This window comes from Gopherus flavomarginatus, chromosome 4 (genome assembly GCF_025201925.1).
Source record: "Gopherus flavomarginatus isolate rGopFla2 chromosome 4, rGopFla2.mat.asm, whole genome shotgun sequence".
Classification (NCBI taxonomy): domain Eukaryota; kingdom Metazoa; phylum Chordata; order Testudines; family Testudinidae; genus Gopherus; species Gopherus flavomarginatus.
Window position 1 is genome coordinate 67,774,837 of NC_066620.1, and position 71,310 is coordinate 67,846,146.

Here is a 71,310-nt window from a genome sequence, read left to right on the forward strand (position 1 = left end):
TAGACATGGCCTTGCTAAGTGACATAGCAACTAAGCAGGTCAGTGAAGTTTTGGGCTGCATACAGAGTCGTATCCTGAAATAGAGAGTTCACAATCTTGCTCTAATTAGCTCCATTGCAACTGCTTTTGGAATATCGTGTGCCATTTTAGGTACCTCATTACCAGAAAAAAGACAAATTGGAGGGAGATCAGAGGAGTGCAACAAAACACATTGTGGGACGAGTTATGAGGAAAGAGTAAAATATAGGCAGCTTAATGAATCTGAATTCTTTAAATATGTGCCTAACTAGTACACTGAGTACATGTACAAGTACTATGCAGCTTTCCTTCCCCTCCCACCCCCTAGAAAAAACACCTAGAAATAAGACCAGTGTCCAGGAAGAACAATATTTTTTCCCAAATCCCATTAGTTCCCTCACAGGTTTCCCAGACGTCCCTCCTGCTCCCCTCATCTTGGTTCTCAACATCTATCTCTACAGGGTCATGTTCATACACAGTCACCTGTTGTCAGATTTGTAGATTTTAAGGCCAGAAGAGACCATAAGGATAATCTAGTATAACTAGGCCAGATAATTTATACCAATCACCACTATATTGAGCCCAGGGCTTAAATTCTCAGAAATTATTTCCTGGAGCCCCCCATTCGGGGCTCTGGATTTTAGCTGTAGGGTGGGGTTCTTGGGGCTTTAGCCCTGCTTAGGGGGCACTGGGGCTTGGGGCTTCTTCCCTGCGGGATGCTCTGGGGCTTGGGGCTTCCACTGTGTGGGATGCATTGAGGCTCATGGCTTCAGCCCTGCGGGAGTCGCCAGGGGCTCAGGGCTTCTGCCTGCGGGAGGCACCCCAGGGCTTGGGGCTTCTGCAGCATGGGGAAAACCGGGGCTCAGGCTTTCAGCCCTGCAGGAGGTGCTTGTATCACATGTATTTGACTAAAGCATGTATAATGTGAGGCAACCAGCATCATGAAATACAAGGTCACCCCCACAGTATGAGAACTCTGGCTGGTGGAGAAGAAGGGAACTGTGGTTTGCAGAACTGAAGTCATGAGTACACCCCTTTACCAAGGTCTCTCTGACCCCTGACTCTGCCAGAGTTAACTTCAGGGCCAGACAGGCTACCCCTTCCAATTCTGTACAAAGTGGTAATTCTATCATCAGACGCAAACAGCTCCTTATAGATAGCAAGTGTCTTTTCAACTCCCAGCCAGTAAAGACACACATAGTGAAGAGTCCTCTGTGCTTGCGAGAATAAGTCTCAATGTTATCAGTGGGGTACTGGGGAAACAAAATGCCAGCAGCATTCCTGTCTGGGAAAACAAAACAATCAGGCTGAGGGAGTGTGAGATAGAAGAGGCAGAAGTAAAAGCTGTGAGGCCAAAGCACCTTATCTTAGACTCCTTGAAAGAGAGGGGGAGAGAAAGGAGAGTCAAGCAGCTGGCACTTATCAAAGGTCTTTTGCAGGCTTTAGGGGGATGGGGAATGACTGAAGCAGCAGGATGGCTACTGAGTGCTCCCAGATAGTCTGTGCTCACTGCCAAGACTCCTACTTGAGCCCATTTGGTATTTGGACTCCTTTCACTTTGCACTTTGTTCCTCTCTTATCTTGTTTTTGCCATGCTGTGCAAGATGAGAAGAAAATGTATATAGGACCAAGGTTTCTCTATTAAGTTTCCATTAATTACTCCTGCTGTCCCCTTCTCCAGAAGAAGTAGTACTTCTTACCCACCATTGGCGTCTTGTGCTATTCTCTTCGCATCAGAACACTGGCTTTCAGCTGGAGTTACTGGTAGATTGAGTTAACTGGGGTCCTGCCCTTCCTCAGACAGAGGGACCCAAAGGGCATGAATACTGTACTGTAAATAGAGACAAAGGGAAAGAACTGGCTCTGTGTAGGCCATGACTGTGAGCCTCTATTGCGCTCACTAGCCCTCTATCAATGTTAAGTATTATTACTAAGGGGCAAGAAAAAGGTTTATTTGCTATTCCATTCTGGTCCGCCTGATTGCATAAAGCAATTATTGGTATATCTATATGCTTGTCCCATTCTTCTGCCCATGTATCCTGGCTCCTCCCAGTCCTAAATGTAAAACTTACCTGCATGTAAGAGTCAGAAGGTACTTGTATCATGCATGTATTGCCAGCCATTGATTCTCTACACAGTGTGTGTGTGTGTTTGGTGGGTTCTTTTCTGCCTCTACCATACTGTTTACAAGGCTATGAAGAAAGATTATCTTCACTTTAATAAGTAAGCCAGCTTCCATGTAGAAGATATGATGGGATTTCTGCTGTTGATTTATGTGCTCTATCGTCAAGGTAGGTACAACTGAGGAAATGTTGTGATACAAAAGGTATCTCAAGCACACAAATATGAAACATCCGAGCTTGAATCTTCCCATGAATAAAACATTAGAGCTCTTCATTGTGCTGAAATCTTACTTAAGTTCAAATGCAGAAGCTTCTCATAGCTTTATAAGGCAACAAGAGAAGGTCTCAGATATCCAGAACAAAGCATGTCTTTATGTTCCTCAAACTACTCTCCCCAGATCTTTTCAAACAGACCTTATAGCATCTCTTGTCTCCTTCTACTGCCCCTATAATGCCCTTCATTCTGCGTACTCTTCTCTTCTGATCTCTCCTTTTGGATCTGCTTCCTCAGGAGTGAATAAGAAGCAGTTTTCAGGGACCACTGATCCTTCTTCATTCCAGCCAGTGTTGTCTACCCACTCACACGATTATATATATATATAAAAAAACAAAGCAAACCAGGAAAAGAACCAAAAAAACCACCAGAGTCCAACATAACTGATCTGAATGTCTTGGTGTCCCAAGTCTGTACCCTCTGAAGTCAATGGCAAAACTCACATTGACTTAAGTGGGAGCAGGGTCTCATTACAATGCTTTTTTTCCATCTGGTAATATCATGGCTTGTTTTAATTTTCTGTTATGTTTCTGTCTGATTTAGGCTCTGAGCAACTTGGAGCAGGGGCTTATGCAATATTCACTTATAAAAAAACATGCACACCATTTATAAATAACGCACCTTACATTTATCATAGAATCCTAATACTAGAAATGGAGAAAAATTTAGGACTAGTTTCTCCCCCACAGGGCTTAGCGCAAGATTGTTCCCAACCGTCTATTCTCCAGGGCTTTGACCAATCAAGATTAAAATGTCCCAAATGATGACGCTTCTCCTATTTTTGTTGAGAATTTATTTTTGGACTGATTACATAGTGCTCACAGCAGGGCTTGTGCACTGGGAGGTGACAGGTAGGTATTGAATTCGAACAGGAGGAGGCAGACCCAGATAAGGCTCAAACCCAGAAATATCAGCGTTTTCACCATCATCCACTAATACTCTTAAAATAACTATTTGGCTGCAGTTTTGTTCTCCCAGCTGAGGCTTTACTATCAGTTGAACTGTCCTAGAATTCTGTGATGTCACAATTGGGGGAGGTTTGAACATTCTCTCACTGTCTCAGTCTGGAATATTTTCTTGACCTGTTTACTTCTGGATCTGAAGATACAGAATATACATTTCTCTCTGCTCTCCATGGAAAAAAATAATGCCAAATTCTGGAGACAGGGGATAACTTCCAACACACCTCATATGGGTGAATGCACACACAGCTGCAAACATGCAACTCTGCCTAGGAAGAAAGAAAAGAAATCACATTTGTTCTTATTATTCCAGGGATTAGAGATACTGGGGCCTGCTGTGTGCTGGATTCTTGTCTTTTCTCAGACTCATGAAGGTAAAACAAATTTAAAAATAAAGATTTTATATGTTTCCTAGTCTTTATGCTTGTCACTTAACAGCTTCTCAGCCAAACCCTATTCCTGATGCCTGTTCTTATTTACTTTTTTAATTCTCTCTAACTTCTGTTAGCTAATTCCGTTTCATGTTACTCTCTCCCCTCCTCTTTCCTAAAAGTGCTTTCTTCTGCCACTTTCTCCCTTCTGTTTCTTTGTTCGAGGCTTCTTGTATCCAGCCCTGGGCATCTGGCTACTGGCTGGGAGAAATGAGAGTGGAAAGAACCCTTATTTCCAAACACTTTCATCTACATTTGATTGGTTAAAATCTCTTTCTTCAAGCATCAGTTAGTTAGAAGTTCCTCAGCCCAAAATGAGCCTCAGGGTTCCAAAGGACAGTTTCAAGTCCCAACTACTAGTACAGAAGACTGAGTGGCAACCCCTTTGTCCTGTGAAAGCCTGGAGCATCAATGATGGGACTTGTTCAAAAACCTCTGCAAAGCAGGTAAGGAACTTGGTTGAGTATTTCAGTCATATGACAGATTAGGGCCTTATCCTGTGAAGTGCTGAACATCCACATTTTGCTCTGCACCCGAAAGAACTGAACCCTTATGGTCTTATTTTTAGAACTGCTGAGCACCCACAAATCCCATTGAAGTTAAAGGGTGTTCAGCTCCTTTGGAAAAAGGGTCAGTTGTGTGTGTTCTAGAGATGGAAATATAGTGCAGTACAGTCTGAGTTTCTTAACTGAAAATGTAAAGAGCTGCCCAGTAGGATAATAGGACACTATAACATTAGATTGTAATGCTTCTTTAAGATGAGTTTTTTTACTCTAGACTGTTTCAGACCCATGTAATCTCTAGTACCTGCATCCTTTTTATTTGCCTTTGAGCAGTTCTGTCATCTGAACAGAGAAAGAGGTTTTTATCTTTATTCTTATTTTTCATTTGTATTTTTTTAACATATTATTTATTATTTTTATTATCATTATGTTGAGGAGCCCATGGATCAGGTCACTATTATGCAAGGCATTGTATACACACTAAACAAAAACATAATAGCAATGGCACCTGGATAGCTTCTGCTTCCAGGTGCCACTTACTACAATATAGGAAATCACCAGGACCCGCTCTTCTGTCTAGAGGAACAGAGAGAGAAAACATTTTGGTGTTCTGGGTTTCTGTGCAGCATTTATATGCCGCAGTAATGAATGTTATTTAAAAGCCTGAGAGAGAAGGCTTTCCTAGATTTTTTATATTGGTTGCTTTAATGTGACTATCTTAAGGGTAAAATGACTACAGGAAAAAGGAAACAAATTTGTCTTTTTTAAACCAAAGATTCTGAGGAAAGCAAGGGGATGGAACAAATATTCAGACAGCTGGAAACCAAAAAAGGAATTTTTTTTCCATCACTGGAGTTTGTTTTTGTGTTTTTGAAGTTTGTGGCTCGCATCTTTCCTTGATTTTCGGACATGAAAATGTAGCAAAGAATCCTGTGGCACCTTATAGACTAACAGACGTTTTGGAGCATGAGCTTTGGTCGGTTGCATCCGATGAAGTGAGTATTCACCCATGAAAGCTCATGCTTCAAAACGTCTGTTAGTCTATAAGGTGCCACAGGATTCTTTGCTACTTTTACAGATCCAGACTAACACGGCTACCCCTCTGATACTAGACATGAAAATGTTTTTAATTAAAATTAATAAAGTATATTTGTACCTGTTACATTGTCCTGGTTGCATATGTTAAGTGCTGTAGCGGTTACATAGTATTGTCACAGAGCAGTACTCGGTGCATTGCTGAGTTTGAAAGATTCTGAGCTCTACAGAAATAATTAGTTAGAAATGATTTACCTGGTCATTTTCCTCATTATTAATTAGTTCTATTGTGTTGCATACTTAATCTCAGTTAGGATCAGAGTCCCTTTATGCTGGGCACTGTACAAATACATGCAATTTAATCAAAGAAAAGTCACAACAAGTGAATGGTAATAAACTTTGAGAAGTGGGTAGGGTGGAGAAGGGTAACAGAAATAAATTCACATGATTATTCAGGTAGCTGTGTGTTGGGCATTCTTTGATGGTTTACACATTTAAGCGTATTTCCTGAATTAGTATAGCAGTGCACTCATTCTGAAACAGTTTAAAGGCAGTTGGATGTAGCTTGCTATTAAGACTCAGTTTACCCCTTCTGCACATGTACCTTGTTAAGGTGTTAGGGGACCAATAAACCTGAAAACCTTTCTACAGCTACTGTTGTCTGATTCAAGTGTGCTCTGGGGCATGCAATCCCAGAAGTGGGCAAAATTTGAGCTGAGTTTGTAAATACCTACAGCCCTGCAAATCTGCAGATCATGTCTGCAGAGCAGATGTGGATACAAAATTTGTATCCACACAGGGCTCTACAAATATCTCAACTCCTAATCAACAAAGAAGGGCATGGATTTAGAAAGTGGGGATTTCCACTGGAACATTGTCTGCTTTGACACAGGAAAATATTATTTGTCACACTAGATCACGACAGCAGTCCCTCATGTCTCTGAGTGATCAGTTTTTACTACATGCTTCTAAAGAAGCTGCAAAAAAGCTTGGACACGTATGGAATAATCTCCTTATAAAGGGAGTTTCTTCCTGACTCGGCTCTATAGTGATTGGCTTACACTTTGAGACAGGAGACTTGATATGCTTTCCAAAGTTTTACAAAACTCTCTAAGCTAGCGGCCGGGAAGCATTCCCAATCCCCAGCTAGCTTTGTTTGAATCCCGTTAATCTCTTGGCCAAAACGCTATTTTTGGGCTGGGTTAATTACATGTGTATCAACATATTTGCTTCCAGCACGTATACATTTGCTGCCTCCCCGGTTCGTGGCCCGTGCCTCCGTTCCTGTAGCACGAAAGGGGGAGACAGAGTCAGCCACCTCCTCTCGACTGGTCCTTGTTAGGGAAACCAGCGGTCGCCTCTCTGCACGGGAGCTCCCCGGCCGGGCGGTGTTCGAGGAGGGGCAGCTCTGCTTCTGCGCAGCGACAGGCCTCACCCCGCTCCGTCCCGATTTCGCTCCAAGGGCCTGCTGCCCCGGCCGGCTGGCAGCCGCTGCCGCGCACGTGGGATTGCAGCTCCCGCGCGCGGGGCTGCAGGGCAGGATGCCGCCAGTCCCGCAGGAGTCGGGGGGAAGAGGCGCTGTCCTCGGCAGGAGGCGGGCGCTACAAGCTGGGGTCACTCCCAGAGCAGGGAGACGTTCCGGCGGCTCCCGCCTGCATGAGGTCATGTGAGCAGAGCTCTGCCGGCGCCATTTTGTTCGGGTGCCTGAGCGCGCCCCCTCTCTCCGCGTGACGGCGGCGGTGTCGGGAACGCGCACGCAAGGGGCCCAGGCGGGCAGAGGAGGAGGACAGCGCCGGGAACTGAACTGCGAGGCCGCCCGCCCGGCCCCCTGCACCGCCGCCGCCATGTACCGCTCGAGCAGCGGCCGCTCCGGCCCGCCGCCCTCCTCCCACCGCTCTAAGGAGAGCAGCTCGTCGGGGTCCCGCAGCTCCCGCTCGGGTACCTCGGGGTCCGGGCCGGGCCCAGGCCGCGGCCGCCCCCCCTCCTCAGCTTCGCCGCCTCCCCCGTCCCGCCGCCACCGCTCCCCGTCCGGCCACCGCGCAGCCTCTCGCCGCTCCCCGTCCCCGCACCGCAGCAAGAGGCTACCCTCCCCGCCCGGGGGAGGGGGGCCCGGGAGAAGCCGGGGCCGACGCGGGGGCGAGCATGGAGACAGCAGCAGTAGCCGGGTAATTACCCCCCAGGACACTCTCGGCCAGGCCCCGGGTAATTACCCGCTCCGCCCCCTCCCCAGGCGGGGCGATTGCCCTGCGGATCGGGCAGTCTGTGCTGTCGGCCTCACGCTATGTGCTTGTCCCCGCTCCCTGGCCATCACACCACTGCACCCTTCCCTCCTACTGGCGTAAGGTCACCCCGTCCTGTATGTTTCTTACTTGTCCCACCGTGCAGGGACAGCCGCATCAGGGAACTACTCCGGAATGCCCCATGTCCCTCATCTGAGTTCTCCCAAATGAGCCAGTTTGATTTCCCCTCAGTAATACTGATTGTCCTGCTCCCCTGAAGTTTTTCTGATTCTTCCATGAAATAATCCGTTCAGAGTCTGACACCTCTTTCCACAGAACAATATTTTTCCTGACTGCCGGAGTGTAAGAAAATATACCATGGGGATCAATCCTGTGTTTTTAGGGAAGTGGACAGGATGGTCTAGTCAGTGAGTTGGGACACTAGAATGGGTGTAGGGAACTGGCTCTTGTTTCAGATTCTGCCACTGACCCATAGTGTTACCATTGGCAAATCACGTAATTTCCTAGAGCCTCAGGTACTCCAGTATGCAGAGTAAGGATAATCATTCTTACCTACTTTTGAGAGCTACAAATGAAAAGCAGTTGGTGTTATTTACTAGAGGTCTTTCATTTCTAGTGTCTAATGATTTCTGCTTTCATCATTTGTCCTCACCCCAAGTAATGCCACCTTGATTTAGTCCCTTCAGGCTTTTGTTCCTCTTCAGAGTTATAGCAGGCCAGAAACCTCAGCCATTTCAGCTAAGAATCAAAGATTAAGTGATGCTTTAGCTAAGCAAAGGCTCCTACGAGTAAAATAGAATATTTAACTAATGTGATTAGTTTGACCATTTAACAGAATCTTGTGCGTATAGATAATTGATATGTGCAGAATTCAGAGACCTTTCTAAATCAAATGTCTAATAAACATTAAGTTAAATTCTTCCTGTTGATATAGAGAGCCAGTTACAGGTTCATCAGATTCATTCTCTGACAGTTGTTTAATATGTTTTTAAAACTTCTCATCTCAGCCTAAGCAAAATATTCAGATTTGTGAATGTAAAACCCCGTTTTTAAAATTCTGTTTCAGATGTGGATATCTTTACTGTTCGGTACTGTGACTCTATAAGGAGTATTCTATATAGTAAATACTAGATTATCCGTGAATATTCGTTGCAGTAAGAAAGAGGTTTTGTGTTGAATTGTCTAAGAGTTACTCAACATGAAGAATTATTTTAGAATAGTTATTCCTGATTAACTCCATGTGTGGATGCCCTTATTGGAGAATAAGTGCCTTTTTCCATATTAACTTTATCCACTGGATTTGACAGCAGTCCAGTGGATTAAGATAATTTGGAAAAAAGCATTGTTATTCCAAAATAAGAGCATCCACACATGTAGTTAATCAAGAATACTTAATCCATTTTAAATTCATGCCCTACCTTACTCCAGATTTTCTTGTGTAGACAAGCACTTAGTTAATAAAATATACTTGCAGAAGAGATTCCCAAATGATTGTAGCCTAGTGCCAGCTCTGCTAGTCAAGTTAATAATTGCTTTTGTTGTTCTGAGTGCTTTAAAATCCACATGCTTACTCAATTTGTCTTTACACTTGCTATGTGTCATGAGAGTGCTGTGTAGTGTTAATGCTCCAATTTGGGGGTCATTAAGGGATTCATGAGGTATAGCCTTCACCTACCAACTGATCTCAGTCACTCAGCATTTCTCATAGCACCCACTACCCCTTTCGAGAAACAATACTGAAAAAAGGTATTGACCGTAGATTTTTGGATCTAGAGATTGGCAAACTGCAAAACCAAAGGAACTGAAATGTGCTTTTGCAGCTAGACTAGGGTTCTATTGGAGTAAGAGGGTTTCTAGGCAAGCTATTGCCACAGTAACTGAGTGGCTTAAGACAAGATGCTGTGATGGCTGACCCAGAGCTACACCTGTGTGCTGAGTTTGAGCCCTACCCTTGATAGTTTTCATAGAATTGGGCACATTCCTTGCTCTCTGCCTGCATTCTGCAGGGGATCATTTTGGAAGTTTTGCCTGAGACCCAAACTTCTGGTTTAAGAGTGATATTTTTTCAAAGTGCTCTAAAATTCACATGCATGCCTCATTTAAATTTAGGAGTGTTCTCAAGAAAATTAGCATTGATCAGACAGAGAAAAGATGAAAGACAGGATAACGTGATCATGCTTCCTGAACAATAGAACTTTGAGTATGATCAGAGGAAGGGTATAGTCACTGGGTCATTTGGTCAAGGCTTTTTCCTAATACAGAGCCCCCCTAACATGAGCTGTTCATAAAGTTTTCAAATCCTTATAACCTGTTGGTGCAGACCAAGGAAATAAGGGGGGATTGTAGCATTGAGGGGGAATGTGAGGAGGTTGTTGGAGCAGTGTGGGAATGTAGAGATTGAGAGGGGGGTGTTAGGAGGAAGATGTGAGGATGGGTGAGGGGCTTGTGGCTGCAATGAGGAGAGGCTGGTTTATGGGAAGGGGAATAAATGGCGAAGGGAGAGGGGATGGGAAGGCTGAGAGGGAGCATTGGGATGAGTGGCAAGTGGAATTGGGGGATTAGGATAGTGGAGCAGTGTGAGCAATTCTTCCTGTCTCCCCCCCTTACACTCTCCCATGTGTAATCCAAGATTAGGGGGCCCTTCCCCTTTGGGGTGTAAACCGCTCTTCCTGCCCTCATGTGAGCTGGGATCTGGGGGCCTTCCCCTCGGGGGGTGGATCTGAGCCCCTCTCCCCTCTGTGAGCCTAAAGGCTGAGGAAGACAGGCAATGAGAACACCTGCTGAGTTGAATGAAGCAGGTCACAAATTTCAGAGTTATTGTTTCAGGCTGTATTCATCTCCAGTGGTTGTACTTATTCAAATGAATATGCTGCTTTACACTTCTCTAAGGCTATGTCTACGCTAGCACTTTTTTGGTAAAACTTTTGTTGGTTAGGGATGTGAAAAAACACACTCCTGACGGACATAAGTTTCACCAACAAAAGGACCGGTGTGGACAGTCCTTTGTTGTTGGGAGATGCTCTCCCACTGACATAGCTACCGCCACTCAGGGTGGTTTGATTATCCTGACAGGATTGCTCTCTCCTATCAGTATAGAGCAGCTACACAGGAGACCTTACAGCAGCGCAACTGTGCTGCTGCAAGGTCTGTAGAGTAGACATAGCCTAAGATTCCCATGCTGCAGATGGCTTTGTAGAGCTCCTTCCCCATACATTCGGACCAGATGTGGGAAACTGCATCTCCAGTTTCCTGCCCCTTTCTGTGTCCAGCATTCCTGACAGCCCACCACCTCCCTACAAGCTCTTCAGGCTTACCAGGGGTATGGAGTGAAAAGGAGCTGGAGTGAGAAGGCTTTATGTGATATAGTTGGCGGGTGGGAGATGAGTCTCAAAGCATTGGGGGATGTGAGAATAATCGGAGCAATGGGTGTAATAGACTGTTGGAGGTGTTGGAGCTGTGTTGGAGCAATCTGAGGGTCTCTTATGCAGTTGAATGGAATATAGGAAGTTGCAGCAGTGAGAGACTGGGGGTGTTGGAACAGTATATTGAAAAATGGGATGGAAGGCAGGATTTCTGAGCTGTGCAATGGGGAATGTTAGGCTACTTCTCTGTTTCCCCAAAACCCCCTACATCAATGTCCCTCATGTCTGTCCCAGCTGACTCCATGCTTGTCCCTGCACTCTTCTTGCATCCTCTTCACAGCTCCTCAAACTGCAGGTCCCATGCTGACCCTTTCTTTTCTGTGGGGAGAAAGGCTGAGGAGGGACGACCAAGCTATTGTGGACAGGCAGAGAGAAGGGAGACCAAAACAAGATGCTGGGGCAGTGAAGGGACTAATGTGCAGCCAGTGCATTCTGTGGCTGGAGGAATCATTGCTAAGGAGCCTGGGGCAATGGAGGGGGAGAGATGGGCTGTAGTACATGGGGTGCTGAGAAACTCGGGTTTAGGCCAGGTATAGCAAACGGGAGCTAACTTCACCAGGCCTGCACTGAGACACTAAGGGCGGGTAGTGATCGATCTATTGGGGATTGACTTATCATGTCTAGTGTAGATGCGATAAATCGATCCCTGATTGCTCTGCCGTTGACTCCAGAACTCCACCACTGCCACTGCCAAGAGGCGGAAGTGGAGTCAATGGGGGAGTGGCTGCAGTCAACCCCGTGCTGTGAGGGTGCGAGGTAAGTCAATCTAAGAAACGTCAGCTTCCGCTATGCTATTCTTGTAGCTGAAGTTGCGTATCTCGGCTTGATCTCCCCACCCCCTGTGTAGACCAGGGCTAAGTCTGTTCCATACACCCCCTCTCCCTCTCCGCTTGCTAAATGTTGTCCCCCATCACCCTTGCCCTGAGGATTCCTCAGACATTGCCTTCACTTACCCTTCATTAAGCCTTGGAGACCACTATCGCCTATGCTACCAGACCATTGAGAATCCCCATACGTAGAAGATGTCCTTGTACGTGTTTACTGACACCCTACAAAACTCATTGCTGAAATCAGATGTTTCATCCTTCCAAGTATACAGCCACCTCTCATTGTATCACAGTAACAGCTCTGCTACACTGTTCCAACAAATCCCTCCATCATTCAGTACAACTACACTTAATGCAGTGAAGGCAGTTGGAGTGCATGCATAAATGCTGGAATTCAAATGTGTGCTACATAACAGAAACAGAGGCATATTCTCTTAGAACTTCCTCGTATCTGCTTATTGTGGCATCTCACTTTCTGAACCATTCCCAGTGGGTGTTACCAGCTCTCAGGGTCAGAGTTAAGGTAGTGTTGTGCGGGTGGCATATTCCTTAACGTTTTTATGTCCTGATTTTCTGATGTTTAAGTTTAGTCATCACTCTTCATTTTCTGGAATGCCTCACTGGGCAGCCTTAACTCTGTGTTAATTAAGTTCTTGGGTATTTAGTATTCTAGGGGGAAGTCTACAAAGATAACTCACTCAGACTGTGCCTACTTAAATACACTGAGATTTTGATTTATTCATTTTTTTTTAACTCTAGCACAACCGTCCTAGTGGTAACAATGTGGGGAATGCTAAAGTACATGAGGCAGTTGTGGCCATTGGCACTTTTAACACTATGGTGTTTACACCTGCTCTATGTAGGGTTAGACAACAAGGAAGGTGTTGAAAATGCCAGTAGATAAAGAAGCTTTGTTTTCACTAAGGTTTACATTGGTACTGCTGTGGTAGAGCTGCACTAGCAACATGTGGAAATTTCTGCTGAGAAACCCTAGTGCAGGGGCTGCTCAGCCATGGGGTTAGGAAGATGGTTGTGCCCTTCAGTAGCAATCCTTCAGCCATTCAATTTTTTGATGGGTTTTGGAAGATCTTCCTGCTCGCTCTTCAGATAAAATAGTGATTGCAATCCAGGACTTTGTTTGGAATGTGGTCTTCAAGGCTCCATCAAAATAATAGGTGGCTTGTTGTGGAGATGGAAATAGTATTGTTTCTTACAAAATGATACAGAACGGGTACAGTGTTTGTGTCTGATTTCAGCCCTGGGCAGCAGAGCTCGGGCTTCAGTTTGAGCCATGGACAGTGGGGCTTGGGCTTCAGCATGTCTCTTAGCTTTGCGGGGCCACTGCTTGCTTCCCACTAATGCTGGCCCAGCACTTGTGACTCCCTAAACCCATCTTTTGACACCTCCCCTCGGGGGTTCCCACTCCTAGGTTGAGAAACACTGATATAGTATATAGAGCAGTATAAACAGGTCATTGTCTGTATGAAATTTTAAGTTTGTATGGACTTCACTAGTGCTTTTTATGTAGTCTGCTGTAAAGCTAGGCGAATATCTAGATGAGCTGATGTACCTCCAGGGGAATGTGTACCTCTGGTTGAGAAATACTGATGTAGTGCATTCATTTACTACTGAGTCAAGTAGCAGAGCCCCTTTTGGAACACTTTCCAGTTTTGGTAATGGATTTTGTCACTGTCATTGACCCAGGCTCTCGTTATGCCAAGACGACCTGCCCAGTAAGTATATTGGCTATAGGTGCACAAAAATTCCTTGGCACTGCCGGGTACACAATTCATGCAGTTGGCTGTCCCCAACAAAAAGGGGAGCACAACAGCAACTTTGGGATTTCTTGAACAACTTCTTTTTCCTCTCTATTGTTCTACCTCCAGAAGTGCAGTTTTTCAAAGATATTTTCAAGTTTAAAAATTCCTGTGGAGCTAGTGTAAATACAGAGTGCTTGTTAGTTGCATGTAGGGTGAGAAGGAACTACATTCAGTCCCTTTCTTTTTTTTAAGTTGCATAGCAATTTTATATAAATGGAGAAGTATGATTTATTTATTTCTTACGATCCCCGCCCCCAAGTCTAATATGATGAGGTGGACAGACTTAGATGCCTGTCTTGTGGTTAAGGGGACAGTCCTGTGCTGGGCTTTCATTCTCTCTTCAATTGCAGAGACGTTCTCCGAGCCTCCGTTCTGAGTCTTCATTGGAGCAGAGTTTGCGGATCACTGTTGGTAATGACCGGTATTGCATTGACACACCAGAGCGAAGGAGGCTGCCTGATCGACTGGGCTCGCCAGTTGATAACCTCAGTGACATGGACAGGTATGGTTCTCTGCAGACTGTCCCATAGAGTGAGAATTGGGCAAGAGGCCATGCTTTGTTGCTAGGACATTGAGAAGGAGAGTGTCTCACATAGGACAAAAATTCAGTGAAGTGCTAGGATTCCAGAAGTCCCACTGATGGGACTTGGAGACAAGTACACTTAGTTAAGAGGTTTCCTAAGCGTGACAGATACTACTGTGAGGAGCCTGGTATAAATGTAGATAGACATCTATAGTTTAAAGCGTCTTATTACAGAAAAGCAGGTGAAACTGGGCAGAGGAAATAAAGAACTAATACTCAAAGCTTGAATCCTCTTCTCCCCACTGAAATTGTTATCCGCTTTGACATAGGAACACAGCAGTCAGAGATGGAAAAGACTCTATAGAGTCTGTGTCCCTCATAGTGTTACTGCAGCCAGTTGTGTCTTCAGGTGAGGGGTTAAGCAGCAGGTCCAGAGGAGGTACTGAAACATACTGTTTTCATGCAAATACTTCAACAGTAGTAGCCCAAAGGAAGGGAACTGAGCAGAATTCTTTCATTATGTTTCTTGTCTAGAAGCATATCAACTCTTTAAGGTTATTAGCTTCCAGCAGCTGCAGTAAATCAGATTAAGGTTTAGTTGGTAATATTATCACTTTTAAGCCTTCTGTTCAATTTTCTTGTAATCAGTGTTTCATCTGTAAATCCCCTTTGTAGGAAACTAGTTTTCCAGCCAAAACTGGTGCACATACACAGGAGATAGCAGCATGTACTGGAGGTGGAGAAATGATACAGAAGAGAATTATGAGCATAGCCACAACTTTAAGGCTTGCTTTATTTGTCTGTTGGGGATTCCCCACTGCTTCCTTTTCTTCAATAGGTGTATATATATCATGTTTTGTGGTTATGCTGTAGGGTAAGAAGTGGCCTCGTTTATTTTAATGTAAAAGTGAAAATGCCCTGCTGGGAGGGACCGTTACCTCCCTCAGACACATTAACAGCTTTCACTTTGACTCCGTTATAAAGCTTTGTTATTCATTTGAAATGGTAAGAGTAGTAATGAGGAACATGAGGCTAAAAATGTATGAAAAGCAACAGCTAAACCAGACTCAGAAGAGTAGGAGAAAGGGAGATAATATAAACTTACATTCTTACTTGAATGCTTGCCCATCTCTATCCACTGTTGGTGTACGTGCACCTGATGTACTCCAGTTCAGATTCTTTTGGTCAGCAGTCTCTGGGCTGCATCTGTGCCCTGAGTGTCCTCATGCCTCCCACATCCCAGCTGAGGGCATAAAGGGCACAGTGATCCCAGCTGTATCTTAGATATCCTCCCCCCAGCTACGAGTCAGAGTCAGAACTTCTTGTGTCCAAATTTCTTGGTTACTGTGTGGTCTACACATTGTATTGTAAATAGTTTGGCACTTAGCAGTTAGTTACTTGAATTAGCTTTAGGAGAAAGTAAAGTCAGTAAAGGATACCATTATCCGAGGCCTATACATTAAGTGGGGCCATCCATAGACTTCTTTGCCACTAACGGAAAACAAGAAGTGCCACAGGATCTGCTCCAGAGATGGACAGAGTCAGAGTCTGATGCATTCCTGATCCCTTGGCCCTCGGGCTTAATTAATGTTTACCCTAATATTTCATTGATTCCAAGAACTGTCAGAGAAACTCAGGTAGGATTCGCACGTTGATCATGATAGCATCAGCATGGCTGAGGCAGCTCTGGCTCTCAGACATGATGAATCTCTCCATTCAACCTCCAGTCCAGTTGAACCTGATGTGATATCCCAAAGTGAGGATAGATTCTTCATCCAGATCCACCTTCCTAGCACCTCACAGCCTGAATGCTGGCTGATTAACGTCAGTTGAAAGGACCTGTATCTCTTAAGTACAAAACATCCTTATCCATGGTAGAAAGGACTCCGACACTTATTTACATAGTCAAGTGGAAAAGATTCACTGTATGCTCAGCAGCATCAGTTGACTCTGTTTAGCACCGCCATACTGGAATACCTTCTGTGCTTAAAGAACTCTGGGCTATCTGAGTTCTCTGAGGGGCTGGGCCACCTGCCAGCTATCTCAGCTTTCCACCATCCAATTCAGGGATATTCTGTATTTTTACATCCTACAGTAGCAAGGTTCCTGAAAGACCTTATGGAAGTATATCTTCTAGTCTGAAAGCTTTCCCCTTGTTGAGGTCTCAACATTGTACAGATTGGTTTAAAGGGTCCACCTTTTGAACATTCTGCCTACATGTTCCGTGTTCCATTTATCCATCAAAACAGCCTTTTTGATATTAGTAACATCTGCCAAAAGTGTAGAGGAAATACAAGCTTTTATGGCAGAACCAGAATACATGTTTTTTCATAAAGACAGTAATTTTGAGACCTCACTCAAAATTCTTGCCAATGGTACTCCGTAAATTCCATGTCAACCACATAATACATCTGCCTGTTTTCTTTTCAAAGCCACATTCCAGCAAAGGGAAGGCTAAACTCTACACCCTAGGTGTTTGTAGGGCACTTTCCTATTGGAATAGGACTCAGAGCTGTGAAATTAACCTGAAGAGGAGTGGGTGGGAAGATGGGGACAAATAGAATCAAACAGTTGGACCCCACTGCCCGGGGGTGAGAAGCCCTGGGTGTCTTCCCCCGGGGAGGCAAGAGACGGGGGCTACACGCCAGGAGCCTGTGGGGCAGCTGAGCTCCCGGCAGGGAGCTGTTAGTGAAGCTGAGAGACCAGGTCCCAACAGTGCCCCTCTTAGGTCAGTGGAGGTGCTCCTGGTGAGGACACACACCACCAACCCAAGGAGGCTAGTGTGCTTATGCACCACTGCGGTAATTACTGCGGTGGCTGTAAGTCGACCTAATATAGGTCTACTGAAGTTTCTAGAGTAGACATACTCTAACTCATTTAGGGAATCCTCTTACCCCCAGATTATTTCTAGTTTAGGGAGATAGAGTAAAAGGTCAGCTCATATCTATACAGAGACTTTCTAGCTGGATTTATACAATCATTAAGTTATGCTATGAAGTAACCAACTTAGATCCACCATTGAGTGTTACAGCCCACTCCACTAGCGCTCAGGCAGCTTTTTTAGCTTCTTTGAGAAATGTTCAGTACAAGAGATACATAGGCGAGCTAACTGGGGTTCACCATTACTCTGTGGTAGAAGCATCAAGATCTGATACCCATTTTGGTAGGGCTGTCTTATAATCATTGTTTAGGTAGGCTCCTAGCACCCACCTATTGTGATCTAGATCAGGGGTTCTCAGCCTTTTTCTTTCTGAGCCCCTCCCCCCCAACATTCTGTAAAAACTCCACAGCCCACCTGTGCTACGACAACTGTTTTCTGCATATAAAAGCCAGGGCCTTCATTAGGGGGTAGCAAGCCAGGCAGTTGCCTGGGACCCCATGCCACAGGGGCCCTGTGAAGCTAAGTTGCTCAGGCTTCTGCTTGGCCGACCCCCTGAAACCTGCTCACAGCCCCCCAAGGGGACCTAGACCCCTGGTTGAAAACCACACATCTAGGTCACTGCTAGTCACCAACTGTGGAATATATATGGATAAACACTCAAACATAAGAATGGCCATACTGGGTCGGACCAGTGGTCCATCTAGCCAAATATCCTGTTTTCTGACAGTGGTTGGTGTCAGGTACTTTAGAGGGAATTAACAGAACAGGATAGTTATCGAATGATCTGCCCCCTGTTGTCCAGTCCCAGCTTATCATGTCCCAGAAGCATGGGATTGTGTCCCTGACCATCTTGGCTAATAGCCATAGATGAACCTATCTAATTCTTTTTTTAAACCAGTTATACTTTTGACCTTCACAACATCCGCTGGTAATGCGTTCCACAGGTTGACTGCATTGTGTAAAGAAGTACTTCCTTACGTTTGTTTTAAAGGTATTGCCTATTAATTTAATTGCATGACCCTTGGTTTTTGTGGTATGTGAAGGGATAAATAACACTCACTTTTGTCACACTATTCATGATTTTATAGAAGCTGTTCCATACCCCTAGTCATTGTTGCCCTTCTCTGGACTTTTTCCACTTCTAATACATCTTTTTTGAGATGGGATGACCAGAGTTCCATACAGTACTCATAGTATGAGCATGCCATAGATTTATATTGTGGTATTAAGATATTTTCTGTCTTATTTTCTATCCCTTTCCTAATGGTTCCTAACTTTGTTAGCTTTTTTGACTACCGTTGCACATTGAGCAGATGATCTTGGAGAACTGTCCACAATGATTCCAAGATCTCTTTCATGAATGGTAACATCTAATTTAGACTCTATCACTTTATTTGTATGGTTGAGATTGTTTTCCAGTATGCATTACTTCACATTTATCAACATTGAATTTCATCTGCAATGTTGGTTGCTGAGTTACCCAGTTTTTTTAGATCCCTTTGTAACTTTTCACATTCAGCTTTGAATTTAACTACCTTGAGTAATTTTGTATCGTTGGCAAACTTTTCCATTTAATTGTGAACCCCTTTTTCCAGATCATGTATGAACATGTTGAACAGCACAGGTTCCTAGGGGGCACTGCTATTTACCTATCTCCACTGTGAAAATTGACTATTTATTTCTGCCCTTTGTTTCCTATCTTTAAGCCAGTTACCAGTCCACGAGAAGACCTTTCCTTTTATCCCATGACTGCTTGCTTTGCTTAAGAACCTTTGGTGAGGGACCCTGTCAAAGTCAAAGAAACTCTTACTTATCTTACAGTAGCTGTGGCTATTTGAGATGTATTGTCCACAAATATTCCATGAGCCGTCGTCCTCCTCACTACTGGGGAATCCTGTAATCCCTGGATTCTCTGCTGGTGAAGGAACAGAGAGATGGTTGGGGTTTCCTCACCCTTTATGCCCTCCTGGTGAGAGGCTTGCGGACACTCAGGGCACAGGTGCAGTCCCAATGAAAACTGCTGGCCAAGTGTGTGGAGTGCAGGCAAACCCACAATGGAATGTATATGGCCAGCATATTTTGAAGAACCACAGTTGCTGCAGGATAAGCAATCGTTTCGTGTGTCCCCAGCCCCTGTACACTGGTGTGTTATATCCTTTGCTGTCCAGTGTGACTGTCTTTTAAATCCATGTTTCTTTGCTGTCCAGAATGTGTTTTTGTTGCCTTTTCTGGTTATACTCATAACACAATTTCAACTCCTTCCCCTCTGAGATATCATTAAATGTTCCCCTTAAGTTGGCTGCTGTAATCAGAGTTCATAAGGATTGTTGATTACCACTTGGCTTGTGAGAGTGACATAGTTAATTGCAGAAAAAAATCAGCTGAAGGTGTTTGGTAATGCGCATCAGTTACTCCCCATGATGTTTTCATGCATTTTTTCTGGGTGTAGTCAGATCTCAGGGATAGGAGGGGGTGGTACTGAAAAGGTGTTTCCTGAAAGTGAAGGATAAGTTAGTCAACTGTGCCCTGTAGTGATGAAAGTACCAGCTTTTATGTGTGTGCAAGTTACTTTCAGTTACTGTGGTATAAATATTTCTGGTGCTTATTTTGTGTGTGTTGCCAGAAGCCAAAGCTAGAAACATCTGATCATGTAGTCAACTTGGGTGTGTTTTACTTTAGGATACTGTAGAACCTTGTTAATTCCTACTTCTACCTTAACTCTGATCCAAAGACAGCACTAATGAACTTTTTCGGTATATATCCATCACTAAATTTGTATGTCTCTGACTATGTAAAGCATCCAATCAATGACATATGATGTGTGTTGAGAATTGTCTTGTGGATCAGAGTTCAATTACTGGCATGAAGAAGATAAACTTTCACATATCTGTATTGTTATTAACAGTGTATAAACTGTAAAAGGAATAGCATACTTATGCAGACTACTTTATCTCATCATTTCCAGTCATTTTAATGCTTAGGGTTTTTAATGGTAATGATTTGTTTGATATCTTTAAAGATGGGAATATATTTACTGTAATTCTGATTCTTTGAAGATGTCTTTTGGCAAGAATCACATGCATTCACCCATCCCTTCTCAGATTTCTGGAGTTTTTAAAATATGAGATGATATGCTTGGGGTTTCATCCTCTAGACAATCATATATCCATTGTCCATCCCTTATGTGGCATGTCGATTATTTGAGGGAGATTTTTCCCTATTCTTTTTGTTTCATTAGAGGCTTATAGGGCACTTTTGTCTCCTGCTGTTGAAAGAAACTAGCTAGAATGTTTGAGTACCTGAGGTTGAACCATGCTCAGTATGGCAGACCCCTCAAGCTACCCTGCATGTGCTTCAGAGGGTCAAAAGTATTGAGAGACAGGGGATTTTCCCATGACTCCAGTGCATGTAATGTATGAGAAACATACAAGGTGAATTCTTCAAAGAAGTAAAATTACAGTGCAAGTAAATTCCCAAATAAGTTAGTTACCTTTTAATATTTTTATTTAAAAACTACCCAATACATGAGACTTTTAGAGCTACCTCTCCTGAAAATTTGAACTGTTAAGTCTTTTATAGGAGAGGGATCCAAAGCAGTTAGACACCAGCCCTAAATTTCTCTAAGGGGTCACTGTAGCAGAGTGGATCTCTGCTCCTGCCCTGAAGGGGTTAAAAACAGCGCGGGAAAGGGGCTGGGGCTGGAGAAAGCAGCCCTTTTAGGCTGGGCTGATTGAGGAAATGGCTGCAGTCACATATAAGACTTGCATAAAAAAAAGTACTCTAGAACTTAGGCTAACATCAGTATTTGTTTTCATGCTCAAAAGGGATTTAGATAACGTATAATTGAAACCTGAACACAACCTTAATGCCACTGAAGAAACAGTTTACTACTGACCCCTCCATATTATAGAAGACTATTCTTACATGCAGTTCTTGTGAGGAAGTTCTGGATTACCCAGACCCTTGTTCCAGTTTCATTTTGCTTCCAGCGTTCTTCCCAAAATATCATAATTTCACTATGTCAAATACCGATCTATAAAGTAAGCTGTAATTAGCAGTATTTTACAAGAAGTCTAGTACAGGCATCAGTTTTATGTACTGTGCAAATGTGCCCAGTAAGAAGAAAATGGGGAGATCAGGGGAAAGCTTAACAGGTACTGCTAGATGGAAGAGAGAGAGATACATCCAGCAGTTGCTGGTTGCAAAATGGCCACTTCAGGGCTGCAGCTGCTTGGCTCTGTTAAAGGCTGATCCCAGAAAGGCATACTGGGGGAAAAACATTATTAAAGAGGGCATCCCTGCACTGGAGAGTATTAGTAGGGAGCAGTCACCAAAGAAGGTGCTGATTTGGTGTTGTACTAACCATCAGCATATCATACATAATATATACTCTTTCCATCTAAACTGAGGCTAGAACAAAGGAGTGATTTTCTTACATGTACAGACCTCACTGTTTTGGTGTCCTCTTGAAGTCTGAAGAGGTTCCAAAGCATCTTTTCTGGTACACTGAAATGTGTTCACTGATAACTCATGCACAAAAACTGGCTGGAATTCATGGCTCTCAGATCCTCAGCTAGTGTAAATCTGCACAGCTGATTTTAAACCAGCTGAAGATCTGGCCACATGTGCAATGCAAAGCTAAATAATCCTGAATAATTCCTATGTAACACAACCAGAGTACCTCTAGAGCAGTGGGAGGAGTCTTTTGTGGCCTGAAGCTTAGTAGTAATGCAATTTAGAAACCATGTATGTACCTTTTTCCCTCACAAAACTGAAGTATTCTATTGATCAGTTCCCTATATTAAATCTTGACTGTCCTCCTGCAGTTTGTTTGTATGTTTGAACTTCTGTATTTGAGAGTGATCCTATAGGAGGGGGTGAAGTACCATATGTATATAATACTGATGGTCCTCTTCCCTGCTTCTGAGGTGCTGCTTTTCACTTATGCCATGAGTTCAGTGGTGCTGTTTGAAAACAATATGAAGTCTTGCTACTGTAGAGTAAGAGATTGAAAAACTTTTCCTCTGACTCACTGACCTAGATTTAACTCCATGTGCCTCTCCTACCAGGGATGACATGGCCGATGGTCCAATATTTACCAGAGGCCTCCCATGCCCTCGAGGCCTTGAACGATATCCCTCTCATGAAGATCCATCTTCCAGTCCCTATATAATGAGGCATGATGAGGACTACCGCAACAGAGATGTATTCCTCCACCGATCAGACTACAGTCCACACTATGGTCATCGTGAAGAACTGCCAAGGGGGTCTGACAGAGATAGTGATAAACTCAGGAAATCCTCCTACCCACCAAGGCCAGAGGAGAGAGGGCGAGAAGCAAAGCGCCCTCGGTACGACAAGGATGAGAAGATACATGGCATGAGTGGGGATCATCATGGTTTCACATTGGGAACACGGAATTATCGCAGACGGAGCCGTGGCCGAAGCCAAAGCCCATCATATCTGGGTGAAGAGTTCCGGGAGCTTGACCGTGCCAGGAGGAAGAGAGAAGAGGAAGAACGGAGCAGAAACTTGAACCACGATCTGTCTGGCGGTGGATACGTGATCCCTGGCTTGACTAGCACGCTGCAGTCTTCTGAGACTCGGTACTTATACAGACCTGATGAAGCACCATCTATGCCCAAAAAATCTATCCTGAAGAAACGAGTAGAGGTGGAAATGGAGTCCCCGATGCAGGTTTGACCCTCAACTATTTCTCTACTTCTCAGAACAGTCACTTTGCACTCCACTGTATTAATTTGATCTTCAGTCCTCCTGCCTTTTCCTTTCTCTGATAGAACAAGTATTCTTAATTCAGTCTGTCCTATTGATGCGTCACTTGCAGGTTGCCCTCCCTGTCCTGGAGTTTGATTCAGTACAGTTAATTACAGAAGCTGCAATTGCTCTCTGTACCTTAGGACCACTTGTGGCCACTTCCTCTAGTTTCTTATGTCTCGGGGCATCAGATCTCTGTGTCCTCCTTTTAAACATCTTCATTTATGTGCAGGGTGTAACTACCAAGGATTTTCCAGAGAAGTGATAGCTATGTAGAGAAATCTTGTGCTTTAGTGCCATCTAGTGGGGTCACCGTCATAGCCTGCATAGGTCCAGAATTAAGATATACTCCCTCCCATACCCCTTAAACACACACATGGGCTGAAATTCTAAAGATGGTCCCCACAGTTAAATAAGTGTTAAGTCAGGAGATGCGAAAGGCCAAGTAGCGGTATCATTAACTCAGCCAAGATGCACATATTATATTTTTTATGGTACAGTATACATGTAATAACTTAAATATACTAAACCTGTTTATTTAGAGAGGAAAAGGAGGAATAAAAGATGTTACATGTGTTTAATGTGACTAGGGTAATGTGTCAGAACCTGAATCTTTGCATTGCCTGTTTTTTGTGTGTGTTGAATTTTGCGTTATGTTAAAGCTATGATGGGTGAATGGGTATACAATCAGGAATAAATGGTGCATCCGCATCTGGGTTGGAGGGTGGAACTTTGCAGATATTCAGCAGTTCGTGGTAGTTACACACGATGGTTACGGCAGTTAAGAAGACACTTGTACGCAAGTAGAATTTGGGGAGGCAGAATGAAATGCTCTGGCTGCAATTTGACCAGGGCACTGGGATCAGTGTGAAGTTTTACAGAAAGTGCTATAGTATCTTTAGTAACAAAAGCAAGTGAGTATATTGGTTGAGTGGCACTTCCAGCTACAGTGCCCCTAGAACTCTTCACTAAGTCATTTCCGATCTAACATTTTAACATGGATTGTTAGATTAGATTAGAAATGGCTCAGTAAAGAGAGCCACCTACTGAGTATCAGTATTACTTTTTACAAAATCTTGCATTTTTAATTGGTCTCCCATTCAAGTACTGATCAGGCTCAACCATGTTTGTTATGAGAAATAAGTTTACATAGTTCAGTCACCAATTAAGGCTAGCAATAAAAGCTCATTGGTATGCATTTAGCATTATTGTGATAAAAGGGACACTTGGCACTGCCTCAGGTTTCAGTACATCCACTTCAACCAAAATCTCATATTGATCTGCTTTGGTTTTGTAGTGGTGGTGTTTGTAGTAGAGGATACTCTGAAAGTGAAGGGTCTCTGCTAGATATATTAGAGGAAGCTTTATTCAAGGGAGAATGAGTTACATGCATACCCTGTATATAAGTGATTGAAAATAGCCCTAATCCGCACAGTCTTACCTATATTTGAGATTGATCTATTTAGATACGTGATTAAAACCTGTGGCATAGCTCTCTTATCTCATAAAAGTTCACAGAAGAAAACTTCAATTTGTGAGGCTGCTGAGAACTTGTGATAAAATGCTAGAATGTGTGTTCTCTTAAGCACCCATGAGAACATCTTTGTGGCTTCCCATTATCTTTTTTATAATACTTTCTTTCCTTTGTTCCCTTTCCATGGTTTGTTGCTCATGTGTTGTATTTTCTAAACTTTTGATTGTAAACTCTTCAGGTGAAGTGACCATGTCTTTTTATTTGTACTTTGAGATGCTTATCCCCCTTTTGGGGAGCTGTAATAAGCATTCTTTTCTTTTTCAGCTTGAGGGCTTTCCAAGCAGCTCTCCATCCAGCAAAGATCTCCCTCTTCTTTCAAGTCATTCATCTTTGTCCCAGAGCAGCAGTAGCACTCCTTTTGCCTCTGAAGTGGAGAACTTTCTCAAACGGTTTAACACAGACTCTGTGGAGTCGGTAAACAAGGAGTTGCATGATGGTGTATATGAGTGGAGTTCACTTCCTGGGCTTCCCAATGACAACTTTACATTTGAAAAGAAGTTTGGAAACTTCTTAAGTCACAAGGAGAAGTTGGAACCAAAATCAGAGCCTACAGACCGTCATACTGACTTCCTGCTCCCTCATGAGAGGGCCAGTCAGGATGGCAGTGGCTTCTCCCGCATTCTGGGCATGATGGCTGATTCTGCTAGTGCTCAAGAAAAGAGAAGGCGCAGCTTTCCTGATATTGAGGATGAAGAAAAATTTCTTTATGGTGATGAGGATGAAGACTCAAAAACAGAATCGTCCTCTGTTCAAAAGCCCCCAGTAGGTTGTGGGAGTGAAGTTACAAACCAGAAAGTGAGTCCCCCTCCTTCTCCTGCTGTAAAACTAGATTCTCTGGAAGAGTCCAACACAGAATATGCAAAGATTCATGACTTGCTCAAAACCATTGGGCTTGACATTGGGGTGGCTGAAATCGGCAAACTGGCTGTCCGCACACAGGAACGCCTCCATGGCAAAAAGCTGGCATCTCATTCTCCTGATTGTCGCTCTTCAGATGCCCGCAGACTGGAATCCTGGGAGATGCGCCGCAGCCGGAGTGATACTCGTTCTCCAGAGTCAAGCCAGCAGCGATCTGCATCACCACCTGGCTCTTTCCAGCCATCCAAAGAGACATCCTCTCTCCAGAAATCAGAATACTCTCAGAGCAAAGCTGTGGGTCAGGAGATACCTGCTTGCCCACCAGAGCAGTCTGTTCCTTCTGTCTCTCTAATCCCTTCTGCGCCGCCTGCTCCTGTCAGTTTGCCCCCTACCTCTGTTTCCCAATACCGGATTCCAAACTATCCACAATTCACTGCAGCTCAGATGCCGCAAAACTATCCACCTCCCACAATGGCCCCTCACGGCTATGATGCATATGGGCACTATATGGCTTATGCAGCCTCTGGCTGGCCCATGTACCCCCCTCCCCAGCAGCCTAACCCTACGCTGGCAGAGGCTCATGGGCTTCTCACAATGGCAGTGCCAGCAAATCCCACACGCCCAAACCTCCGGGTGATTGAGACAGTTTCCATGGGCAAAGATTCCCCAAATATCAAGAGAGGTGACTCTGTGCTCATGCAAATCCCCATCACCACTACCACTTACTCCAAAATGCCTCTTCGACTTGCCACACGCCCACTCAAAAGTACCACGGAAAAGATCTCTGATGAAAAAAATCGGGCAGCTCAAAAGCAGAAGGTGAGTGTATTATTTGGAATTATAAATATTTGGCTAAACCACTCAAATTTAGAATCATAACTTGTATCTGTGTTTGTTTTTCAATCCCTTTTGATGCAGCAAGGTTTCTTGGTTAGATTGCTAGTTGCTGCTGATGCTCTGATTAAATAATTGGCTTTTGATCTTCAGAGGCATGTTTTTCTGTGTGCTTGCAGTTTAATAATAATTACACTGAATTAATTTAAGCTGCAACAAGTCATATGCTCTTGGGCTGTTGCTGAGCAGTTTGGGAGGGAGATGCAAAGCTGATCACCTGCAGCCAGCTAAGAAATGGCTGAGGAATACATGAAGACCACTGTATTATGCTTAAAACATTACAGGAGCTTGAAGTATTGACAGTAGTAGGTGTGGGTTTTTTTGTTTTTTTTTTGTTAAACAGGTGAGTTTTTTATGTATCAGCAGGAAAGAGCGTTGTTAGAGAAAACACTTTTCTGGTGAGGTAGGGAACTATTGAGCCTTTGAGGGTAAACAAGCTTTTCTGATTGTATTTAAAAAAAATAAAATAATGTTGTGATACCACAGTGCTGGATCCATTAGAAATTCTTAAATAAGTATTAAAGGACCAGACTGAACATCACATTTATCAAAAAAAATTTTTTGCTACATTTGTTTCAAGTACACCTCTATTCCGCTATAATGCGGTTGTGGGGAGCCAAAAATCCCTGCCATGTTGTAGCTGAAACCTCGTTGTATCGGGGTAGGGGCGGCAGGGCTCAGGCGGTGATTTAAAGAGCTCCGGGCTCCAGCCGCTGTGGGGAGCCCTGGGCCCTTTAAATTGCCAGTGGAGCCCTGCTGTTGCAGCCCCGGGGTAGCGGCGGCGGGGCTCCAGCAGGATTAAAAGGCTCGGGGCTCCCCGCAGTAGCCAGCGCCCCAGACCCTTTAAAGTGCCACCGGAGCCCCGCTGCTACCGCGCTATATGCGAACCCGTGTTATATTGGGTTGCGTTATAGCAGGGTAGGGGTGTAACTCCAAAGGTGCTAAGAAGGAGAGGAGATTATAGGAAAAAATTTTGTTCTTTGCTTTTTAAGTTTACTTAGTGCATTTGACAGCATTTTTTGTATAGTTAATTTCACAATATCTTTTCTATAGTCAGATTGCCTGTTTGTGTGGGCCTTTCACATAGGATCAAGGATTGAAATATGTTTTTAAAATAGCCTTTCAATCATATTTTTCCTGTGTTTATGCTATAGACTTCTGCCAGCATAGTTATATAGTGTAAAGAGGTGTGATCCCTGGCTGACATAGCTGTACTGGCAGAAGCCCGTATGTTGATGCAGTTAAAGTGGCAAAACTATGCTTTTACCAGCTTGTTGGGACAGGGTCTTAGTGTGCTGGAATAAAGCACAGCTTTGGTGGTATGGCTGCATCCACACAAGGAGTTCTTTGCCAGCATAAAGTCCCGATATTCCTACTGATAAAGCACTCCTAGAATATAAGTAGCATACAACTTTGATTGTTAGGAAGACCTGAAAATATTTCACTATTAAAATTTAACTGGTTCTCAAACTGATGATAACCTTTCAGCACTTTGTGGTTACAACAAGGTTAAGACTTCTTAATGTTAACTTGTATCCCATCTTGTTTTTGTATGGGAGGGACCAGTGATGAACTCTTGGAGAGTCCTTGGATACTGCCAGATTCTCCTAGGTAACAAAACCTGGTGGGTCTGTTAAAAAACAAAGCTGGAGGGGATGAGGGGCAGCTGAAACAAAACTTACAATTTCATTGTAAATGTTTTCCTTAGAGCAGGAACACTGTAAATGGGTTTCCATTTAGAAAACATTGAAAATAAGTGCTATGAATTCCCCAGTCCCCATCTCTAGCTGTGTTATACAAGAAGCTGACAGCATCCAGGAACTCAACAGATGTGGGTTGCGCTTCAAAACACAGAGCATTGCAAACTGTTTGGTAGCACTGAAACAAAAACTAAATTGTTAAAGCCAAGGGGTTTGTAAGTCAGGGATCTCAAACTCAAATGACCATGAGGGCCACATGAGGATTAGTACATTGGCCTGAGGGCCGCATTACTGATGCCTCCCCCCGCTGCCCTCAGCCCCACCGCACCTCTGCCCCGCGTCTTCCCACCCCTTCCCTGCCCCCATTCCAACCCCTTCCCCAAAATCTCCACCCCAGCCCCAGGGGGTGCAGGAGGGGTGTGAGGTGTGGCAGGGGGTCAGGGCAGGGGATTGGGGTACAGGAGCGGTGGGTCAGGAGGTTCAGGGCAGTGGGTTGGGATGTGGGGTGCAGGAGGGGTGTGGGATGTGGTAGGGGGTCAGGGCAGGGGATTGGAGTACAGGAGCGGTGCGTCAGGGGGTTCAGGGCAGTGGGTTGGGATGTGGGGTGCAGGAGGGGTGTGAGGTGTGGCAGGGGGTCAGGGCAGGGGATTGGGGTACAGGAGCGGTGCGTCAGGGGGTTCAGGGCAGTGGGTTGGGATGTGGGGTGCAGGAGGGGTAAGGAGTATGGCAGGGGGTCAGGGCAGGGGATTGGAGTACAGGAGCGGTGCGTCGGGGTTCAGGGCAGTGGGTTGGGATGTGGGGTGCAGGAGGGGTGAGGGGTGTGGCAGGGGGTCAGGGCAGGGGATTGGGGTACAGGCTCGGTGCGTCGGGGTTCAGGGCAGTGGGTTGGGATGTGGGGTGCAGGAGGGGTGAGGGGTGTGGCAGGGGGTCAGGGCAGGGGATTGGGGTACAGGCTCGGTGCGTCGGGGTTCAGGGCAGTGGGTTGGGATGTGGGGTGCAGGAAGGGTGAGGGGTGCAACGGGACTCAGGGCTGTGGGTTGGGGTGCAGAAGGGGTGCGGCAGGGGGTTCAGAGCAGGGGGTCAGGTGCAGGGTGCAGCAGGCAGCTCAGGGAAGGGGGTTAGGGTTCAGGGTGCAGCAGGGGGCTCAGGGAAGGGGGTCAGGGTGCAGGGTACGGCAGGGGTTGGAGTACGGCAGGGGGCTTAGGGCAGTGGGTTGAGGTGTGGGAGGAGTGTGGCAGGGGGTTGGGGTGCAGGGTGCGGCACGGGGCTCAGGGCAGGGGGTTTGACTGTAGGAGGAGTTCCGGGGACAGGCTCTGGCCCAGCGCGCATCAGGGACAGGGCAGGCACCCTGGCCCTGCACCACTCCTGGAAGCGGCTGGAATGTGGGGAAGCAAGGGCACGGGGGTGTGTGTTTCTGTTGCTTCAGGCACCGCCCCCAGCATCTCCCATTGGCCGGCCGGGAATGGGGAGCTGTGGCCAATGAGAGCTTCTGGGGGTGGTTCCTGAAGCAACAGCAACACACACCCCTACACTTCTCCTCCCCCAGGTTCTGTCCGCTTCCCAGAGCGGTGCGGGGGTAGGGCAGGCAGGCAGGGAGCCTGCCCTGCCCCCGGGCATTGGTCCGGAGCCGCTCTAGGTAAACGCTGGCGGAGGGCGGGAGGCTGCGAGGAGCTCATGGGTCACAGAAAATAACCTCGCGGGCTGCGTGTTTGAGACCGCTGGTGTAAGTGGTGAAGTCTAGACATAAGGCTAGGCAGTCAGTTTTTCATTTGTTTTCATTGAAGTTGGCATGCTGTGAAGATATAGAGTAGGATTTTCAAAAGGGCTCTGACTTGGACTAACTGCGCTCAGTGAAATCAGCAGGCCAACACCTGAGTGCTTTTGAAAGTCCTGGTCATAGTGTAAAAAGAGTTTGTAAACTAATGGATTTGGTTTATTCTCTGCCAAAAGGCCATATTCTACAAATGGATGTCATTGGCTTGCAGTGGATTAGCATGTGCCTTGTACTCTCTCCCATAACTTACTGGTGATTGAATTATTTAAAAAGTTAAACCAGATTTTCTGAGAGTAACTGCATTTACCAGTGCAGTAGCAGCAATAAGAATTAATGCATTTCAAGTCTAGATACAGTGGTGACTTTTTTGGGGGGGGGAGTGGGGGGGGGGATTGTTGGATTGAAAAATTGACACAGATACAAAAAGTAACCTAAAAATGTTAAAAAAGTAGTGGATTTGTTTATTATATTAAAACGTTAGCAACAAAAGATTATTTTGAGAACAGTGATTCGAAAAAGTGATTGACATCCAATGAACTGCACAGGGGTCCTAATAATCACTTTTGCAGAATTGTTTTATCTGTGATGGAAGGAGATGGGAATTTCATGCCCTTCTCTTCCCAATCTTTTTAGGTCATAGAAGAGAGAGAGAAACTGAAGAATGACAGAGAAGCAAGGCAGAAGAAACTCTATTATCTCAAGACTGAATTAGATAGGCTGCGTAAACAACAAGGTACATATTGCTTCTTCTCTTCCTTCCCTTTTCTCTAGGATGTGCTCCAAAGGCCCTATGTCGTAGTACAACTCAGAATAAGTACAGATCAAAAATAATAGTCTAGAATATGAGTACAGATCAGAATAATAGTCTAGAAAATGAGATTTAATTTTTTCCTACTCCAGGCACCCCAGAATTTTTTTAGAAAGTAGTGACTGTAACTGCATTACGATCATGCATGTAGGAAAATGAAGCAGCCATTCTGTAACCAGCAGTTGCTTACACTGCCTTTGGAATTGGAATCTCTTTGTACTGACCCAAAGTGTGTAGGCCAGGATTTGTGCCCAACTTTCTGAAACGTGCCACTGAGCAACTTGACAAATTAACACATTACAGTGTGTTGATGTAGCAGAAATGAGGCCTGTCAATTTGCCCTTCACTTACTTGTTTTTAGTAAATCTAATCTGAAGAGAGAGGATAAATTCCTCTTTGCGGAGGCAAGATAGTTGAGATAATATCTTTTATTGGACCGGTTTCTGCTGGTGGAAGCTACAAATTTTTGGCTAGACAGAGCTCTTCTTCAGGTCTGGGGAAGGAAATCAGTGTCTGAGCTAAATACAGTTACTATCTGTCCTAACCTGTATTTAGTGCAGACACTCTGATTTCCTTCCCCAGACCTGAAGAAGAGTTCTGTGTAGCTTGAAAGTTAGTACCTTCCACCAATAGAGGTTGGTCCAGTAAAAGATATTACCTTGCTATCTTGTCTCTCCCATATCGTGGAACCAACATGGATACAACAACAGTGCAAGCAATCTTTTAACAGAGTCAAACATATTTTGGGGTAATTTCAAACTTTTGTTTAACCAACAAAAGATTGAATTGTTTCTTGACCCCAGGAAAAAGAGTCCTTCAGGATAGAGTTTGAGATCCATTTGTGGAGCAATGCAAGAAAAGCCCAGGACTGCTTGTTTGGTCACACAGTAAGAGGGAAATTTAAGTTCTCTCTTGAGGTGTGAGCTATCTCCATTGTGCCTATTTCCTAAGAGCAGAGCTTCATCCTTCTTTCCTTTCTGGTCAAAAACTCTAACATAGATATTTCCTAGGTATTTTATAAATTTAACAGTTAATTATCTGACTTGAATAATTGTACATGTTTTAACATGATTTTCCTTTTGCGCTTCCTACTTCTCTACCTCCTCGTTTGGCTCAGGGGAGATGCTGCGGAAGAAAAGGCGGGAGAAGGATGGGCACAAAGACCCTTTATTAGCAGAGGTGAACAGACTGCAAGAAAACATTATGAAGGAGATTTCTGAGCTGCACAAGGAGTCTGATGCAGCAGAGAAGAAGCAATCTGAGCTTGACAAGGTAGCTCAGATCCTGGGGATAAACATTTTTGAAAAACCCCGGAAACCATCCATGGAAACTAAAGAATCCACCGAAAAAAACAGCAAGTCAGAGAATGCAAAAGGTCTGGAGAAAACGCCCTTCTCCAATAAGGTAAAATCTTAGACTTGGGTGATAAATGATTTCCTCTCTTTAAGAAGAGGGCTCTGGGGAGGCGTCTGTTCCCAGCCACTCACTAGGAGACCAGGGCAAGACTTATTAAGCTAATGTTTGTATATGACATTATCGGTGCACACATACATATATGCCTGTTCACTTTCGGGGAATGCAACCACTCTTCATATGGGCTCTCTACATTTAAAGGGGTAACAGTAACCCCAGAATCAATTACGTACATTCCAGGGTACAGTCCTAAAACTTTTATGTAGGTGACATGTATAGTAGCCTCTGAAGGGGGGGGAGTATATATGTTTGGGAGATGTATGAACCTACTTTCTGAATGGGTAACTTATATATTTGGAGGGGAGATAGTATTCACCATACATTTTTTTTGTTTTGTTTTTTGTTTTGTAAGTGTGACCATATTGTGTATTTTGCAGACGGGTTGGTGGGGGTGCGACAGTTCAGACTATGGAACGTTCCACTCTTATTACTTTGTCTTGTGTTGTTTGTACTCTGTAAACTCATAGTCAACTGATTTCCATTTAATGGTTGCTCATTCTAACTTGGAAAATTCTACACCCTCACCAGGAACAGCTGGTATGTTCTTAAAGGCACATGGAATACTGGGGTTAATCTCTTAGATTTACCTAGGCATTCCGATTGGTAACTTGTTAATAAAAAGAAAAAGAGAAAAATTGGTTGTGGCCTTTTCTAACCTGACATGAAGATTCTGAACATTTTTCTTGGCCTTGGGCAGGGCTGAAACAAACTCTCCATGGCATGAGTGTATCTGTCTCTGTGGCAATACTTTACAATCCATCTGTCTGCTGAGACTGGATAGTCAGTGTGTGGTGGTACAAACCCTCTTCAAATATGGAAGGTGAAAACATAAAACTAGTGATAAAGAAGTGAAGCACCAATTTTGCAGTATTGCCTGTTAAACAAGAGGCCCTAATAAGGCGGTTCTCCTGCATGAACTTTTTTCCTTTATGGTTTCTGTTGGTATTGAAGAGAGATCCTATGATCTGCATGCTGCTCACTTTCTGTTACAGCGAAGAAGCATAAAAGGAGGTGAGAAGTGACGGCCATCTGTCACTGGGTCAATATTGTCATTCCAAAGGGATGTGACTTATTGAGGTCTGTCCCTGCCATACACACAATGCTGTATAGGACCACAAGTATGAGAGTATATATAAAATGAACAGCATAAGCAATCCCACTTCTTAGATACCAGGGATATACTTTCTTACTCTTTTGACCGATCATGTGTTGCCCTCTACATTCTCCGGATGAGAGAATGCTGTGTTCACTCTGTTCCTGAGCAGTCAATAGTTACAGAAGTAGCCACTGTATGTGTAGATCTCTTCCGGCTCCATTATCAAAGAACTTCAAGTAGGGATCACTAATGAAGATATGGAGTGGTCATATAGTTGGATTTGTTTGGCACTGGGAACTGAATAACTTGGAGATGGTGCAACAGATCCATGCTTTGTGCCAGCTCAATTACCTTAAAATGTTAATTTTTGAGGCAGTTGCACAGATTAGAAATGGTCATATGATGCTGTTTCACCCAAATTCTGTATTTACCAAATGGCAGTATCTACAGGTCTTTGTCTAAGCCAACAAGGCTGACTCAATCTTATGTCCCTCTTTGGTATTGTTTGTTTTTTTTTTTCACACTCAGATTTTCACCTGTACCTCAGATTCCTGATTTAAGATACTAATTTTGTTTTCTTTAAAAAATGGTGGGGTTCTTCTGCTGTATGACATAGGCCTTTGCAAGTCAGCGTCCATCATCATAGACTTCAAGTAGGTAAAGCGCTAGCGTCTGTTCCAGGATGTATCTAAGCACAAGATGCATGTCGTATCACACAAACTTGGGTAAAAGAGGCTTCTTTCTGGCTCCTTAGAAGCCATGAGCCTGTTGGAAAATACAAGGCACTTATTTAGCTTTGCAGGGTGTTATACTTTGCCTGTTAAATAGTTTTGAGTTAACTGATTCAGGTTATTTTTTACAATAACCACAGTATGGCAGTAGGGAGTTTTTTAGATATTCCTGGCAATGTTTAACTGGTTCTCTAACTGGCACCACTCGGGTACATACACTTACCCCATGAAGTGGGGAGGATGCTTGCCCTGGGGATATTTGTTCATTTGGTTCCTTGATTACATACCTACTATCTAGCCATTACATCTGGGAATCTTATTGGAAGCTCTTCATTGGCCACACAGCACCTGAGTCTGCAGTGCCAGCTCACTGAAACGGTGGACTTAGCCTGAGCGTTGACTAGCAGGTGATATATATTTTTTGTGTGTGTATGGTCTCTGCTGGAGGCAGGTTTTGAGTTCCAACACACTATGTGTCCTTCTGTGTCTTAAGGAAATGTTTCCTTGTGTTCCATTTAGGAGTCAAAAACAACAAATGAAAAGTCCAGAGGTAAAAGTCCCAAGCCTGCAGAATCCTCTTCTCAGTCGTCTAAGCATCCTTTCCAGTTGGCCAATATTTATGAATATTATGATGCAGGGAACCACTGGTGCAAAGACTGCAATACCATCTGTGGGACCATGTTTGATTTTTTTACACATATGCACAATAAGAAACACAGACAGGTATGTGTCAAGCCTCCTTCATTAAGTAGATTTCATGTTATAAGGAATTACATGCTGAAGTATCAGTCACAAAATTACCCTTTGCAAGAGAGCCTAAAGTGATATTGAACTCAAGAGCAATTGCCTAATGTAATTTGCTTAATGTAAAGCTTCAGTAGTTTGTGTCATTTTTTATTAGCATAAATGGGGCTTTTGTATCTAGTTCAGTAGGGCACCAGTTCTTAAAATTTGCATTTCAAACACCACCTACTTGATCTGATTTATCTGTTACCTTTTCACAGGTTATTTTCTTTATAACAAATCACAAAGAGGGAAGGGAAAAGGGAACAGAAAATAGTTCTTGTACATATTTGTATTCTGATTTTGGTTCTCACTGTATTAAAGTGATGTAAAAGGAAAAAACAAGAGAGGTGTATTTGACTTCTTAGTGTGATGAATGAGTTTGTATGCCTCTGTCACTATGCAAATAGACCCTGGATCCTTACAACAGACCTTGGGCTTCGAAGACCCAGAGTGAGACCAAACAAGACTTCGTAAAACGCATCGATAAGATAACAGTTCCTGCCAAAGGTAACATTACTTCCTTTTCTCCTACATATGATCTTGATCTACCCTCCAGCAGGTTCCAGCTGCTCTGGGAGAGGAAGTCCAAAGGTTTTGATTGTGGTTCTAGATTGTGTGTAAATTCTTGCTATGTATAGGAGGAGTATGGTAACCGTTCCAAGTTAGGTGGGAATGTTTAATTCTCCGATTATTCAAGTTTAGAAGAGCATGGAGTGAGAGTGTAGGGAAACATAAGCTGTTTTTAACATTTGACTTTTGTGGTGGTTGCTTCTTCAAAGCGTTAGGTGATTTCTTTCCTTCTCTCAGGATGTTCTGAGATGATCTGCTGCTGAAGCATTGGGAGTAAGAAAAAGGTTTCAAAATTTAGTGTTTTGGAGGACTTTAGTATTTCAGCTGCTCTGAAGCCTATAGCTTTCCTTTATATATTTGCTTTGGTCCTAGGAAGTGCCCCTTAGAGGCTTTGGATGTAAACTTGTTGGGTTTGAGTGACAGAGAACAGGAAAGGATTTATGGTGAATTGGGAAGATACAATGTTTGGATAAAAAAATCCTACTGCACACAAGTGATGTACATAACAGTCCTGCTAGGAACTGATTTACTATCTTGTATATAATCTTCTCAATCTGGTGTTTTGGAAAATGGCACTGGAGGAAGGATCTGCTGTATGTTAGGTTACAGTAGGTCATTTCCTGTGGGCACAAAGATACAATGAATTAAGCTTTATTGAGAAAGTTGCCCTTTTTCCCAGGCATGCTTTGTGGATTTTGAGTGCTTTCCTTTAGAAGGCTTTAAAGTTTTGGGTGGTGATTAGTATTTGAATGGACTTCGTGTTGGAGACGAGAAAGCAGATAAAAAGCTCAAGCACTAGCAGTTTGATATTTTAAGAAATAGTAGTGGATGAAGGAAAGAATTGAAAATCATTCTCCCAGCCATGATGCTGAAGATAGGGTGTGTTAATCTAAGGAGTATTCCTGGTAGTGCAAGTTCCCATACTGGAAGTATAAAGAATAGTTTGTCCAATTCCAAGAGCATGAATAGGAACGATACTGGAAGTTCTACATCACTGGTACCTGTGATAGATTTTTTTTTTTTTGTGGCTTTTATTAAGGTTAGACATTTTCTTCTGTTTTATTTCTCTTTTCTTTTGCCTTTTCAGGCTCTGAGTTTCTGATTCCCATCACTGGATATTATTGCCAGCTCTGTCATGAATTTTTCGGAGATCAAATCTCAGGAGAGCAACATGTGAAAAGTCATCCCCACAATGAGAAATACAAGGTTGGTACCTGGTGTACCAGCAGTGAGCCATTCCTTGGTTAGCCTCTGATTCTCTCTCTTTTCCTTTCCTTTGCCTCAGTTTCTTCTCTTTGAAATACATGCCTCGTGGTTGAGTAGTGTGACCATTTACTACTAAACAAATTAAACACACTCAGAGCAAGAAATAGAATGTACGAGCTTATACAGAGGCTCGTTCTTCTGTGCGGTATTGAAGTCAGGCTTTAATCACAAAGCTGACTTTCAAACAGTTCAGTAGAATATAGGATTTAATTTTAATGTTTTCTTAGCATTGAGTTGCAGAATTCTGGGTGTGAAACCCTTGTTTCTTGGCAGGAAGAAGATCTCTATTCTCCTAATAGTGTTGAATTGGCAAAACTAACAAGTCAGAACTGTTCTAGAGCAAAGTTTTATTTCTTTAGTAACAGCTGCTGAGATTGTGCCATTTCTTTTCACAGAAACATGTGGATGAGAATCCACTCTATGAAGAGAGGAGAAACCTGGACCGTCAGGCTGGGTTGGCTGTGGTCCTGGAAACAGAGCGCAGGCGGCAGAATGAGATGAAACGGAAACTGGGAGAAAAGCAAAAAGAGGAGAAAGATGAGAAGAAAGCAAAAGTGGCAAAAAAAGAGGAAACAAAGAGCACTCCAGAGCTGGGAGAAGGGGTTAGTGAAACCGGTAATACTCAGGCCAAAATGGATACTACTGGGCGGAAACTTGGCATTAAGCTTAAATTGAAGAAGGAAGAGAAGAAGGAGGACTCAAAGAAGGAAGAGAAGAAGGAGGACTCAAAGAAGGAAGAGAAGAAGGAGGACTCAAAGAAGGAAGAGAAGAAGGAGGACTCAAAAAAGGAATCACCAACTCAATCTTCCTTTGGAAAGTTCAGCTGGAAAAAGAATGAGCGAGAGGATAAAAATCAAGGAGCAGTTGCAGCTCCCCCAAAGGAGGAGAGTGTTGAAGGAAGTAAAGATAAGGAGGAGGGCAAGTCTCAATCTGGGAAACCCCATGCCAAGCCTATTGAAATTAAACTCTCTGGTAAGACGGTTATACCACACACTAGCCCATGGACTCCAGTTGCTTCCACTTCAACACAAGCAAAAATTCGACCCAATCTGCCAGTCCCTACCATGATTTTCAGGAAGTCTGCAACTGCAACAGTAAGCAAGCCAGCACCTTTGAATACTTTTTTGTCTATAAAATCCTCTGGTGCTACCACCAAACCACTACCTGTGGTGAAAGAATCCAGTGCAGATGTTCTGCTGCCTCCAGATATAATCTCAAAAGCGTTTGGGGGAGAGGAGGTAATTTTGAAAGGGACACAGGAGGATATGAAAGTTCCAGAGAAGAATGAATCATGTGAGAAGCCACCTCCCCCTCCACCCTCAATTCCACCCCCAGCTAAACAGACAGCAGTCATCCCAGCAGATGAAGTGGCACCAGGGGTATCTGAGAGTGACCAGGAAATGCTGGCAATGCCAGTGCGCCCTCCTCCACCACCACCTTCTACTGCCTTTAGTGACCAGGCTAAAAAAATAGAGAAACGGAACTCTTGTCTGGCCACAGCAAATGCTAAAGACCTCTATGATATCTTCTACAGTAGTGGTGGAAAGAATTCATCTGATAGCAAACTTGCAAGTTCCCCAGTTCCGAATGGAGAAAACTTTAACATAGCAAAAACAGAGAGAAGCACAGATATGCCAGCAAACTCTAAACCAAGTAGCAGTCCATCTTCCATGAAAGAAACTTTCCAAAATATAGCTACTTACTCAGAGGTCAGTCAGGTCCACTCAGATGAGGGGGCCTCAGAACCTGAGAAAGTAGAAGTCCAGGAGACTTCAACACCCTATACAGAAAAGAGCACTGAAATCCCAAACAGGGTTCGGGGGGAGGTGAGCTATGAATCCCAAAATATTCTTGGATTAGACTTTCAAGCTAAATCCAAAGAGGAGGAAATCACACAGTCTAAAGATCAAGCTTCAGTTCCCTGGGAGACTGAGGTAGAAATGGAAACTATTGATCAGGCAGAAATTAGTAAGAAAACACCAGAGCCTCAGATACCAGAAGTGTCAGTCACACAATTGTCAGAAATTAAAACTGTCACTCATGTCAAGAAATCTATAGAAATGAGAGAGATGGGTAGAACAAGTGGAGAACAAGGGGTCTGCAAGGAATCCCAAGATCCACAAATAATTGAGGTCCAAGGGAACAGAGAGGAGAAGAGTCACATTATTGTGGATGCCAAAACAGATGTATCTAATACTTCTGAAAAAGATATAGAGATGGAAGACTCAGAGTTAACAGGAGCTCAGTTTGAACTTAGTCTCAGACACCCAGCGAGCCAGTTATCTGAAAGACACAATAAAATCCACAAGGTGGGAGATCCCAGTTTAACAGAGAAAAAATTAAGTAGTGACAGCTGTAAAACTAATACAGAAATTGACAGCCCAGACTTGCCGTATGTTCAGAGTGAATTGGTTCCTGAACGACTAGACGCATCAAGTAAAGTCAGTGAGGAAAAAGTTTCAGTAGCGGTAGTGATAGAACATGATGCATCCTTACGACGTGTAAAACTGGAAAATGTAAACTTGGAAAGGTCTCAGTCAGCAGTCATTGATGAAGCCCTCCAGATTTCAGAGATCCAAAGTAGGGTTTCAGAATTGACAGCAAAATGCCCAAGTGAATTGGACTCCTCCCAAACTAGCAATAAAAACGAACAGGTCATCTTGGTTGGTTCTCAGTCACAAAGTAGTCAGGAACTACCATGTACTCAAACGGTAGATAATCCAGAAATAAACAATGGTTCTAATGAAGTCAACGTCCCTGTCACTTGTCTCACCAACATAGAAATGAAAAATAGCATATTAGTGGTACAAGAAGAGCTCAGGCATGAACGTTCAAGCTGTGTGACATTAGACAGCCACCACCAGGAGCAGGGTGTCACAGAGCTAGTCAACGCCTGCACTGCAAACACTGGTGACCCCAGTTCCAGTCTAGAATTAATGTATGATGTTGAAAATAATACATTAAGAGGCCCTGAATCAGATATAAAGTTAGGGAATTTTACTGCAGAGAAAGATGCATTAGAAATAGGAGGTGTTGACTTTTCTAGTGCTCAGTCTGATATGGTTCAAGAGCCACTAGATGCTCTACCAGCAGACTTCAGTATGGGTCATCTTGGAGGAGGGACCCTTACCCACACAGAAATAAACCAAGAGGTCTTAAGTACCTCAGCAGCTAATGACTTTGACCTTACCACCACTTACTCAGAATTTAGCTTTGAACAGTCAGAAACTCTCACTCTAAATTTTAATATGGAAAATGAGAAAGATTCCTTAAAGCCAGAAGATGTGAAACCTAGTGACACTCCCATACTGAAAGCAGAGTTGGAGTTAGAAAGCATTGATTTCAGTTTGGGGGACATTGAAGTGGAACGTGAACATCTTGGTATCTTAACAGCAGGAATTCTAAATGAGGATACTGAAGATCTCCCCAAATTAGAAACCATTACATCCATTGGGCTGGAGCCCAGCAAAACCAGTGAACTGAGCATTGAGCAACCAGTGGATGAACCAGAAATTATTGATTTTGTTGCGTTAACTTCTGGTGATCAAGAAGACAAATTTTGCACCCTGATTTCTGAATCAGCTGTCCCACACCTTGAGTCACGCTTATCAAATAGTGACACTGCAGAAGTAGGCATGCCGGTTCTAGAAATACAGGGCATTCCTCCAATCTCTGAGATTCTTCTGCAAGTGGAGGAGAGCAAAGATAGCACAGCAGACATTGCAGAAATGCCATCACTGAGCTGTGATGGAGACAGTGTGGAAAACCATGCTGCTGGATGCATTGAAACTGTCCTCCCAGAGCTCAAGGAAACACCTGCAAAGGAGGGTGACTCAGAGGACAATGGATTGTGCATTGTTCAGAGCAAGATAAAAACTGCTGACAGTAGTTTAGAAACTAACAAGCTAGCTTCAGTAAGTTCTGAAAGCTCAGCAGAAAGCCCAGTAGGTTGAAATGAACCCAGCCAGTCTCAATATTTGAGGAGCCAGTGCTGGGATTTTGTTATGTATATTCTTTGTTTCAGTTTAATATGGGAGTATTTTGCATCCTACAGTAGATACTGACTAAAGCTTACACTTGTTTTACCAAAAACCAGACACACACTTAATTCTGTACATACTGGATTGTGCAAAGTGTTTTTCTTGTGAAATTTCACCAATTTCATTTCTGTACTCTGCCATTAAAATAGAATCTCATAATGTGTGATTTGGTTGTTTTTGTTTATTTTTTGTCTTTTATTCTTTACTATTTTTGGATGGTTTCCATCAGTAACATTCCATGACTAGCCTGTGAGACAAGCTCAAGAAAACCCATTCAGAACTTAAGGAAACGAACACTCTTGCAGAAGAATTGAAACTAAAAGTTTATTTAAAATGTAATGCATGATTTTGATTGCGTCCATTGTTTGAAATACAGAAAGTGTGAATAGAGTTGACTTTGTTTCATGTCCTGTGGTTTGTAATTACTGTTGTATTACACCTGTACTTAAATGGTCTCATACTGTATTGTATAAACACATGCGGATACCACCTCACTAAGCAAAGGAGAAAATCTGTCAACTCACTTTTGAAGAAGAAGACTAATCGGTAAGGCTCTGTGGCCTGACACCTGGACCAGACATTTTTAGGTCACTTACATGATTTGAAATGGCCTTTCTTTCGTTGTATTGTGATCCAGTAACTATTTGTGTTAAATCATTTAGCAGCTGCCCTGCTCTGAAGAACCAGAAGATCTGAACCCTGGTCTCAGGAATTGGACTCGCTTGGTGTGTCACAGCCGCATACATGCCCACCCTGAATTGTCCCTGAGCCATTAAACCTGTAGTGTGATGATTTTCATTTGTACAGTTTGTCAAATATTAAAGCGTTAAACTGTTTGCTTGCATAAATCTAACAATTTTTATTTGTTAAATCGTTTAAAATAAACTTATGGTGATCAAAAATATATTTTTCTAATTCGTCATTTTATTTCAAATAAGTATTTCATTTTAGCCAGCTTTGAAATTCTACACACGTGATAAGAGAGACAGATATGACAGCCGTAGAGAAGTAAGTTCTACGAGTGATTGCTCATGTGTATTGCACAATAGGTGTGTGTGCTCGCCATGTGCACTGGTGCTGGAAGTTTTTGCCCCAGCAGTACCTGTAGGGGAGTGCCCTAGCAACCCCTAAAGTGGCGCCTCCACGGCTTGATATCAGGGGCGCTGCGCGCTCCCCCCACCCTCAGTTCCTTGCCGTCAGTGAAGGTGCTTCGGAACTGCTCTGCTCCAGCTTTGCTATAGCTCGTCCCCAAAACTCCTTGTTTGTTAAGTGTATGGTACCTGGAGTTAGTTACTTGGTTAGTTTAGTTTAGTTTAGCTAGGGCATGCCCCGGGTTTTAAGTCATGCGACACTTGCAGGCAACCTATGCCAGTGAGTGATCTGCACAAGGACTGTTTACGCTGTTTGGGGAAAACCCATCTCAGTGATCACTGCAAGATTTGCAAGTTGTTTAAGCCTTGGACCAAGAGAGAATGGGACATCAGGCTCCAGGCTATTCTGATGGAGTCGGTGCTGACCCCGGCTCCAGCGCGCCGCTCTGAGTCGGCACCAGACACCGCAGTGTCGGTACATGGCGACCCTTCAGCTCCATTGATTAGTCAGCACCGCTCCCCATCCACGGGGGTTGCCAAGAAGGGTAGGAAGAGGCCGCCTTCACTGCGACACTGGAGTAAACCCAGGACAGAGCCAGACCCAGGTTGGGCAGTCCTTGCTCCCCCTGGCCTCTAGGTCTCCGACTCAAGTTGAGCGGAGTAGCCCTGCCCATTTGGAGCAGGCCTCCCCGGATGTATGGATGCCCTACACACTGGAGGCCCTGCAGGAGTCCTGGGATGTTATGTCAGCCCCGCGCTCTAGAGGCAGACCACCACTGGGATCTCCGCAGTCGCCCCCGGCTTGGTACCGGTCTTGGTCAAGGGAAGGTTCCTGACGCTGTTTGCCACCCAACATATGTTCAGGGCAAAGTCCACGTGGATTGCCCTCGATGCCCATCAGGCTGTCTGGTTGGGTTCTGTCTGACCGAGACTCTTGGCTCCACTCCGCCTCGAGGAGCAAACTGAAGGGACCGAGGCAGATGACGCCAAAGATCCTTATCTCAGAGGGGCTATTGCAGCTGGTCATAGCACGAACTTCGACATCGTTCCTCTTCCATCGTCCTGCTCCAGGACATTGCCACGGCACTGCTTCCGCAGCCCCAGGCGCCAGTCACCGGTGTCTCGCCGTCGTGGGTCCACCCACTGGAGCCGATCGTGGAACAGCTGTTACAGACGGTACTGGTCCTCCATGTTGGGATTGCAGTCCCATGGTCGGCATCACTCCCGGCACTGGTGCTTCTCCCGGTCCAGGGACAGTGGCAGGTCGTAAGTCAACCCAACCTCCCTTCGTAAGTGTCCATTGATGAGCCAGGCCAAACAGCTGGCTCTGCCAGTGCCACAGTAGGTGCAGTGGCACTGGGTCGCATGGCCAGCCCGATGGTACCGGTGGACACCGTGGCCCCTGGTGGGGGCTCCCTCAGTGGCTGGAGCCTCAGAAGGACCATCGGCCTCCCTCTCCAGACCTCCAAGGAAGGAGTTGGTGGGACACACATCCTCGGCACTATGCCCGGAGACCAATTAGGTGGTGGACCCTCTGGTGCCGGTGAACACATACAGTACCGCACCGGCCTCCTCACCCTCCCTGGATGAGGCAATTATGGCCCCTCCTCCCTCCATCCCACGGGAGGATTTTAGGGCCCACTGAGAGCTCTTAAAAAGGGTGGCATCAAGTCTCCACCTCCAAACAGAGAAGATGGAGGAGCCCTCGGACTCCCTGTTTAATGTACTGTTCTCCTTGGAACCAGGCAGGGTGGCCTTGTCTCTCCATGAAGGGGTGGTGAAAATTTCAAATGCCCTGTGGCAAACCACGGCCTCATTGGCCCCCGTCTCTAAGAGAGAGAAATGCAAGTATTTTGTACCCGCCAAGGGGCATGAACACTTATACACCCACCCTGCTCCTAACTCCCTGGTGGTCGAGTTGGTCAACCACAGGGAATGGCAGGGCCAGCCAACCAGCCCCTACCCCAAAAAATAAAGATTCAAGGAGGCTGCACTCATTTGGAAGAAAAATTCATCCTCAAGCTTCTAGTTACAGGTGGTGAACCACCAGGCTCTCCTGGGCCTGTATGAGTTCAATCTGTGGGGCTCCCTGCTCAACTTTGAGGACTCCCTCCAGGAGCACGACACAAAGGAGTTCTAAGCAGTGGTGGAGGAGGGCATAGCGGCTGCCAGGGCAACCCTGCAGGGAGCTTCGGATGCAGAAGACACAGCCGTGCAGTCCATGTCCTCCGCAGTGTCCATGAGAGAGGCATCATGGCTCCTGCTCTCTGGGCTGTCCAGCGAGGCCCAGACCTTCCTGCAGGAGCTCCCGTTTGACAGCAAATCTGTTTGCAGAACAAACGGATACAAAGCTGCATGGTCTGAAAGACTCCCACACGACTCTCCAGACTCTGGGTCTCTATGTTCAGGCTCCGGCTAAACCTAAGTTCAAGCCGCAGCAGACTCCCGCTCAGGCCATCCAGTCAAAATACAAGACTGCTTATAAGAAGTTGTGGGACTACAAGAGGTGCCCACAGAGGCAGTCTCGGCTTGCCACCCAGCCTGGGTCCTCCAAGCGCAAGCAAGCAAGGAAAAGGCAGTTTTGATGGGACGCCTGGGGGCGCCCTGCCAGTTCTCATCAGGGATCCACCTCAATAAAGCTTCCCTTCTCCAATTGATTGTGCGCTTTCCTCCTGGAGTGGTTGCGGCTGACCTTAGACCAATGGGTCCGCCACACCATTTCCCAGGCCTACACTCTCCAATTTACTTCCTCCCTGCCCAACCATCTCCCGCCCCTGTCCCTCCTGGGGGACCCCTTGCATGAGGTTCTGGTCGAGCAGGAGGTGGGGCGGCTCCTGGGCGTAGGAGCAGTGTAAGGAATACCGGGGGAGTTCAAAGGCAAGGAGGACTACTCCCACTATTTCCTTATCCCGAAGGCCAAAGAGGGACTCAGGCCCATCTTGGACCTTCAAGGCCTGAACCAGTACATGGTGAAGCTCAAGTTCTGCATGGTCTTCCTGGCCTCCATCATCCCCTCCATGCATCTGCAGGACGCGTACTTCCACATTCATATATTTGAGGGGCACAAACGCTTCCTCCGTTTTGTGGTGGGGCAGAAACACTACTAATTTATGGTCCTCCCGTTTGGCCTTTCCACTACCCCTAGGCTATTCACAAAGTATATATCGGTGATGGCGGCCTACCTCAGGGACTGGGTGGGGGGGTCCAGATCTTCCCCTGTCTGGACGGCTGGTTGATCAAGGGCAGCTACTGCTCTCAGGTGCGGGATCATGTGGTGCTTCTTCTGTCCACGTGCACCACTTTGGGCCTGTTGGTAAACACCATCAAGTCCACATTAGTCCCGGCATAGAGTTTATCGGGGTGGTCCTGGATGCCTTGTCGGCCAGAGCCTCCTTCCCACTGGACAGGTTTGAGACCCTGAAGGGGCTCATCAACATGATCACAAGGTTTCCGGTGACAACAGCCAGAGCATGCCTCTAGTTCTTGGGTCACATGTCGGCGTGCACATATGTGGTCCATCACACCAGACTCAGGATGAAGCTCCTCCAGCTCTGGTTGGCCTCGGAGTACTCCCAGGCCAGGAACAGGATGCACAAAGTCCTCATGGTGCCCGAGCCAATGATCACCTCCCTACGGTGGTGGTCGTCCCCAAGAAACATGCTCCAAGGGGGCCCATTAAGGGGCAGGGCCGTGTCACTGGAACTGGTATCCGACGCGTCAGACATGGGATGGGGGGCCCATGTGGAGAACTTTCAGACCCAAGGTCTGTGGTCGGCTCAGGATCTGACCCTCATAAACGTCAAGAAGCTCAGGGCAGTATGGCTGGTGTGCATGGCCTTCCGCTCGCACCTAGAGGGCTAGGTGGTCAGGGGCCTCACAGACAACATGGCCTGAATGTTTTACATCTACAGGCAAGGTGGGACCTAATCCTCTGCCACGAAGCCCTCAGGCTATGGGGTTTTTGTATAGCCCATGACATCTGCCTATAGGCCTTCCATCTGCCGGGCGCCCAGAACGTATGGGTGGATTGCTTGAGCAGGGACTTCTCTCAGCATGAGTGGTCTTTCCACCCAGAGATGGTGCACAGACTTTTCCAAGTGTGGGGAACTCCCCAGGTGGACCTGTTCACGACTCGGCAGAATCGTGGCTGTGCCCAGTTCTGCTCTGGGGGAAGGCGACTGGGATGGGGCACTATCTCCTGTACCTTCCTCCTGTCCTGGTCAAGCCAGTTTCTCTATGCCTTTCCCCCATTCCTGCTGATTGGCAAGGTCCTGGAAAACATAAAGACGGACAAGGCCCAGGTCCTTCTGATTGCCCTGGCGTGGCCCAGGCATTGGTATGGGACCCTCATGGGCCTGGCAGTCGCACCATCATGGCCGTTGCTGTCCCGCATGGACTTGCTCTCCCAGGACCAGGGCCACCTCCTCCACCCGAACCTAGCAGCACTCCACCTCATGGTGTAGCTGCTCAATGGTTAGCCAGGGAGGAAAGGATGTGCTCGGAAGGGGTCCAGCACTTCCTCCTAGAAAGCAGGCGGCCCTCCACACGCCAAGCCTACTTGGCAAAGTGGTCTCAGATGAGTGGATGAGCGAGGCGTTTCCCCGGTGCCTGCCCTAATCCAGTTTATTCTGGACTACGTCCTTCACCTTAGAGCACAGGGCCTGGTGCCATCATCAGTCAAGGTGCCCCTGGTGGCCTTATCAGCCTTCCATCCACCGGTGCAGGGCCACACAGTATTCTCTCATGCTATGACTGGCTGATTCCTTAAGATCGTCTCTTCCCGTATGTTAGGCCCCAGTCCCACAGTGGGACCTAAACCTGGTGTTGGCCTGTCTCACGGGGCCCCCGTTTGAGCCAGTCACCATGTGTTCCTGGTCACATCTCTCATAGAAGGTGGCTTTCCTGATTGCGATCACGTCAACTAGGTGAGTCTTGGAACTCAGGGCCCTGACCTCCAAGCCCCAATACACAGTGCTTCATAAAGATAAGGTCCAGCTCCACCTACACCCTTTGTTCATTCAGAAGGTGGAGTCTGCTTTTCGCATGGGTCAGGACATTTTTCTTTGGGTCCTCTGCCCCAAGTCCCATGCGTCCAGTGAGGAGTGCTGCCTCTAATGCTGGATATACGACAGGCTCTGGCTATTTACCAGGAGTGAACTAAGCTGTTCAGAAAGTCCTTGCAACTGTTCATCGCCTCGGCCAAGTGCACAAAAGGTCAGCTGATCTCCACTTAGTGGTTCTCCAACTGGATCACCTCGTGCATCCGTACCTGTTATGACCTGACAGAAATCCCTCTGCCAGCAAGTGTGAAGGTGCACTCGATTAGGGCGCAGGCCTCATCAGCTGCCTTTTTGGTCCATGTCCCCATTCAGGACATTTGTAGGGCTGCCACGTGGTCTTCAGTTCACACGTTCACCTCGCGTGCGATTGTTTCTCAGACCAGGGAGGACGCCGGGTTCAGCAGGGCCATTCTCTGTACCGAGAGTTTGTGAACTCCTTCCCACCTCCAACAGATATAGCTTGGAATCATCTATTGTGGAATACACATGAGCAATCGCTCGAAGAAGAAAAGACACCTTTTTCTGTAACTGGGTGTTCTTCAAGATGTGTTGCTCATGTCTGTTCCACATCTTGCCCTCCTTCCCCTCTGTTGGATTTGTCTGGCAAGAAGGAACTGAGGGTGAGGGGAGCACGCAGTGTCCGTTATACCGCACCATGGAGGCGCCATTCCAGGGGTCGCTAGGGCACTTCTCTATGGGTACTGCTAGGGTAAAAACTTCCAGCACCAGTGCGCGTGGCTTGCACACACACCTATCGTGGAATAGACATGAGCAACACATCCTGAATTACACCAATTATGGAAAAGGTAACTGTCTTATCTCCACCACTTAGCCTGACCAGTAAAGGCCTGATCTAATTCCTATTGAAATCAGCAGAAAGACTCCAGTTGACTTCAGTGGGAAATTGATCAAGTTCTGAATTATGCAAGGTTAGCAGGAAGGAGCAGCGACTTACTATTTCATATTTCTTGTTTTACTCCACACCAACCTGTAACTCGTTATTCCTGAAGGTGGACTTACAAAGTTAAAAATGAAACTGGTGCGCATTTTGCTTTTTAAAAGCATGTAAAAGTGTGAATTTGTTTCAGAAGTTTTTGCTTTATTTTTTGAGAGAAATTTAGGTCCCATCTAGGCTGAAAAACTGGAGAGCTAGTGTAAATGGTGACATCATAAGAAGCAGCAAGATAGTGAAAATTAAGCTGTTAGGGGAAAGGATTTTTAGTCAGACTTCCTAAAACTATTTTTTATTGGCACTTAAGCATTTACCATTTTGAATACAGGAAGCCTTTGTTAGAGTCATCACCCTCTCCTCCTCAATTAAAATGTTATATCTGTTGTAATTGCTCATCTTCCACTTCCCAAAATGCCTCCCAACATGAAACCAAAGAGGACAATATTGTGCATTCCTGCTATTATTAAAACACAAGCTGGGGCAGAGGGAGAGAGACTGTTCAAGTTGTTTTTGTACCTCACAGAGGAGGTACCCTATCCTTTCAGAGTTCTGTTTGAGTTCTGTGCTTTTGGCTTGGGATTCAGTCTCCCTTCTGTATTAGCTTCTGATCCTCCAGTGATACATCCTCTGAATTTAACTGATTGCAAATGTCAGTAGATGTTATTTTTCTTCCTTTCTTTGTACCAGTTTCTTCAGAGAAGTATCCTATTCCCTGGTATATTTTTTTGAAATCTCCAGTGGGAAGGACAAATCCATTTTCTTGCCAGCTTTGTATGGAGTTTAGAGTTTGTCTGCAGTACTGGGGGTAGGGTGGGGTGAGGATTAGCTTCAGAATATTAATAGTGACTTTGAACATAATGAGGGTGAAGTTTACTTTCCACTTTTCTGAGGGCTTAGCCTTCACCCTTCTGGGTCAAAAACACTCCATTGGAGTTCAGTGGCACTTTTTGGTTACTGCCCTAGTCCAGAGGTTTTCAAAGTCTGTTGTCATATGGATCACTAAAGTATGAGAATTTAGTGAACAGTTTCCCACTCCATACATCCCCGTTCCGCACAACAATATCCCTGTTGCAAGTAGTGTACTTGATGAATTAGTAAATGCCAAACTACATTTTTTTTAGAAGTAATTTGAATCCTGCCTTCCTTTTACTTTTCATTTCCTTTCTCCCCAGCTGCTTCTACAATCATCAATGTTCTGTAGTGAGGAGCCTGTTTGCCTGTAGAAGACACTGTTAATAAGCAGCTAGCACAAGCTGAAAGCAAGAACCCTTTGTAAGCCATAATCTGAGAAATGCTGCCACAATATTTTTCTCCAGAAGTTGAAACCTGATTTAAACTACATGTGAAATGAATTTTTTTCCTTACTATACTCCCTAGCAAATATTCATCCCAGAGCATGGCACAACTGACCGTCTTTGTTCAGTGTGCCTGGATTGGAATAGCAGGGTGTTAGGATTGAGGTGAACTGACAGAGACATTGGGATAAGTAGCAGTGGGAGAGCAGGAGGTGTTCAAGAGTAGAATGAGGGTATATTGATGGATATGTGGGGGGCAGCAGTGAGTTTGTATGGGTCCCTTCACTTTTGTGAAATGGCGTAAGTTTTTGGTTTTTTGCTGTGGTTTACAGATAAATACATTTTATGGGTTAGCTACTGTACTAGTCTCCTCTGCTTGTAGGGCTCTAGTGCTCCGACTTGGAAGTCCTAGGCTGACTTTGGATTCTTGACTCTCTAGAATTTCAGGAGTAGGGTTTAGCTTGAGAGGATTTGTTTGTGGTCACTGAGTGGTGCCATACTCGATTACTTCTCCTCCCTGAGATGGCTGTTTGAACATTTTATATGAAGTAGGAAGTTGCCTTTCATGTCATCTTATAAAGTTGTTGGTTCTATTCATCTGCTGATAAGGTGGAATAAGTAAAGCTCTCTGGAGTGAATAATATTGAATACACAAGCTTCTTGTAAATTCAAAGAGCAATGTTTGATACAAGAAGCTGCCTGTTTCATTGTGCTATACTGGAGTGCAGCAGAAATGAAGAGCCCTTATCGCAGTGAATTTAGATCAAGTTTACTGCAAGATCGATGGGGCCTTACTAAGCTGCAATGTAACAAGGGAATTCCATGTGAAACCTGCTGGCTTTATTTCTAGCGCTTATCAATGAGCCTAGTATTGGACATATATAACATCTAGCAATGCATGTGGGAAAAGCTAACCCCTTTCAAATAATCTGAAATGACTTGGATTATATTGTTAAATTTAAGTTTGACTTTCTTGATATAACACAATGCAAGAGGACAAACCAGTACATCTCTTCTAAGGATAAATCTTGTCTCTAACCTCTTGCAGTTCTTTGAAAAGGTTAACTAAATAATGACAAAATTATTTAAACTTTTAAAAAGCTATTGAAAAAATGCCTGTTAACCATCTTCAGACGTGAATTCTTCCTGACTACATTTGTGTTTAAGGGATAAAGGTAGGTAGCAGAGAGCTGAGACGTAAGGTTTTGGTATAGATTAAAAAATAGGGATTAAGCAAATAGAGGGAATGTTGTCTGGTTTTAGGCATGGAAAGGGCTTAAAGGAAACCTCACTGATAAGTTGTAGGACTGATATTTAATATATTCATTATTTGGAAATTAAGGGTGAATAGAGAGGGCAAGATACGCCAGTGAGGTACTAGTTAGGTTCCTCAAGCCTAAGGAGTGTTGAGAAACTTCAGAAGTACCAATCAAAGCCAGATAATCTGGCAACCCATGAAATGTCGTGTAGACCAGTGCAACATAAGGCATGTTAAAAGAAACAATTTAAACTTCTCATATACACTGAGTTCTGAATTAATGATAATCTCACCAAAAAAACTAGGTGTATTTTAGCAAATATGTATACTTAGCACATCATAATTAATTTAGTGTTTTGCCCTGGGGAGAGAAAAGGCAAAAGAAAGAAGCATGGAATAGGTACTAGACTAGCACTTACCGCACTGCTGCAATGGTGTCCAATGTTTTCATCTTGAGGGCCAAACTTTTAAAAAAGATGAAGGCTAAAACCAGTACTCTGAGGCAGCATCTTTGTCACGTGCCACCCTCTTTGCACTACTCAGAAGCACAAAGGCAGCAGAAACCACCCATGAGAACCCAGCAGCCCCAGAGATGACATAGCTCCTTTCTGGGCCTCATGTTGAATTCCAGCTATCTCCATTGTGGCTTGTAGCTGGCGCAAGTTAGAGCAGCCCTCAAGCTGCTGTAACCTGCACTAGAGCTGCTGCACAGAATCCAGAAGCCATATTTGGTGGCTGGTTCAGTCCCCACCTCCACCCATCTCTCCTCAGCTGCCCTGGTGCTTTTGTGGGAGATGGATGCTGTCCTGTGCTAGGCAGTCCCCTAGACTCAGATAGAGCTAGTCAAGCTGCTCTACTGCTCTTGGAGGTCCCATAGTCATCAGGGAAACAGGTAATGGAGCAGCCAGATTTGTGTTCTTCCTCTGGGATGCAGCAGGTAGCTAGTGGGGAGCTGCTGAGTAGCAGTAACAAGGAAAACATGCATCAGAGCTGCTTCAGGGGAAGTGATGAGAAGTAGTCACCCTAACCTATTCCCCTTAGTGATGGGCTGATTCAAGACACTTTGGATTGAAAGTTGCACACCGTAGCTCAGAGAACACATTTTTATGTCTTTTTAAATGCAAATTTTCTCCTTAAAGCAGCTCCCTTTGAGAGCCATGGAGTAGACACAGTGCACTGGAAGTCACTTAGATATTATGATGAGTGTGGTATAAGAACCTGAACAGAACAAAATACACAGTCATGCAGTAATAGCCTAACATCTTATTCTCTATTATGAGATAGAGATAATGGCAAAACCGTATTGCAGCTGTTACATAAATAGATGGTGCTGGTGTCATGATATCTCTGTTGGTTCTGGTTATCTAAACTCAAATGGGGAAGAGCAGAAATTGAAAGCCAAACTGATTGGAGAGGATTCCCATGGGAGGAGAGCTGAGGTATAGGTGATTAGGACTGTTTAATTTGGAAAATAAAAGGAGATCAGTACTCTCCAGCCAGTTCATTTATACTTAAATGTTCTTATTGCCATTTTCCACTATACAAGAACTGTGGCCCTTAAGTAATTAAATAGCAGCATTTAAAATTGATTTTAATATTTATACATTGTATATTTAACCTGTGGAACTTGCCGCCAAAGAGTATTATTTCATCAAATGTCTTTGCAAACTCCAAACAAATGTGTTTTTGATTGCATCCGTAGTCACATCATCTAGGAGAAGATTACAAAGGTCAGTCTGTATGCTTCATGACATAAACTGGTCCACTGAGGTCAGGAAGGAATCCTACACCCCATCTGCTATAGTATGTCATAATTTGATGTGTTACGTGGGGATTACACCTTCCTTGGAAGCATGACACATTGGCTACTTGGAATAAGGATACAGGACTAGACAACTGGTCTATTCTAACATAACAATTCTTTATAAGAGCTAGATGTTGTTATTGTGTTCTTAGGTACAAAATGACCCCCTACAGCTCCTGTCGCTGCTGATCCCCATTCCAGATCCCCGGAAGGACCCAAGGGACTATATCCTGTCTCAGGTTTGTAAAGTGACCCGAGGGTTAGCATTCCAGATTAAGTAGCATAAGGGACGAGTCCAGAGATTCTTGTTTTCCCTAGTGACACTTATCCCAGTGGTCACCCAGTTGCCTGTTTACTGACGTTAGCACAATCCATGATTGTGTCTAGATCAGTTTGTTCGGCTGTTTTCATTCTGCCCTGAGCCCACCTGCCTTTTTCCAAATGGCATCAAGAGAACTATATGCCAGACGGTTTTGATGTGGCTGGGAAGAAAAGTAAAGGGCGCCACAGGGTTGTGACTGGTATAGACTTAAGTACTCAGCACAAATGTCTGGGATGACAACCCAGTTTGCACTTCTCTGGCTTTTCCCCTTTCCCCTTCCTAGTTTTTGGTTAATTTCCACAGGAGTGATACAAATGTTATCCGGAGCTGTTTGACTGTTGGAATCCTACTCTGAGAAGGTGGGTATAGAATTGCATGCTTTATACAGTTCCTTTTCTTATTTTCCCTTTCTCTCTGATGAGAGTTCACATTGGGGCACAGGGTCTCAGGCTGGCTTAAAGCATTGCTGTAAAAATGGAGCCTGTTAATCAGCACTGAGGCTTTTACCCCCAAGTCTTCAGATGTGCTGTCCATGACCTACTTGTGTGTATGTATGTTCTTTTGATGGCACCCTAGAATGGTGTGTATATGTGGACACTGCTCTTTCCGCTATTAAGTAATATATTAAACAGTTAATGTGACATGACTCTGGACCTTGTGTGCTGTTTATTAAATCCTATTTTCAGTGAAGGATTTTTAATTTTTTTAAATTTCATGCAGGTTATTTTATAGGAATATTAAAAACTGTGTCTGTTTTAGGGACTGGAATATGCAAAAGCTGCCTCATTCCTATTGCCTTCCAGCACCTTTGCTTGTGTGCTGAACAGAATTTGACAATGGTGTGTATGTATTCTGTGGAACAACTGGTGGTGGCAGGGGGCAGGGTATTTTAAATTCTTATCTTTCCCTACTTCTTGAGTATTTTCCATGCAGCATGAATCTTACAACTACTCTTAAATGCCTTTGTAAGTTGCCTCTTTTATGTGCTCAAAGCACTTGCAAGAGGTTATTTCACCTGCTTTTGAAGGGGATGCTGCTGCTTTCCACCAAGAAAAATGTCTTGTAATGAAAGCATCATAATCTGTGGCTGGCAAGCACATAAAAGAACAGAAACAAACCTAGGGAGAGGAGTTTTTTATTAAGTAGATTTATCATAGGTGTTAATTATCCCAGAAAATATTGCATGGGAGCTTGCCTTATATCATGTGTATATATAATACAAGTTGGGCTAGTCCTGCTGAGAGAAGAAATAGCTGATCTCACTTGCCTTTGCTGCATGGGAGAAATTATACAGCTTATTAACAGTCCCAGCTCCCCTGCAAACTGACCATCTGAGTTTATGCTACTACCAGAAGGAATAGTGTTGTAGGGCAATGGATGTTACTTAAGAGGGTAAGAGCTGTAGGACAAAAACCAAATTGTAGTTGTAAACCACCAGGCAGATACTGTAGAAATAACCTTGGCTAATCCCATACAAATGCTATAGGCTCAAAGGACAGATCAGAAATAGTATCTGTGCTGCCGCATCCTTGTGCTCGTAGACTGAAACAGCATGCTGCTACCACCCAGTCATTGAAACAATTGAACAGCAGTAACCAAAGAAATCTCAAAACAGGCACCCAAATTAGTATTTGGACTATAGGGGTCAGCTCAGTTCTTGGAGTTGTTTTGCTGGCACCAGTTAGACCAATAGAGAGACTTTCTATCAGTTCACTAACCTTGGATCCTTTATAGAAGCCAAACCTTCCTTCTCCAGGCCAAACAGATATATGAGCAAAATGATTATACGTTTGGGTGTGTTTAAACTTGTATAAATGGTGAGCGTGGTGTAGCAGGAAAAGGAACTCCCAACAGTAAGAACAGTCTCTCCCCTACTTTCTCGTATTCACTCTTAATTGCTTTTCTACTGCAGTACCTCCTGTCTCCTCAACATATGAGTTACCCGTATTTCCAGCTGTGTACATTACATCTCCTTTGTCTTTATTCTGCATACTGTATAGGTCTGAACCTCAATTCTCAGACATATGAAGTGTCCCAGTCCAGCCCGAGTAAGGGAATTTGATGTTTTACTTGTAAAGGGAAATGTAATGAATTATACTGATAGGAAGTACCACCTCTCACTGGTACAGGGCTTATGGCTAAAGATTATTTCCAGATCCCTGTGTTTCAAAGGCCATCCGGTCATGTTCAGATGCCTCTCTCCATCCATAGGCCTATCCTACAGTTTTCATATAACTTTAAACTACTTTAGAAACAAATCTAGTTAAATTGGTACAACCTCCTACTGTGAACACAGCTATAACAGTGCTTGTATTGGTATAGTCAGTGTTTCTCAGCTGGTGGGTTTCAAAAGGCAATCGGGGATTGTGAGGCACTGAAAATTTTATTACAAATCTAAAGCAAAGAAAATAATGGATTACAAAAGCCTTCAAAGTGTGTGAGATCAAATATAGTAGTTTGTATTATAGAGATATCATTATCAGTGATACATTTATTACCGTTACTTTTACAGTACATGTAGGGAGATCAAAAAATATTTGACTTTGAATAATGGGCCATCAACCTAAAAAGGCTGAGAAATGCAGGCAAAGCTTATTTCCTTAGGAATGCAACTGCATTCAGATAAACCCTAAGTTCTGTTCTTTACTGTTATAGGACCAAATTCTGACCCTACTGAAATCAGTGGCAATACTCCCATTGACTCCAGTGGGACAAAGCTTTGGTCCATGAAGATTAGACAGAAGGTGAAGCAATCTGTCATAAACAGATAGTTAAGGGTTAATGCCTCTTTTACCTGTAAAGAGTTAAGAAGCTCAGTAAACTTGGCTGACACCTGACCAGAGGACCAATAAGGGGACAAGATACTTTCAAATCTTGGTGGAGGGAAGTCTTTGTGCTCTTTGTATTGGGTGTTGTTTCGCTCTTGGGACTAAGAGGGACCAGACGTCTATCCAGGCTCTCCAAATCTTTCTAAACCAGTCTCTCATATTTCAAAATTGTAAGTAACAGCCAGGCAAGGTGGATTAGTTTTATTTTTGTTTTCTCAACTTGTAAATGTCCTTTTTTGCTGAGAGGATTTTACCTCTGTTTGTTGTAACTTTGAACCTAAGGCTAGAGGGGGTTCCTCTGGGCTATACAAATTTTATTACCCTGTAAAGTATTTTCCATCCTGATTTTACAGAGATGATTTTTATCTTTCTTCTTTAATTAAAAGCTTTCTTTTTAAGAAGCTGATTGATTTTTCCTTGTTTTAAGATCCAAGGGAATTGGATCTGGACTCACCAGGGATTGGTGGGGGAAAGGAGGGGAGATGGTTAATTTCTCCTTGTTTTAAGATCCAAGGGGTTTGGTTCTGTGTTCACCAGGAAACTGGTGAAGCCTCTCAAGGCTGCCCAGGGAGGGGAAGGTTATAGGGACAAGAAATGCTCCAGACACTGAAATTTCTGGATGGTGGCAGAGTTACCAGATCTAAGCTAATAATTAAGCTTAGAAGTGTACGTGCAGGTCCCCCATTTGTACCCTAAAGTTCAGAGTGGGGAAGGAACCTTGACACAATCATTGAAAAATTTGTATCCTTAGACCTGACAAACCATTGTTGACCTCAGCTGTCCAAAACTCTCTGAAATGTAAGGGCATGTCCAAGTGAAGATGTAGTGCATGGCAAGCCAAGGTGTAAATGTACAGCAGGCTAGTCCAACATGCACTAACAGGCCATGTGGACCCAGCTACCATGCACTGGAACAGAGGTGGGCAAACTATGGCCCATGGGCCACATCCAGCCTGTGAGACCCTCCTGTCCGGCCCCTCCCCTGCTGTTCCCCCTCCCCCACAGCCTCAGCTTGCTCTGTCGCCGGTGCAATGCTCTGGGCAGCGGGGCTGCAAGCTCCTGGGGCAGCGCAGCTGCAGAGCCTGGCCTGACCCAGCGCTCTGTGCTGCGCAGTTGCGTGACTGGCTCTAGCCAGGCGGCGCGACTGTAGCGCTGCCAGCCACTGGTGCTCCAGGCAGCGCGGTAAGGGGGCAGGGAGCGAGAGACAGGGGAGGTTGGATAGAGGGCAGGGGAGTTTGGGGGGATGGTCAGGGAGCAGGGGTGTGGATAGGGGTGGTCAGAGGGTGGGGAACGGGTTGAATGGGGGCAGGGGTCCCCAGATGACAGTCAGGAATGAGAGAAGGGGTTGGATGGCGGCGGAGAGGACAGTGAAGGGCTGGGGTTCTGGAGGCAGACAGGGCAAAAGGGTGGTTGGATGGGGCAGAGGTCTCTGGGGGGCAGTCAGGAAGGAGAGGGGTTGGATGGGGTGGCGGGGGGCAGTCAGGATAGGAAAAAGGGATAGTTGGATGGAGCAGGGGTCCTGGGGGGGGCCATCAGGAATGAGAAGAGGGGTTGTATGGGTGGTGGGGGGCAGGGGTTCTGGGAGCGGTCGGGGATGGGGGGTGGGTGGATGGGACAGGAGTCCTGGGGCGGGGGGGGGGGGCCATCAGAGAACGGGGTGTTGGATGGGGCAGGAGTCTCAGGAAGGGGAGGCAGTCCACAACCTCCTCCCCTAACTGGCCCTCCATACAATTTCCGAAATCTGATGCGGCCCTCAAGCCAAAAAGTTTGCCTGCCCCTGCACTAGACGTTCTGAAGTGTGCTTTCACATACAAACAGCAATATGTCAAAATGTACTATAGAACTTTTAGTGCACGGTAGCTGGATCCACAGGGCTAGTTAGTGCACATCAGGCTAGTGTGCTGTAAGTCTTCATGTTGCCAAGCCCAAAATCTAAGAGGCTGGACTGTGGCTACTGAGCCTACCACAACAGAGGCAAAGTACTTAGGCCCAGATCTATAAAGGTATTTGGGCTCCTAACTTGGAGAACATAATGCAAGAACTCTGTTAACCAAATATATGCTTTCCAATTCTGTTTCTATAAGGAGCCTGGCCAAGTGCCCTGCCCTACAGCAGGTAAACTTGGGGACTTGCACATCTACACTGGAAAAATTACAGTTAAAACAGTGCCCCGCAAATGATCATTCCTATAACCAGCCAATCGGCTCTTGAGAAGGGGAGGCACAGCGTCCTCACAACACATCCACAACCCCAAATAGCTGGCTACACCACACTTCAGGGATATTTAGCTCTTCAGTAAGCTAAGCTCTAAGTGAATCCTCATCTGGTTAGCTTAGTTCCACAGAAGACAAAGCTTTGTCTCCTGCTTCCCTCTTTAGTGCTGCTTCTGAAAGGGACTGGATGAGCTCAAGATCACTTGTTTCTTTTAGGCCACAAGAGCACCTGCCTTGGTAGAGCTCATCTCATCTCAGTAAATTCACCTGCAGAGCAGACTATGTGGAACTTGGCTCTATGCACTATTCTCCCAAGTTCCAGATACACCAACCCCCATGCAGGCACAAAGCAGCAAATGTACAATAAGTTTTTTTCATTGCAAAATAACAACCACTGATCATTTTTATTACAAGAAATAGGAATAACAGTCTCTTTCTGTGGACCAGTCAGTCTGCAGCTCCTGAAAACCACCAAATACAATACAGAGAAAACATGTCATTAATTCATGCACATGTACTACAGTACCAGCTTCACACTATGGCTTCGCTTTTTACCACCTAACAGTGTCTCCTCCTCCACAAGCCACTCTTTCGGAATTCATGAACTCTCTGCAGGACCCTGGGTACCTGTCCTGTGGCAACACACAGCCTAGCAGTACCAGAACCAGCAGAGGGAATTCTTCTCTCCCCTACAGGTCCTTACTCCTTTATGTTTCCTCCTCTTGCTATACCTTTATGCACATACATAGCTTCCTCTTTGAGGATGTTGCCAGGAATCACTCAGAACCTGCCCATCTCACAAAATTTACCTTGACTAAAAAATAAGGTTGTGTTAGAACATGACCTTGAAAAATGATGATAACACAATGTTAAACTGTTTGTCTCCATTTGCACTGATTGTAGAGTTCTAAACAACAGCAGTGTAATTTGCTATAGGGCAGGGGCCCTTTCCCTTGGTTTGGGGTCCCGCTACTTTTTATAGGGCTATATTACATCTTCCATTTTTTGATCCCCAGACTCCAGGATACCATGTAACCACCTATAACACTCTATATGCTGGCACATGTTTGTCCCCTCCCCACCCCACAGAATTTTTCTGAAATGACACTTCCTGTTCAATATCTTAAAGAGTCATGTTAACTAATGTGATGTTCAACGGGGCTTTGCAACTACGTAGGCAGGGACTAATCCAGTTTAACGTGTTAATGGGCTTGACTCCTCAAGATTCTTCACTCCCTCTTCCTGGCAAAGGGGTAGTCTCTAACCTCCACACACACTTGCCAACATCCTCATGGGGAAACATGATTGATTTGCATAAATCTACATAGAGGAAAAGGAGGGAGACCTTTGAGTTTCATTCTATCTCCAACCCCATTCCCCACCATCTTAAATTCATCACACAAGCCTCCAACTGCATTTCATTGCAAACATCCTGCCTCCATTTTATGAGTCTGAGGGGAAGGGCCACTTCACTGTTTGATCTCAAAAATCCGGAGAGTCTCCTTAACTCTGGGATGGGGAGTAGGGGGGCTGGCAGTGTTGGGAGCTAGAAAAGTTGCAGGAGGAAACTGCTTGTTAGCCAGCCAGTTCCCATCCCTTTAGTAGTGAGCCTTGTCTACTGAGATGTTGAGAAGCCCAGCAGCCCCTCAGCAGAGACAGAGACTCTGACTGGTACCAGGTCTTCCCCTGGACGCAGGCCTAAAGGTCCCTCCCCAAGCCTGGACCCAGGAACCAACTGAATGTGGGGGACAACTAATCAACAGGGTCAGGAGTGAAGGTCACAGGTTGAAAACTAGGATCCAGAGGGGAACATTGAGCAGAGTACCCCAGGCAGTGCCCACTGCTCCTCAAAGCTGTCCAGGGAGTCAGCGGCCACGGTGCAGAGGAACTCTGCCTGGATGACTGAGACCAGGAAGGAGCAGAAATAGGCCCCACAGTTGCAGACCATCCTCCTCCTGATATTGAGGATTGCCATTCTGGCCAGGGCAAAGAGGAGGTTCATGACTTTGTGGGGACACGGACAGGGTGTGAGACTATAAACAGGTGTGGGGAAAAGTGCAGCCACAACGTTAACGGGAGGGTCTGGAGGAGCTGGAATAAGGACTGCAACCTGGTGCATTCGAGATAAGCATGCACGAGGTTTCCCTCACACTGCAAAAGGGGACAGCCTCGTGGGGGTGGGAGGGATGTGGAAGGCACCGGACTGCTACAGCACATGATTTTGCAGCAGCCTGACTCAGGGCTGGCCCATTAGAGGGGGTGCGGCTGCAGAGCCACAGGGCTGGACGTTGTCCTCCCCGCCTTTCCTAGGGCAGCAGGACACGGGTAGGTGAGTGAGCAGGCGGCAATTGGCGTTCGCTGCTCCTAACAGCTCGGCGGAGCCACGAGCGTTCTTTCCTACCTGGGTTATTAATTAATGCACGCTTAGCCATGACGAAACGCGCGGATTTGGAATCCAACGGCCGCTGGGCTCCAACTAGCGCTTTGCATGATGGGACTTGTAGTCCTAGGACAAGCATCCACCAGCATAGGCGACCTAGGCCGCTATCTGATGAATTTTGTCCCTTTTCCCGCTCCATATCCGTTCGTTTCTTTAATTTTGCTGTCTCCAGGCGGCCAGAACCCTCCACATTCCAACGTGGGTTCCACAGGAGGGGTCCTTCGTTTCAGGGCTTCCAGACACTGCCTGAAAAAAAAAATTTTCTCCACGGGGCCGTTACTGCTATTAAAACAAAAAATCGAAAATTAAAAAAAAATCACCAGTCGCACTGAAAGAGAAACAGAGAGTAGCGGAGACGTTAAAAGAACACAAGGCGGCGATGTGAGTTAGGCACCGCGTAGGGCAGCTCACGGTGCTGGGTGAGAGGTCAGGCCGGGGGCCTGCTCCCCTTCCCCCCCCCGCTCTGACATGCCAACCCGGCAGTCGGCTTGGTAGCTGCTTGCGCAGAGTGCGTCGGGGGATCCCCGTGCGGCAGGGAAGGGGGCGGGGAGCTGATGGGGCGACCCCCGGCCTGGGCAGGAGTGTGGCTGAGGAGCCCCCGGGCCCGGGGCTGCAGCTGAGCGGGGTGGGGTGAGGTGGCCTCGCCCCGGGCCCGGGGCTGTAGCCGGGGAAGGGGCTGGCGCGCTGGTGACTGACTCTGCTTTGCTGCGCAGGTGCCAGCTTTGTCCCTCGCAGGGAAACAGGCCGGTGGGTGCCAGGGCAGAGGATGGAGTTCGAGCTCATGGAGAGCGACATCCTGGAGTCGTTGGAGGATCTAGGGTAGGTGTCCTTCCGCGGGATACACACGTGGGACCGGCTGCCCCCTCTCGGCGCACCCAGCCAGAGCTGCGCTCGAGCGGGGGGAGGTGGATCTGCATCTGGTGGGTGACTTGACAGTTTCTGTGAGGGGGGTTGAGGCTGAAAACTCCTTGTGTTCGTGTTTCCATGTTAGCTCCGGGTGGCCAATGTGACACTCGCCTATTGTTCCCTCGTCCACAGGCACATGTGAGGGGCTCCTCTAGTGGCAGAGGGAGAGGTGGGGTTTAGGGATTCAACTTCTTCAACGGAAAATCGTTGTTCTAGAAGAAACTTGACTTTACAGGTTTTGAAATGTCCTAGAAGCAGGCCTAAAAGAGCTTTCTTTCTGCAGGAGAATTTTTCTGCTGTAGTTCAGCATGTCCGTTGTGTTCTCCCGTTGTGTTCTCAGACTTAGTTGTCAGGGTCATGGTGTTCTGTCTGTTGATGGTACTTATTTGAATTCCAGGAGTGCAGTATCTGAGGGATGGTCTACACTGGGAACGTGCATTGTAATCGCTACATCTCTCAGAGGTCTGAAAAATTGACATGTGTGAGAGACATAGCTATACTGATCTAACCCCAATGTAAAATTCTTCCATCAGTCTAGCTACCAACTCTAGGCCAGCTGGATTGCCTATGCAGATGTGAGAACCCCTCCCATCTGCGTAAGTAGTGTCTACACTGAAACATTACAAGGAGCCGCTGCAGTGTTTTCAGTCATCACTTATCGTTGCAACATCGAGTGATGAGGGAGTACTATTATACCCATTTTACAGATGGAGGAACTGAGGCCTAGATAGACTGAGGTCCAAGGTCATACAGGAAGTCTGTGGCAGAGCAGGGAATTGAACATTGGTTTCCCAAGGCCCAGGCTAGTGCCCTGACCAGTGGAGAATCTTTCCTTTCTAGTTGAATTTTTAACGAAGGATGCCTTATTACAAATTGTTCATTAGGCACTGAAGTTAAATAGATGTTGTTAAAAACAAATGAACCAAACAGCTTAAAAAAGTTAAATATGTGGTTAAAATTCCCTTCTGCTTTAAGTTACTTAGCTTTCATTCCCTTGAGTCTTGTGATGTCATCACTTAATTAGTTCTTTGATCAACATATGCTTTCATGCTAACAGGGGAGGGAGAAGCAGGAGTAAAACCTTCCCTTCAGAGAAGAGAGGAAAACAAATATGTAGGCTCTATACATTATGAAGAAGAATAAAAGGGAACAAGCCAGTTTTTCCTTTTTCAGGTCATCTTTATAGCACGCTGGGCCAAATTCTTTATTCAGGGAGTACATTGATTTAACTTTCAATATCAATAGGAGGTTACACAGATGTAATGGAGGGCAGAACTTGGCCCAGTGTGGCTTTATTGAGCCATCTAAACTAAACAAAAATGCTGTCAAACATGGATTACAAGAGGCTGCAGCAGCAGAAGTACAGCAACCAGGGCAGGGACGTTACTGGAGGGAAGAGGAGCAGAAATATGTGTGTTATGGAGCATGGGGAGGCAGAGATTGAAGTTTCAGTCAGCAACCCAGAGATTGGATTGCTAGCTAAAGAGCTGCAGGAGTGGAGCCAGATTATGGGAGAGATATTAGCTGGGATGGCATTTCTAGGGAAGGGGGAATTGCTAGGAGAATCAGAGGGTGGGCCTTTCTTTCACTTGATAAGCTGCTTAGGCCCTAATCCTGCAAAGATTTACTCGTGTGTGTAACTTTACATCCTGTGAGAAACAACCCAAATCTTTGCAGGATGAGAGCCCTCCTATGCTGGTTGAGACATCTGTCATCTTTGACATCTATCAAGAGTTGACTGCATCAGTTGTCAAAGTAGACTCAGTCATTTGAGGTTTTACTTCTTCAAGGTATCAGAGTAACTTCAATTGTTTTTGAAGTTTCTTTGATCCCTTTTCAGATTGTTTTGATGTAATATACCCATCTAGCACCTTTTATATTTAGCAGAGTACAAACATTAATCTGTGCCTTTACAGGGTTAGGGGGAATTGTTCTTTTGTTGTCCAGAAAACTTATCTTCTAAAAGCAGCAAATAACTAAAACGTGTTGCATTTAGAGTTGAATAAAATTCAACTTTGACATAGTGCATACAACTGCCATGGTAGAATTGTGCCTGCTTATGCCAGGACTGAATTTGGCCCATAATTCTCCATTCAGAGACAACTTTTCACCTTATTAATGTCCATTTTTAAGTTTACATTCAACAGAAAATTATTCCTCCTTCATTACTTATATAACATCTATATCCAGTGTTTCTAATTTGCTTTGTCTGGCAACCTAGTAAAAATATGAAAGTAAATGACATTTCGGCAATAAAAAAAGGAGGTAGGCAATAGAACAGTCAGGCACTAGTTACTCAGCATATTATGAAGCAGTAATTCCAGAGAGGTACTTTAGAATTTCAGAAACAATAGATCAATAAAGTAATATCTATGATAGAAGTTGCACTCCAAATTTTGGTAGCATTGCTCCAAATGAAAATATTTTGACTCCTGTCACATTTGTTTTACTCAAACATTTTTATTGTCCTGTTTCCTCATAGTTAAACTCATGAATTTTTGTGACATTTCCTTGTATCTTCAACACTTCAGATATAATGGTGATATTCCTTACACGTGCACATAGATGTTTAAAAAAAAATAAATCTGTAGCAGAATTCAGTCACAATCTAGATGATTATTAAGTTATGCTTTTAATTTTGCTTGTCAGTTACAAAGGTCCATTGTTAGAAGATGGAGCGCTGACTCAAGCAGTCTCTGGTGGAGCCAGTTCCCCTGAATTTACAAAACTCTGTGCTTGGCTGGTGTCTGAGTTAAGGCTATACTGTAAACTAGAGGAAAATGTGCAAGCTACTAACAGTAAGTAACCACAGCCCTGAGAACAAAATTGTGCAGTTAATGCACTTTTATAGATATGTGTTCTATAGATTTGGGCTGCCAGTAGAGTAATGTCTGCATCCTATCAGTTTTTGGATGTTTTCCACCTCATTTTTCAAGCTGACCCAATGTGCATCCAACCGAAGCTGAATTCGTTGTTGGGATGAACTTGCTACTAAAGTTATTTTTTTCCTTTAACTGATTTTCAGAGATGAGTGTGTTCAGTTATTGAATACTTTCTTGTTTTTGAAGGAAACAAAGTTTTATTAAAATTTCAAAATAACTTTTTTTACAACTCTTTGAGCATCTGAGTTATTAAATTATATTTAAAATTCCACAGTGGATGCTCTAATAACTAGAGATTTGCCTCAATTTCCTATTTACTCTTTATTGTCTTAAAGGGAAGACAAACAATGAATTATGAAATGCTCTGTGGGGGAGGACTTGGAAATCTGAAATTTGTCAATTTTTTAACTTGAATGGGGAAAAATTAAATGAAACTTTCAAGAAAATTTTTAAAACAATTTTGAGTTTTTAATAAGCTCTAATTCTGGCATTCTTCAGACTTACTTTATGTAACAGAATGCATATTTTATCTTTAAAGGGTATTCAAAAGAATTCTGAGTATTTGTGGAATTGTATACACTTCTTAAGCTATTTTTGTTACAAGTAACACCTAACCCTAATATTTTTCTTTAATTTTTCAGTTACAGACTTTTCTGTATTTTCCATTTGTTTACTTTGTACAGTAATTTTCTCTGGTAAAATTAATTTTCCCTTTTGTTAATGAAAGCATTTAACACTTCAACATGAGACTTTTTTTTTTTTAAAGGGAAATATAAAACCACCCAGATTGGCAAATGGACTCTTAATGTAAAAAGAGAGTTTTAACTTGTAATCTGGTCACTGTCCCTATATATCTTTTTGTTTCTCAGTGTCCTGTCTCTTTCCGTTTTTTCCTGCTGTTCCTTTTTTCAATATTTTCCCTCATTTCTTCCTCTCTTTAGTGTGTTCATTCCATAATTCTCTTCTCCCTATATTTTATTCATTTTACTGAGAATACATTACTAATAGAGGCAGTAAAAGATCTTGTATGTTATAAGGTTCCCACTTTAGGGGCTGAGTAAAAATAGAACTAAACTGGATCTTCATGCCTGTTCCTAAATTCTCAGGAGCTTGGGCAATATAAAGGTTTATATATTTGTAGTGCTAGTAAGTGGTATCCTAATTTTGTCTGGTTTGGGCTTATAATAATATTTTCAAGTTGATGTCCCTTTTATAAATGCTCTAATTTTAAACTTTTTTTTTCTATTCACACTTTGTATTTTACTCAGCTTAGATGATGATAAGCTATCTTAGGCCTGGTCTACGCTAGGGGCTTAGGGATAGATCTAAGTTACACAACTTCAGCTAAGTGAATAACATAGCTGAAGTCGATGTACTTAGATTGATTCACCGTGGTGAGTTGACTGCAGCTGCCCTCCGCCCCCACCCCCCCCGTTAACTCTCCTTGCACCTCTCCCTGAGCTGGAGTACAGGAGTTGATGGGAGAGTACTCGGGGATCGATTTATCGTGACTAGACTAGACATGCTAAATCGATCCCCACTGGATTGATTGCTGCCCGCCGATCCAGCTGGTAGTGAAGACATACCGTTGGTTTCACTCTAGTTCTTGGGCTCTAGCACAAAGAAACACATCTTTTGTCAATCTAAATGTTGCACCTAAGCTACTTCACTGTCCCTCCTACTAAGAAAAAGTAAGTAGGTGAGGATCATAAATGTAAACTTAAAAGGGGTAGGCTTGTGGTACTCTTGACCTTTCTTATCCTGCAATTCCTAATTATTCACTAAGAGTACTTCAACCAAAATCATCTAAATCTAAGATGCCTATCGCTCTGATATTTAAGTGACACTAACAGTCCATACAGATTCCAGATCAGGGTCTGTGATATCATTAGTTCCAACTTCTTTATATGGCTACTAAGTGAAAAGTTCCTAGACTGGGAAAGAAAGCAAATGGAAATATAATGTGCAATCACTGAGAAACTACTTGTCCTCAAATCAGTCATGCTGAGTCCCAAGCTTTGAAAACCCAGAGGACATCTGTGGCTTTCACCCACAGCAATATTTTCATTTTGATACTTCTTTAGCATGAATAACTCTCTGCTATAGCTACAAATTTTTTTTTAACCAAATCACCGTGGTCTCCAAAGTCCTATAGTTCCTAATTAATTTATCATCACAAAATCAGGAAACTAAATATTTGAATTGCTTAAACAAGTTGCTTTTTTAAAGGTCCAAATGAAGCAGAAGAGTTCCAACTTGAAGTGAGTGGTCTACTGGGGGAAATGAACTGTCCATATGCATCACTAACATCGGGAGATGTGACAAAACGCCTTCTCAATCAGAAGAACTGCCTCCTGCTGCTCAGTAAGTGAAAGGGAACATTTTTACAGAGGCTTGCTAATGCAAAGATTCCCGCTCCTGTTCATTTTTATGATTCTGAGACAGAATAGGGGTGGTATTGTTTTACTTGTTTCCCTTAAAAGCAGTGAATAATTTTTCGGTAATTCTTAAGAATTTCAGTTACATATTTTCTGTTACATTTCAAAAGGAGGCCAAAATTCAAACAAAAGAATAGAAGGAGTCACATTACACTGCCAAGTCTTAAAATTTTTTACCAGCCACTTACTAGTCAGTATCTAGAAGAAAAGATTTAAGGGTGGAAGAGCACCTGTGAAGACCAGGGGCAATGACCTGGTGAAAAGCCTATTGCATTCCTCTCTACAAGATGCTGGGAAGAGGGAAGCATGTTGAGATTCCTGTCAGGGTAAAGCCCTTGAACTTTGCTCAGAGGGTTCACTTTTTGTATCGGACTCTGACTGGAAGATCTGTCATCAGTTTGAATCCTCTGTCATGGCCTTCTACCTGACACTTGGGACAGAGTGCATAGGTGGTGGACGGTTAAGAACTTTCCCTCTTCCACACCCCTAAAACCTATCTCAAAGCCTGACTTTTGGGGAGAGGAGTAGCCTCAGTTTTTCTGTGTCAGCCTCCTCCATAAATAGCCCCTGTATCTTTTTCTGCTGTTTGGAAGCAGCAGAATAAAATGACATTCTTAATTTCTACGCAGTATCCCCATTGTATTTTGGAACAGAAAAACTCTAAATTACTGTTGAGTTTTCTAAGTGAAATTAAAGAGAAAATGTACCGTTAAATACGTCTCATTTTAATTCAAACTTTAAAAATTATGGGAATCACAAATTAAGGTTACATATTCAAATCTGACATTTAAACATAATGCTGAATTCTTATACGTAAGCAGACACTTCACAAGATTCTGTTTGTTTATGGGGTTGTTGGGTTTTTTTGGGAGGGGGTGTAAATCCCTGATTTGCAGTATGCTGTCTTCATGTGAAAAGCTTTGCAGAGTTCTCTACAGTCAGCTTCAGCATCAGTTCCTGCTTTCTTTACAGTGTCTTCAGCTGCGATTGTTTTAACTGTTTCCCAGTTCCTAGCTCCTCAGTCCTTGGATGATCTCCAATCCTGGTTCCCCTTCCAGTCTTTCATTTATACCTCTAGCTTTCCCACTTTTTGACCCAAGACTTTAGGGAGTCCTATCAACCTGGTTGTAAATCCATGTGCTAGCCTCTTCTTGTTTTTTTTTCCCCATGTTCCCGATCAACACTGCTCACTCTGCAAAGGCCTTGCAGGGGAAGAGCCATGCTCTGTTAGACCAGGGGGTCGGCAACCTACGGCATGTGTGCCAAACATGGCATGCAAGCCGATTTTGAGTGGCACGCTGCTGCCTGCCATGGTCCTGGCCCACAGCCCCACTTGCCCCCCCCCCCCCCCCCCCCGCAAGGGAGAGCAGAATCTTGGTCCTGCAACAGCCAAGCTTCTCCCTTCCCCCACTTCTTCCCCTAGCGTGCTGCTTTCCTGCCCCATCTCCTCTCCTTCCCTGTGCCGATCAGTTGATGGCCCTTGCGAGGGGGAGGGGGAAGAGTGGCAGTGTACTTGCTGCTCTGTAGAGGAGGCAGAGAAGAGATAGGGACGGGGCCTTGGGGAAGTGGGTGGAACAGAGCATATCCCTTCCAGCCCCCTGCCATGAGCTGCAGGGGGCTGGCAGCACCCCCACAAGCCGAGCACCCTAGACCTCTGCCCTGACTGTGGAACCCCCCCACACACCCAGCCTTCTGCCCTGCACCCCCAACACACCCCCAGCTCTCTGCCATGACCCCTGAACCCCCCCAGCCTTCTGCCCTGACCCTTGAACCCCCACACACACCCAGCCCTCTTCCTTGCACCCCCACATCTCCCAGACCTCTGCCCTGAACCCCCCATACACCCCAGCCCTCTGCTCTGAGCCCTGAACCCCCTCACACACCCAGCCCTCTGCCATGCACCCCCCCACATCTCCCAGCCCTCTGCCCTGACCCCTGAGCCCCCCCCAGCCTTCTGCCCTGCACCCCCTGCATCTCCCAGCCCTCTGCCCTGACCCTTGAACCCCCCACACACCCAGTCTTCTGCCCTGCACCCCTCCAGCCCTCTGCCCTGACCCCTGAACCCCCTGCACCTCCCAGCCCTCTGCCCTGACTCCTGAACACCCCCCTCCCACCCCCCGTCTGGGGTCCTGACTGCTGGCCCCTTGCCAGCTGGCGTCCCGGCCGCAGGCCCCACTCAGCCCGCTGCCAACCTAGGTGAACACAACCCCAGGCTGGCAGCGAGTTGAGCAGGCTGGCGGTGTAAGAGCAGCATTTTAATTTAATTTTAAATGAAGCTTCTTAAACGTTTTGAAAATCTTGTTTACTTTACATACAACAATAGTTTAGTTATATAAGATAGACTTATAGAAAGAGACCGTCTAAAAATATTAAAATGTACTACTAGCTCGCGAAACCTTAAATTAGAGTGAATAAATGAAGATTCAGCACGCGTCTTCTGAAAGGTTGCCGACCCCTGTGTTAGACGTATAATAAAACCTGCTGGCGTGGGGCTTCTCAGCAGGACTGCCAGTTGCCACAGATGCCTCTGCCTTAGAGCTTTCCCTTCTCAGTGGTCCCATCAGGACCACATACTCCTACCCAGTGATTGTTATAAATATGAGCTGTCTTTGGATTCAAAAATTAAAGTCCGAAATCTTTCTAAAATGTTCTGTTTGTGCCTTTATCACTTATAAGTACACCTCTACCCTGATATAACACAAATTTGGATATAACGCGGTAAAGTAGCACTCCGAGGGGGCGGGGCTGTGTGCTCCAGCGAATCAAAGCAAGTTCAATATAACGTGGTTTCACCTATAACGCGGTAAGATTCTTTGGTTCCCGAGGATAGCGTAACCTCGAGGTAGAGGTGTACTTTAATTCTTAGTAATTTTAAAATTGCATGTATCTTACTCCTGAAATCTAATTTTCTTACCCCAGCATACCTCATCTCAGAACTGGAAGCTGCCAGAATGCTCTGTGTGAACACCCCTCCAAAAAAAGCACAAGAAGGAAGTGGTAGTGAGGTCTTTCAGGAGCTAAAAGGCATTTGTATTGCATTAGGCATGTCCAAGCCTCCAGCCAACATAACTATGTTCCAGTTCTTCAGTGGAATCGAAAAAAAAGTAAGATCCAAAGGAACAGAAGTACAATATTAGAGGAATATTGCTTTCATTTAAATTAGCTCCATTGCTTCTTGTGAAACTTTTCTAGCATTGGGGGATTAATATGATTTACAGAATGTGCTATGAGTCACAAAGAAATTGCAGATATTAAAGGTCTTCTTCATTGTTAAGACCTGAGGTCAGGGTTCTGTATGTCTTGCACAAAGGCTTTGGCTATCTCATTACCATGAAAGGTTCTGTATCCTTTATGCTGCTGTGGGTCTTTGAGTCATCACCTGCTGCTGGTGTTTCTCAGAACCACTGAACTTAGGTCTTGGCAGGTAAGTTAAGGAGAAACTTGTTTTTTATTACTACTTAGCTATATAAACAACTTTTTAAAGGGACCTATCATCTTGAAATCTACTCAGTTAAAATTATTGTCAAGTGAACACCTACTCTAGAGTCCTGTTGTCATTTCTTGTGACTTTAATTACATTTGCCTTATTTAAGAAAAAAAAAGTGTGTTCTCACCCTGTTGCTCTTTGAAAGAGCAAAGGGAAAGCTGACTATCTGGGGGAAATAGTGAAACTGAATGTGTGGTCAAAAACACAAACGGCGGGGAGGGAAAAAAGGAAAATATTTATTCTTATAGTAATAGCGTTTTTTAAACAAAAATGTAACTTTCTTACATTATCTGTTCCTTAAAGTTTACATAATTACTAAGGTCTCAGAACCCCCTTTTAGAAGCCTTTTATGAATTTCTACTTCAGCTGAGTCAAAGTTGCTAGAAAGTGACTCCTTTAGAAGTCTTTTGAAAGAGAATTTGGCTTTCCAAACTTGTTTTCTGGCAATTGCCCTAATTTAGGAGGGGAAAGATAGTGTGGACTCAGGAGATCACAGTTCTGTTGCTGGCTTTGTCGTGGATTTGAGACTTCAGGAAAGTCAGTTTAAGATCCCTGTGTCTCCATTTTCCCATCTGTACAATGGAGAAGATGCTTTATCTCACATGGATGAACTCATTAACATTGGCAAAGTTTTTTCTGATGGAAGGTGCTCTATAGATAATTCTTTGTATTTATGTCTGTATGATCAGAATCTTTTATGTAAAAATGACATACTAGAGTTCATACATTTAAAAAATTTCATAATTAACTTCCCTTTCACTTTGTTGCTTGGTTCACAATAACGGTCAACACTAAGTCTATTAAGCTTAAAAGGATACTGTTAAGTCAGTTTAGGCCCCAAAGTCATCTTGTTGTGAAAACAGACTGAAAGCCTAATGGGATGTTTCAGTGAATTTTTAAAAAAAACGTTAAGCAGAAACTTATTTTTCAGGGAATTTGCAGTGTTTGCAGTCCAAACCTTAGTAGTATTTAGAAACCAAAATGTGAAGCTGCTTAGATACTGACTATAAACAAAAGTGAAATGTAGTGGTCAACTTTCTTTGACAAAATCTGAATGAAAAACAAAAACTAAAATAGCATAAGGAGTGAAAAGTTTAGACTTTACTATACAGTGATAATAGTAACACATAGAAAAGGAACCTAGAGGTTTTCTTGTTTGTAATATGCAAAGTTTAATCTGACAATGTAGCATCTGAAATAGAGCTGTATATTCTCTTTTGTGCATTCCAAAGTCTCTACTGTTGGAAATCAGAGGTTGCTATAGCTGGCAATCTTGTTAATCATGCATATGACAAATATGCAGCTTGTTTAAATCAACCATTAGTTCTGCTGTTCTGGATATATTGGGATTTTTGAACTACTAAGCAAAACAGATAGGAATTGGCGATGTGTGTAATAATAAGTAGCACTTACAGTCATAAAGAATGATTATGAAACAGACAGGTACCTAGAATTATAAACTTAGAAATCTTTCAGTTGACATCCAGTTTTCCAGAAACTTCTTTGGAACGACATTTTGTAAATCAGAAAGATATTTACGTGCAATTCTGATGGTGGTAAAGGGCATGTTCTGGCACAGACAGAGATGGGTAGGAAAAGTTTTCTAAATTTATGAGAAGACCAGGGTTGCATTTACCACTATATTGAAAAGGTGAAAACAGCTTTCTTGAAATGGTTTGTACTTCATGAAATGTACAAATTACCATCTGGTAGGAAACCATATGCAAAATGTAAAACTTAACAAGGAAAACAAAGAGTTTGGATAAAGTATCACTTCTTTCATGAAAGTGGCTTTATTTGGGATGTGACTTGCAGAGTCACTGTTCACCTACAGTTTCCATTGATTTCAGTGGGAGCTGCAGGTATTCAGCACCTCTGGAAAACCAGCCCTTACATTTTTGTGGGCCACTGAAGAGAGTATTTGCATAAATTCAGAGACATGACTTGCAATAATGGAAAGAGGCAGTTTCT

At 44.4% G+C, this 71,310-nt stretch overlaps 2 protein-coding genes across 5 annotated transcripts in view; both read left to right on the plus strand.

Annotated features, from left to right (window-relative positions):
• The first annotated feature begins 4,083 nt into the window (after positions 1-4,083).
• On the plus strand, positions 4,084-41,266 carry ZNF318 (zinc finger protein 318). 2 transcript variants are annotated; one of them, XM_050951567.1, is made up of 10 exons: positions 4,084-4,254; positions 14,006-14,157; positions 22,129-22,756; positions 24,633-26,045; positions 30,228-30,327; positions 31,520-31,806; positions 34,222-34,425; positions 34,896-34,995; positions 36,146-36,264; positions 36,720-41,266. In XM_050951567.1, the coding sequence occupies exons 1-10, from the start codon at positions 4,123-4,125 to the stop codon at positions 40,275-40,277; spliced, it is 6,693 nt and encodes a 2,230-aa protein (XP_050807524.1). In that variant the 5' UTR covers positions 4,084-4,122; the 3' UTR covers positions 40,278-41,266. The 2 variants fall into 2 exon arrangements, with proteins under 2 accessions (XP_050807524.1, XP_050807523.1); XM_050951566.1 differs by lacking the exon at positions 4,084-4,254 and adding an exon at positions 6,733-7,511.
• Positions 41,267-59,933: 18,667 nt separating this feature from the next.
• Positions 59,934-71,310, plus strand: part of FAM98A (family with sequence similarity 98 member A) — a 20,248-nt gene continuing 8,871 nt past the window's right edge. The window contains exons 1-5 of one of the 3 annotated variants that reach the window (XM_050951576.1): positions 59,934-60,007; positions 60,340-60,445; positions 63,182-63,330; positions 65,644-65,778; positions 68,772-68,956. In XM_050951576.1, the coding sequence (XP_050807533.1) occupies positions 60,393-60,445; positions 63,182-63,330; positions 65,644-65,778; positions 68,772-68,956 (522 nt within the window). In that variant the 5' untranslated portion in view covers positions 59,934-60,007; positions 60,340-60,392. Of the gene's footprint in view, positions 60,008-60,036; positions 60,135-60,178; positions 60,446-63,181; positions 63,331-65,643; positions 65,779-68,771; positions 68,957-71,310 lie in introns of those variants that run through there. The other 2 variants (XM_050951574.1, XM_050951575.1) reach the window with 2 other exon arrangements.

What these genes read in the sequence shown, in the direction of transcription:
- ZNF318 (XM_050951566.1), top strand. Translation starts at nt 7,191, where the DNA reads ATGTACCGCTCGAGCAGCGGCCGCTCCGGCCCGCCGCCCTCCTCCCAC. An exon ending in AAATGGAGTCCCCGATGCAG is followed by an intron (nt 22,757 to 24,632) that starts GTTTGACCCTCA and finishes TTTCTTTTTCAG; the next exon opens with CTTGAGGGCTTTCCAAGCAG. An exon ending in CCCACAATGAGAAATACAAG is followed by an intron (nt 36,265 to 36,719) that starts GTTGGTACCTGG and finishes TTCTTTTCACAG; the next exon opens with AAACATGTGGATGAGAATCC.